The sequence below is a fragment of the Eucyclogobius newberryi genome, unplaced genomic scaffold, assembly GCF_026437365.1.
Source record: "Eucyclogobius newberryi isolate DKJ021-1_F unplaced genomic scaffold, fEucNew1.0.hap1 SCAF_2, whole genome shotgun sequence".
Taxonomy (NCBI): Eukaryota; Metazoa; Chordata; class Actinopteri; order Gobiiformes; family Gobiidae; genus Eucyclogobius; species Eucyclogobius newberryi.
The window spans coordinates 11,372,554-11,444,642 of record NW_027315834.1 but is presented as its reverse complement, the minus strand read 5'-3'; the positions used below and the strand labels follow the sequence as shown (position 1 = coordinate 11,444,642).

Here is a 72,089-nt window from a genome sequence, read left to right as displayed (position 1 = left end):
TACTTCACTACATTTGAGACTTTGTATCTGCACTTTCTACTCCACAATTTTTTAAAGGTTTTAGACCGGCTGAAATGGATGAGCGGTTTATTTTGCAGCACATTTACAGACACATCTAGCCTGCATTTTTATCTTTCTTTGATCAAACAAAAACAGACAGAAAAAATAACCAAGAAAGTTGAATGTTCTGACCAAAAATCGACAGAATTATTTATCAAGATTACAATTCGATGCTTTAATAGATCTAATAATCAAAATAATGTCTTTAATACTTTAGACTTTATGAGATGCTTCTACTTTTACTTGAGTATTTTCTTTCTCCTGTATCTGTACTTTTACTTAAGTAAGTAAGAAAATGTAGTACTTCATCATCGCTGACTGTATCTACACAGTATTCTGTAATGTACTCACTATTAAGCCGTGGCTTTTACTTTCTCCCCACTAATAGCTAAATATACTAAGTATTTTTGTTTGAATTATTTGGTTGAAACTTAAATGCATCTCTTATTACTTTTCATCAATACAACTTCCTTCAATCTCAGTGACATTTTAAAGAGATCGCTTTTCATTAAAAACAGTTTCTACCTGGTTTTCGCCGTAATCAGAGCAAACACAGCAGATTACCGCACTACAGTGTTTACGGCTGCCAGACTGTTCTCTGGGAAACACAAGGCATTTCTTCATATTTTGTTCATTTAATACATATGCCGCTGCTCATATACACGGCACGGCGCGGCCTTATGAGGAGAAAATCCCTCCTGCGCACAAATGTCACGTGAAATTCCTTCATCTGCCATAACAACGCTAACCTTCTGTGTTTTGTTCCATTGAATCCCCCGCTCGGGCGATGTGTTACAAAGACGCCACGAGGACGCATGCATCTTAATGACAAGACCTTTACTCGGAATGTGGTATAAATTGCCGTTCAAAAGGCGATAATATACGGGGGCATAATGGGTTTGCTGGGATTGGGCAGACGCAAGGCCTAACGTGGCGCTCATGTGTGTGTGTGTGTGTGTGTGCGTACAGGTGTTTGGAGAAGTGACAACGTAGGAAGCGTAGGTACACGAGGGCCGCCGAAGTCTGTTGGCGATGGATGGTTCGATTCAAAACCGCTGCTCTTTTGGATCGGATTGTTTATGTGTCGTTCTGAGCGTTTCATGAACAAACAAACAGGCGAGTGCAAAGTCATCATTTGAAGAAACAGAAGGAAGTCTGTCGCCACGTGTGATGAACGCGGATCAAAGCCGCTGTGGTCTGTTCGAGTGGACGTTTAGCAGGTCGGAGCGGGAGCAGCTCAAGGTTTGAGTCTCTCGAAGAATTGCCTCCAAACCGGAAACATGTGCCATTTTTTTTCAATGTCGAGGTGTATAATTCTATTTTTGACATTATAGTTTCATTCTCTGCCACGACTACTCGCTCGCTCCCACTAAACATTGTGAAAAAGGCTTAGAAACTCCTTGTGGAGGATAATGAGGATGCAATTAGGATGCTAAGAATGTGTGTGAAAATGAGAAATATGTCAACATGAATTCAGTCTAAATGTTCTGTTTTTCACATTTTTAGGTCAGTACAAATCAGGTATATCACCTTTAAGTTTGCTCTCTGCTATGGCAGCAGTAAATATAGTTGAAAGAAGTAATTTTGTGGTGTGATTATTTCACTTTGTGGAAGGGAAAATCATGTACAACAGATTTCTAATAAACAAGCATGTACCGTATACGTGGAGTAAAAAAGCTGTAGTAGTGCATCAGTGCATGTTCTGATGAATATTATAATATCACGAACAGTTTATCTTGAAGTTTTACTCAACCTTTCAGATGAATGAAGATAATGTCAAATGAATTGCATGCGGTGAGTTGTTTTTTGATTTGCCTTTTCATCATAGAACAACATAACTTTAGGTATGTTTTTCATGAAGAAACAACAGCCACACTTGGTTAAAAGCTAAGTATGTATTTTAATGTCCACATATCCGTCCATACAATACATTCTAAAGCCACTCTTAGACTAGCACTCCTTCTTTCTCTGCCCTTCTGCATCACTTCTAGGTGGAACAATGTAAATGAGTGCACATATGTCCTCAGAACAATGAGGGAGCTGACAGTTTGTGCGTGGGCCATGCTCTTCCTCCTCGAGCCGGAGCCGAAGGAGACTAAATCCCACTCAAGTGTAAGGCAAACAGTGGCGGCGGCGTGTGGTTATTGTATTTTCTTTGCCTGGATCTCCATAAAGACCCACGCCTGTCTCCACCGCCGCGGCCATACTGCCTTCTGCGGCCAGCCCAGCACAGATCTGGCAACCGCCCCGCAAGGAAATTAAAAGGGGATTATGGCATGGCTGACACTTTGTGGCCGATTGCTCATTTATTGTGGCCTGGTGGGGAGGGGACATCTCGTCTTGGCGGTGTGGCGCTGCTGTGGGGATGGGAGGAGAAAAAACCGCAAGACTTTCTCAGTGAATCAAGTGCGGCTCGTTCCAGGTAGCGCCTTCACCTACGGCACACAGCTTATGTGATCAGCTGTGTCTGTTTGGTTATTGGCAGGATTACACTCAAATGCTGCACCTATTTGCACGGCCCACGCTGAACAAGGCTCTTGCCAGAAAAGTGTTTCAGGAAGACGCTCTCTAGACTCCCAACAATCTAATCTCCACTTAATTACAGTTAAAACACACAGGCGTCGCTGCGGCTCAGTCTTTTGGAGGAAACTCATTACAAACTCATTCCTGGTGTTGCTACGCTCACCAAACACACGCCGAGTCCAAAGCTAACAGTTATAGGTATGTCCTTGTCTAACAGGAAGTCACCAAGGCCCATTTTGCATCTATTTGTTGTATTCACTCCATGTAAAAGTCACATATCCTTTTAATTACACTGAACGGGTCCAAACCGCCATCGTGTTTGACAATGACTTAGAACACAACAATGGATTTGGTTCATGAGCTGTTCAATCAAAGACAGACAGGCCTGGGCTGTGTCAGAGTGGTGCGCGGGAGGCAGAAATAGAAAGTCGATGTTGATCGAATTGTGCGGTTCTCTGATGCGTCATGTGGCTAGAAGGGCATGCTTGTTTAGGACTGTGTGAGAACAGTGAGGTACTATTCTGATTAGCATTGTGTCGAACTGAATATATATTACCAAGGTTGTCAAAAACTTTATAGCGAGATGCTGATCAATACAAAACGCAGTACTGAAACTTGGTTGAGGAAACGTTGATACTGAAAAAAATCTACATAAATGGCTAATTTAGACTTTCCTTAATGGTTTTGTAACTATCTTGAAGTAGTATGCTAAAAACAACTTTATGATAAGGAATATCTACAAAGCATTTATACATGTGTGGTAATCATTTACTAATCATTAACAAAAATAGACTAATCATTAACATTAACACTTACCCTAACCTTAACCCTAATCCTAATCCTAGTAAAACAAACTTGAATAGTGAGACCAAAAAACTACAATGATCTTGTTTTTAAAATTACATTCTGTGGCTTGGTTTAGTCCGGCTGTGCTGATTGTTGTAACGTTAATACCAAATGACAAATCAAACAAGTTTAATCCAACAAAGAGTGATAGTAGAACTGCACTGATCCCACTGACATGAGTGCGACGCTGAAGTCGAGCTGGCGGAGGTGACGATGGTTGCGTTGCAGCTCTTCACAAGCTTTTTTCCTATTGACAGTGCATGGTTAGTTACTCAGGGATCAAATCCTCTGACCGCAAGAGCACCGCAGAGCTCCAGTCTTCAACGTCCCCGTGAGAGCCGGCCAACACAATCACTCTCGGGGATGAATCTGCCTGACCTTCCTCTGCTACTGTGGGTTCTCTTTGGTACTTTGTCTTCACCACACATTTCAACATGAAAAAGAAGATTCTGTGTTAAGATGCCTTTCTGAGCAGACTTTGGATGTTTTCCCACTATGTAACATTTTTGCTGTAGGGTCTGCTACCTGTTTCTACCTATGGATATGTTGTTGTTTTGTCTTGAAAGTTCCACAGCATTAAGCTAATCTACCAAAGTAAATACCAGTTATTTACTTATTACTCAAAAACACCTTGAAAAATACACATTTTTACTGTGAGCGGGTCGCCTCTCCACAGATCTGTCCTGTAACTTTGTCAAGTCTTTCCGGCTTACTCCTTTTCCAGCTGATCCAACTCACCACAAGGTGGTTGACAGCTCTGCCCCTCACTTCACCCGGGTGTCCAGACACGCAGCCGAAGGTCAGATGACACGACAAGGCCGAGGGTGTCCTGGTGCTCCTGGTGCTCCTGCTGCTCCTGCTGCTCCTGCTGCTCCTGCTGCTCCTGCTGCTCCTGCTGCTCCTGCTGCTCCTGCTGCTCCTGGTGCCACGTGCACTGATTGTGCTTGAACATGGTGTTCGTTATGGACAATTTGTGGCTAGCACAGAAGTCCAATCACAGAACACTGCTCGGGTTCAGATCAGGGAGGCCGTTCTTCCCGATCCCCCCTCTCCAGGTGTCACTGAGACCTCAGTGCACTGTCCAGTACACCTCCCACGGACCCCAATCCGAAGGCATAGGGACCCTTTTGTTCATTGCCCCTCTCTGCACTGGCCCCTTATGGATCCACCTTGGAGAGAGACTCGCTGTCGAGCACCCCGGTAATGCCTGTCCGGGCCACGTAACTGGCCTTGTTTTTGTATTCATCATAAAGTTCTTCTGAACCGCTCTTGGTCTGATCTGTCACCTAGGTGAAGTTTCAAGGAGGAGTCCAAAGGTTGTTTCCTGGATAAAACATATTAGAATTCAAGTCTGGGCAATTAAACAAGCAAATTACTGGTAATCACATGTTTTCCTCCCTCATATTGATTGATTACATATCATCATTTGATTGTATTTATTTATTTTTCAGAACAAATAAAATGGCTGTCAATATACATTTCCTGAACATAAACAGTACAGGCTTTTAATCATTGCCATTTTATACACAAAAAAATACAAATTTCTCCTTATAAATTCTGAACTAAACCACGTTTTTATCAACAGAGACTTGGCTCTCAAATAAAAAGCCTCAAGCTGATCATTGATGTTGAGAGATGACTGAATCTAGATCTTAACTGCACAATCCTACCAGAACTTTAACCTGCATTAGCCAGTGAGATAAACCCGGAGCATGTAAGCTAAATACTTACCCTCTCGTCCTCTTCCTGCGGCTCCACATCAGATCATCTTTACACAGAGGCTTTTTTCTTATCTGACCTCTATAATCCTGACTTTAAACACTCCATTCGGTCCCTTCAGATTCCACCTCGTCAGGTTTACGGGGTCTTTGCGATGAACTCAATATCATCGCTGCGGGGAAAACCAACAGTACAGATGCCAGTGTTTGGTCTGCTAATTAGCGCTTTGTATTAGTAATTAATAGGCATTAGCAGTGAAGCGTCTCCTGCTCGGCGGCCTGTGAAGAGGATCCAGGCAGCCTCAGTTTCCCCGCCGCGCCGCCTGAGAGTCAACGCAAAGCAAGGGCAACATCGCTTATCCTGTCCAACCACAGTCAGCATTCGTAAACAGCCGCTAAATGAATCATGCCTCAAACCAGGGCTGAGAGCCGGAGCTGAGAGCGAGAAGAGACGTTTAGTGCATTGTTTGTGCAGGTAATACTTTTCAGATTAAAAACACATTATTTTGGTCTTAAAATATGCATATGAAGAAACAGGTCAAAAGTGATACAAGTCTGAGTTCAAGCTTAATGGTTGACAGTAGGTTCAGGGATTTGCCCTCTACAGTCAGAATGAGGAGTCAGGCAGTGCAAATCATGCTAAGAACAATAGCTGCAAGATTCAAGGTTAAAATGCCGCTGAGCACTGAAATGAACAGATATGTGGACTTACAGACACAGAGGAGCACTTTCTGTATCAGCTCCTGATATTGTTCAGAGGTGGAAGATCGTGCTTTGAACTTTGGAGAGGGACATTTGAGTAGAACGCAATTGCAGATTTAAATTAAAATTTTTACATAAGGAAGCAGTTAAATATAGCATGGTAAAAGCACATTCTGTTCACAAAGATAATCACCACAAGACAAAACAATCACAGTAGCTCAATAGGACAGAGGCATGTATATAATATGTTAATTTCAACACATAGGGCACTCCATGCTATGGTGTAATTTAAAGTGTACTGCTTGTCACAGTGAAATAGGAAGAGTTGTGACCAGCAGCACAGAATCAGTTGGACTTGTTTCTTTTATTAAGCCATATTAGACCAATATCACAGTGTACAATGAACACAATGTAAAAAATAATGATCTACAGTAAATTTCCTCTATAGATTTATATTAAAACAATTACTTATTACATTGCCTGTGGGTTTTATTTGGGGTTGTTACAGATGTGGTGAGAAATCATCAATCTTCTGATTTTATTAACATTTTACGCCTTTGATACTAAACAGTTTTAGTAAGAACTTCAAACCTCACACAGTGAAAACCCGGCCGGAGTGCGACTTGCTGGTGTGTGAGCAGAAGACTCTGGAGTTATCAATTATCCAGAGCTCAGTGGCACTCGGCTTCCTCAGGCTCTGGTGTTAAATGAAGTTGTCAGCGCTGTCTCTCCGATTTGCCCCATCACACGGGCGGGCAGTGATGGTGCGTGACGTCCGCACACTGGAGCTCCGAGCCGGCTGCCGCGCCACATCTCTCCACCAATACATCAGCTGCATCCAGACTGCACCGGCCTGGCTCCGTCCACTGCGCTCGCACCGGAGCCAGCAGCCCACCGTGCCACGGCAGAGGAGAGACGCTCGGGCTCACCTTCCAAAAGCAGCCAGAGGACAGAGGAGTGGACAGGAAAGAGAGCCAACATGCCATTTAGCGGGAGAATTATTGGTCCGGGTGGTTATTTCCTAACGATGTAAAATGTGGTGTGGTCTTTTAGTTGCAACGTTTTTGGGTGCGTTCACACTTGTTCTTGTTTGAGCTCAGTTAAGGCCTGATGTAGACTTGGTTTGGTCCTGTTCAAGTCCTGGTTTCATTCAGGTTAATTTCCAATTTTAATGCAGTGTGAACTAGTTTTATTTGTTTTACATTCCTGATTTGAAAAACTAAAACACTTGTTGTTCAGTACAGATAGACACAATTTTGTATAGTTTTGTTATACTTTATTTTGGTAACACTGTGTAACAACCTGTAATAACATGTAACCCAGACAAAAGCACTGTGTAATAACATGTAACCCTGACAAAAACACTGTGTAATAACATGTAACCCAAACAAAGGCACTGTGTAATAACATGTAACCCTGACAAAAGCACTGTGTAATAACATGTAACCCTGACAAAAGCACTGTGTAATAACATGTAACCCAAACAAAAGCACTGTGTAATAACATGTAACCCTGACAAAAGCACTGTGTAATAACATATAACCCTGACAAAAGCACTGTGTAATAACATGTAACCCAAACAAAAGCACTGTGTAATAACATGTAACCCAAACAAAGGCACTGTGTAATAACATATAACCCTGACAAAAGCACTGTGTAATAACATGTAACCCAAACAAAAGCACTGTGTAACAACCTGTAATAATGTGTAACCCAGATTTTTTATTCAAAGTGAAGTGTAAATATAATGTTTAAAAACATTCATGACAACTATAACATACATCTATTAAATAACAATAGTTATAACTGCTTAAGCACTTTGCTTTGAGTGCCTTGAAGGAGGGAAAGCTATATAAATGCACTGTAATAACTTGTAATCTTTACGCACAAGATATTGGTTGTATATTAAGGCTATCATTGTAATCTTGGCTTTAATGTAATGTCATTGTATACTCAAATAGGTCTATTATTTTCTTCACTCTGGCTTGCTGCCTTTTCATCCATCATCCGTCATCAATCACAATCACTTATTTTACAGGCAATGGACAGCATAACAGTAGGCATAGTTGGAATCTGACTTCATTATGGTCCATAGAATATGAGGATTTGATGAACTCCTTCCTTTTGCCCTTCCATAATACTTTTAAAAATGCCCAGGCAGTATGTGAGAGTAACACAATGCATCTCTTTTCTTAAGATGTCTTTCCTTGGCCAAGCGATTGTTGGTAGAAGGCTAAATACGACAGAAGGACAACGTCTTGGGGCGCTCCGAACACAATGCCTCTGTGGCCCCTCGCGTCCCACGTGAGGCCACTGAATGTGGGACAGAGAAGCCTGGCACCGGCTCTGCCCTGGGACACGCTGGGCTGAAGGACACCGCGCGCCTGCCGAGAGACGGCGGGGCGAGGCAGAACGAGGACGAGCAGGTGTCAGCAGTAATGGATCAGCGCAGCGCGGCGGGGCACTAAGCTCTCAGTGCTTAAGTATTTATTTGTGATGAATAGTAATGACAGCACACTTACAAAGCAATTGTTTAATGTTTCCAGGGCTCAGGAGGAATGGCTCGTTCAGAAAGAGGACAGAGGCCGTGGGGACGAGAGAAGGATGTCCACTCCACTCCCTCTGCACCACATGAGATAAAGTTAACTTTCAGCCCACATTTAGTGCATTGTATCATATCCATGTGTAGGTCTTTGGAGCTTCTGTATTTATAATTTGTAAACCGCTGTTGTATGTGGAATATGTTTCTTATGGCTGCAACTTTTATATTGAGACTTTTTGAATGGATTTTCAGCCAAATGAAGGTTTAAATATGGCTGAAGGCAGAGAATATTTCTGAATAAGGTGTATAACTGTTACAAATATGTTTTTATATTCTTTTTTTGACATTTTCAATCACTAATTCAGCTTTGTCTTGTCTTTGTTATTAAAGGTATTTTTGAGTCAGTGATGGATAAATCAAAAATTATTTCTCTCTAGTACATTGAGACTTTTTAATTGTACGATATCAGTGTTTCTAAAACGTTTCAAACAAAGTACCACCTAAGGTCATATTTGGCTTTCCGAGTACCACCAAATCTAAAATCGGACTAAACATGGTCAAAAATGACTCGATCTCAAATGAGACAGGAAGCCATGGATAAAGTAGTTCTAATAATGAGTAGCCCAAAAAATGGGACAAAACATGAATAGATCTGTCTCAATAAATACAAAACAATCTCAAACTGTGTTCCACTAGAGGCAGTCCGCGTACCACAGTTTGAGAAACACTGTATTATATTATCAGTCAAATTAAGGGTGAAATATGGTGACCTCATTCCACGTTGGAACTGTCCTGTCTAATAAAGCCTACGGGTTAAAAGAAATCCTTTTAAAAACGTTTAAAAAGAAAAGTAATATGATGTCTGAAGGCTTCTAGATAGAATATGTTAGAAAATGTTCATTCTTTTTTCACATTTTGATTAAAGAATACAGTTGTTTTTGTAAAAGGTCTTTCCATATGTGTTTAAGAGTATGTGTCCAGATAACCATCAAGATGATCAATCATGACCACACTTATTTTTTTACAGTCCACAGCTCATATTGCCGTTTTTATAAGAGTACAGGCTCGACACGCCCATACAATAAACCATTGGCCCAGCTTCCCTGGGTTCAACTGACGGAGAAGTGGCCACTTGTCTGCGCTAACTGCTTATTCAATTAATTCATTAATCACTCACTTATGACATTCATGCTTAAGAAGGGAGGAGTCTCGCCCAAGGTCACTACAGCAAACCTTTCAGCAACACCATAACGGCTCTATATCATGAGCCACAGTCGCTCCATTGTGCTGTTTATGGTCAGCACTGGTCAGCATCCAATCGAAAGTTTGTTTTACCATTTTGTGCAGCATCTTTTATAATTAAATGTATTATTATTCACAGTTCTTCCAGGGTAGGAGCAATGGTGCCAGAGCAGTGTCTTGAAAACAACTTTATTTATCAATGTGAGAGTGATTTCAGGGGTTTGCAGCTATCAATCCCCCATGTATACACTTAAAGGTGCTGTACCTGATTTTTTTTGCTACAGTTCAATTCCTCACTTTCAAACTAATTCCTCCCCTTCTATCGCATCAATGAGTTTATAAGTGCGTTTGACCGCTTTCTGAGGCCAGAGCAAGTTTTATAGCCATTGTAAAAGCTAACAAAAATGAGCATGCAAACGGTAGATTTCCTAGTTTTTGATTAATAAAACGCTTTATATAGATGCTATCTGCTTTTTCCACTGTATCTGTAAAGGAGCAAAACTAGACTTTAGCTCAAGAGAAAAAAAATGGGTTGCGCCTCACCCAGCAACTCTCCAATAATAGATCATTCAGAGCAGGACATTTCTCTGCTAGTCTTGTAGAATGGTTGTTGAACGATCACAATGACTTAGGTGCCCATGCTTGACGCTTATCACATTCAGCGGCCGCAAAAAGCCACTGACTAGCATCCAACATGGAGTCATCGGCGTCAACTTCTCATTTAAGGTCAGACCATTGCAAGCTCCTCTCCCTCTGTCATTCCGTTAAATAAAACACTCCTCATGCTTCTCAGATATTAACCTACTTAGTGAAAAAGCCCGTGATTCATGTGGATTTGGTCGCGTTTCAATGCTGCCCAGCTGTCAGCGCCGAGCCTCTAACCTAAATTATCCATCGTGGGTCGTTTTAGCGCGGTTAGGGGAATAAGCACTCCTTTAGCACTTCAAAAGGCCTGGCCGCTGTTGTTTCATTGCACTCCCCGTTAGCCGCGCTCTAATTATTCAAACGCACCCATAATGAGCTCTTACTGACCTTGCCGATAAAAAGACCCCCTTTCATGTTTATGCTAACGTGTTTGCCGGGCTAATTTAAGAAAACACTGCTTAATCTTTCACCAAAGGCTGCAAAACACGAGGCGCACATCCTGTCAAAGTTCCCCCGAGTCTGGGGAAACATGGATTATAGACAAAGTACACACAGACTGCTGCTTAAAATAATATTATTGAAGAAGGTGAAAGTAAACGCTGAATTCAACTCAAGTGGAAATTAATTCACACATTTTAATCGCCTGCTTATGCCGGTTAGAGGTCGCCAGTTCTTGAAACATGTCTTTAAAAGTCCTATATTATGCATAACTTTTTAAACTATTCTTAGACACCCTTGGTATTTCATAATGTGTTTATGGAAAAGTGGTTAAACAATGAGGCCTTATGTCTGCGTATGCCAAACGGTAAAGGGCTTAAAGGGAAAATATTATGCATTATTGTTATCAGTTTTGCATGCTCTTGAGTACTTCAATTTGGCACCTCAAGAACGTAAGAGGCTGACAGAGGATCCAAGGCACTCCATTAAAAATCCTTTATTGTAGCATTTGACAAGCTGACTTGTTTCGACAATTACTTGTCTTTGTCAGGGCCTAGTAATAAATTGAACCCCATGTGCCACCTTGTAAAGAGGGAGGAGGAGAAAGTAAAATCCATCTTGCCCCAGCACAGATATATTGTAAAAGCAGCTCTTTAGTTCAAAATGAAACCGCTTTGCACTGTCTGCATCTGTTTAAGGAGGTGTGAGTCTTTGTTAGCTTTACCGTGAAGACAAAACTCGCTCTGGCCCCAGAAAGTTGTGAAAAGAACTTATAATGTCATGGCTTTGTATAATTTGGATGCTCAGAATGCATTAGGGAAGTGAGCAATACATGAGGACTGCTGCAATTTAAGTGGTTCTGTTTTTCAGACTTTTAAGACTGGAAAAATCAGGTGCAGTGCATTTAAAAATACGGAAGAGTATTTATTTTAACATTGCATCCTACAACAGTTGTTAGACAACTTTTTAATGCAATGATAATACTTTAGCGTTTAGCCTTATATGACCACGCCTCCTGTTGCATGATGGTCTCTTGAGCATGTCCCATGTGTGGGATGAGAAGTGGGTTGATGCTGTCAGTGTCTCACTTTCTGATTTCAATGGCCTCCTCAATCCAGCGTTTGTTCTCTGATCACTTGTTCTCTGATCTAATGACCAGAGCACCGTCCCAGACCATAGTGTGGTTACTCCTTTTGCACTCATTTGATATGGCTTATTCCAGATTCTCTTGTTCTGCTTTTTCTTTTCTTTTGTTCTTGTGAGTCTCCCTGATGTCATCTTGTCACAAGAAAAATGTGGTGAGATTCTTCCAGCAAAGAAAAATACACACATAATGATCCATCTAAATACTCCTAGCCACGCATACAATTTGGAAGCTTCCCAGTTTTTGATTTGCTTATTTGTTTCACGTGGAAGTTATCAAAAGGAAAACAAAGATGCTAAACTGTTAAATAATACTTTAATCAACAAAATGCACAGGTAACTTAATGATTCGGACAGGACAGTGACACTGGACCAAGAAAGGAAAAGGGACTAAAATACACAAGGAAACAAGAAACAAGTGACATGCATCTCATTTTTCTGTGTTCTTTTCCTCTTCTTGTCTCCTCAATTCCTCATTGTTCAGCTGTCAATCAAATGCGCCGTATTAAGTAGTATCCCAAAGCTCAGAGGAGACAAGGGGAGGAATCCACAAAGGAAACATGAATGAGGTAAAAGAAGGCAGACAAAAGATGAAATAGAAATAAAACTTTTTGTCTTACAAACATAAAGAGTTGAACAAGTAGCTTAATCTTAGGGTGAGTTCACACTTGCTTGCACAAAATTGGGACTAAATTGGGACAAAACTGGATCAAAATCTGGACAAGAATAGGACTAAAGACCAAAGAAAGAAAATTATATATTTAGACTCAAACTGGAGTAAAACGAGGAACGAAAAAGGGCAAGTGTGAATGCATCCTTAGTTAAATGGGACATAAAACTAGAATAATGATTAGATTTGGTCAGAACAGCTCCTGAGGAAAGTCTCGTTGACCATCAGCTTCTGTCTCCTCCGGCCTCTTCTCGCTGTGTCTTCTCTGTGGCTGCAACTTCCTTACCCATTTCCTGTGGGGGAATTTAGGAATCGAGAATGGGGTGAAAAAGAAACATAACCACACAAGAAACATGCCAAACTAAAACGCCAAGGACAAGAGCAAGTAAAGTCAAAGAAAATCAAATAAAGGAAATATGCCGGTCGAGAAATAACACATGGAAAACAAGGCTCCACAACAGTTTGCTCCCCACTTTCTGTACAATGTGGTACTTTATCATCAGTGTTACCCAACAATTTTTCACCAGTGCAGTTTGTTGAAAAATGGCAGAATACTTCACAAGCGTGTTTCCGTCCTGCTGGCGAGGAGATTAGCGTTGGTGGGCAGAACAGTGGAGAGCTCCTGTAGCAGAGCTGAGCAGTGATGGACCCTGTGGGGGCCCTTTTACCAGGGAGGGGCCGAGGACCAGGCAACAGACGGGACAAGTGAGCATGAAATCACAGCGGTGCGGGAGACCACTGGATAAATATAGACCACTCTACAGGAGAAAGTACGGTGAAAATGCGGGTTTATTGAGAAATGGGATATTTTTTGTATTGTATCGACAGATACAGAAGAAGTTGAAACGTCCTGAATTTTGAAAAAAACATGGTCCATATAATTTTTTTTAAAACTTTTTGTAGGATGGATCATGCCTGTACAAATGACTTTTCCACGTAATGAAATGTGTCTTCTGTATTTGACCCATCCTTTCATTGCCGCTGGGACAACTTATCATGAGCAGCGGGCAAGCACAGCACAGCACTGGGGACTCACCTCCAGATCTACAAAAATGCTGTTCAATGTTTTTACAGACATGTTTTTACAATCTTGATCAGATAACAGTTTGATTTCACAGCAACTTACACGTACAGATCTTCTACCAGGGTGTTGGCTCATAGCAAAAGAAGGAGTGGCCGTTGAACTAGACTTAAACCTGCCGTTTACTTTGGTTAGGTTACTTTTTCCATTTAGCAGGCTTTAACTTCTTAAAGCACTGATGGAAAATAATCTCCTATGCTGTTTTTATTTTTAAACTAACTACACTATTTAAATGTTGGTACGTGATCAGTGGCAATAGCTCAGTTGGTATTTAATTGGGACAGTCCCACAGAGATTTTCAAATGGAAGTGCTGGTCCAAAAGGAGAGAGCCTTGTGCATGTTTGAAATGGCGCCGACACATGCAAACTCCACACAAAAAGGCCCCAGTGAGTAAAAGTCAAACTCTTCTTGCTGTGAGACTGAAATGCTAACAGCTGCAACAGTGTTTAGTTTATCAAGTATTGCTGGTTTTCACTTGGCAGAGGTTCAAGACCCACACGACGTCGAAGTCATTGAAATCGATCCGTCACACTAAGATCACCACGGACATGAAAGAATCCACAAGTCTTTTTCACAAGTCACAAGTGTTTCTCTGTGTGATCTTATGTGAACCCGTGTGAATCTGTGCTGCACAGTTAACACATTGTGTAAGGTGTAAACCAAAGTTTGCTGCTTCAATTCCATCTGTAGATAGATCTGAAGAGTTTCATCAGGATACATCCCGTCACCAGAAAAGTCAGCTTCACCCGTGTTCCATTTGGACGTTATATACAAGCCAAGTTCATGTGTTTATAGGTTATGAGTGTGTTCAACAGGAACATGGCAGAGCTGTTTTGGTGTTGATCCCGCTCTGATACTGTGGGGGTGAGCAGCGGACAGGGCCCCCGCGCTTAATTGGCCTCTCAAATGTTAGCAGGTCGTCCCAGAAGGCTCGCTGACACATGGCCAGAGCAGGAGAGCAGGGCCGTGTGGAGAACAGGGCGTGCGGGGAGAGGAAATTGAGCAGAGGGTTTAGCACCTTCCCACGCCAGGCACTTGGGCTGCTTCTGGTCAGGACGCGAGCTGTGTGAGGAACAAGTGCACTTGGCTTCTCACTGTGTAAAATGATGAAGCAAATACTGTAGCATAAAGCGGCCATGCAGGTAACAGTATTTTGTTACTCATAACTGCCATAATAGTTCCTGGAAAATCAACAAATACACTATTTTCTGGTGGTCTTTCTATATAGTATTGGGCATTAAACTAGTAAAAGGTCAGTAAAGGGCAAACTGATACAAAATAAATCATCTTCAGTCATCAGTGTTGCATTTTTCAACTGAAAGCCAACATTCTTGATTCTTTTATAAGTCATTTTAGATCAATATTACACTCTACAATGTACAAAATATTAAATAATGATCCACAGTGTCATAGATTATAACTATATACCATATACCTTTTCTCGGCTTTAGCAACATTGTGGTATCGCTATTGGAAGATTGGAATATTAGCCCTTGGATAACTTGATATTGGCTCAAAAATAAACATTAGCCTTTTGTTTAGTCTGGAAAACAAACGTAATAACTTTGTTCCAACTGAAAGTACTAGACAACCCTCTACGCCTGTCTCTTGTAGTTTTGTCCAAGAACTGCACGCTGGTGTGGGATATTTGCTCCCTTGTACCAAAGTATGGTCCGTCTAACAATAGTAAGTAAATTGTACTTCTGTAGCGTGCAAATCCGTGTCAGAAGAACAAATCACGCATGGACTTCACCCATGTCAACTCACGTCTATGTTCCTTTCGCTCTCAAAAGTTTGGTGAAGCCAACTGGTTCTCTTTACAAATCTGGTATTTGCCTAACTTCAACTGTCAAAGTAAATGTAGCCACAGAGCTTGACAAAACAGGAGGATGTGCCTTGGAGTTATACAACAGTTTCTTTCTCTCAAATTAAAAAGTTTTCTCATTTTTTTTGTCAAAGTCTGACTTGGGATTTAATTTCCACGCACTTGGTTCAATTTAGTTCATTTAGTCAACAATTGGAAGTGGCTCAGTGGTTAGAGAATTTGCCCTCCAACTTAAAGGTCATCTGTTCTTACTTTTCACTGACCCTTCTGAAGTTTAACCTCGTTCAGTCTTACATTATTTTCATTGCATGCCTTCATTTTTTATCATATTTATATTTTAACCCCACATCCCTGAAGCACATCCCTAGTTTGCGAATTTTGTTTGCTGACAACGGCAATAAAACGTTTCTGATTCTGATTATCATGAGCTGATTTGATATTATTATTTATTGCTATTATCGACCTTTATGTTCCCAGGCAAATGCTATTCAGACACAGGGAGAACATGCAAATTCCACACAGAAAGGCCCCTTTGCTTTGAGGCGAGCATGCTAACGCCATTGTGCTGCTCATGAAAGATAAACATAACCTTTTTGTTATATATTTTCTTGAAATTGCAACTATTGAATAAGTAAGTCATTGTAGTACAAACAAAACCACAAGTGTGTATTGTATAGAACTCTGTTTGAATATTTTTTTCTCTTTCTATTAGTGATTTTAAAGGAACCAAAACCTACATTTTAATTTCATACAGCTGCAAAAATACAAGTAAGATTTGTGTCTCATACTGCGTTTCGTAATAGGCAATAGCACTGCTGTCACCTGTTCATATCCAACACCATTTCAGTCCATCGTACCTCTATTTCACCTCTAAACATCTCCTCGTTCCCGTGTACCCTCGGCGCTCATCGCACAAAGGACATACCATAAAACGCAATTAACTCTAAATGTGCACTGGGGCAGGACACATTTGTAATTCTTTTCCAGCTCATCAAAGCGTCCGCAGCTAATCCCTTTCTTATATAAATAGCTCTTTTGGTGGAGAGGCTAGCTGCCGCACAGAGCTCTAACCCTTCTGTCCCCGCGTCTTCAGCCAGGATAAGCTGCGTGTTGGATTGGCACGTCGGGCTGCCTGCCTGGGGCCCGCTGCTGTGCTGGCCGCCAGTACAGATGGAGGGCAGGCCTGGGCAATGCCAGCTTGTCAGTCGGATTAAAACGACTCATTTATTCACTGAAGTATGGTGCAAAGCGACCAGGCCAGCGCGGGGTGACTCTGAAGGGGCAGAGGAGGGTTGAGTTGGGGGCATTTGGACGCAAGATCGGGCCCTTTTTGCTACCGACCTTACCCTCCTACAGCCACCGCCTCCTCCTGGCTAGCTCGCCGAATTTTGTGCCTGTTACTTATCTTTCTAGAGCTGCCAGAAGCCATTACCGCGGTGTACGGAAGGTGGGCAGCGGGGTGGCATCTCCCAGCGCCCGGGTAACAGATTGCAGCTCGGTATTGGCGGAAAGTGATTGGCTGCGATGGTCAGGAAGTGGGCACCGAGCGCTAGAGATGAGAGAGGGGAGGAGAGGGCGGGAGAGGAGTGGAGTTAGCGAGGATGACAAGAACTGGCTGCGTGACCTTTGCCGTGCAGAGACTTGCTTAAAGGGGCAGAGGCCGTGCTTTTAAGATCGTGCTCGGCAGCGGTTAGCACGGCGGAGGTAGCAGGACCGACACAGGGTCAAGATGAGGTTGGCCTTGATGCAGGAATCTTCGCTGTGGCAGGTAAAAAGGTAGCCAGAAGAGCAGAAGACTACTGGTAACTTGGTAAAGGATAGACTCACCTCTGCCACTCTGGGGCCACTGCCAGTTCTGGTCGGAGAGTCTCAAAGTCACGAGGGCTTCGGGGAACGCTAACTCTGACCTAGAAAACCGGAGTTGGACGAGTCAAAGAGGCAGACTTTGAAAGTAAATATGTGAGAATGTTGAGAACTTAACTGTATTTTGTACAGTTTATAGTTAAACAGCAACAGTTGAACTTGTAAAACGTCAGCAGCATATTAAAGGCCATAGAAATGTGTCTCTTCCATCTAATTTACGTGCCATTAATCAATTGTCAAGAATATCTTTTAGGTAATGCTAATTTTTCCGTAGAAAATAGTCTTAATACATAGGGCACTGTTAGCTTCTTGTACATATCTACAAATGCGTATAATTTTCAGTTAATTTAGCAAGAACTGAATATGCTTTAGGGTTAGCTTACAACATATATTTTATTTGTAATTGTCAAAGCAACTGAAGTGGGGAATGTTGAATTTATTGGTCTGTAACGAGATAAAGAACCTCAAATCCAAAACTACATTCACCCTCACACTTTGGTTTACTCAATCCTTAAACTAAAGGGAGTGTCTACAGAGCTCCTGAAACTGCTGCGCTATTTGACCGCGCCGTTTTAGACCGCGCCGGGTTAAGGTTAGGGTTAGGGTCAGGGTTAGGGTTAAGGTTAGGGTTAGGGTCAGGGTTAAGGTTAAGGTTAAGGTTAAGGTTAGGGTCAGGGTCAGGGTTAGGGTTAGGGTTAGGGTTAGCCATGAGGCTATATGACAGTGCCGCGGTTCCTGAAACTGCTGGGCCATTTGACCGCGCCGCGGCTCTGCAGCCACGGCCTAAACTAAAATCAAAATAAACCTATAAACTCTCTGATCTGAATACTTACAGCTAACCCAGCCCCTGCAACTAGTAATAATGATAATAATAATATCCTACACATACCTTGAGAGAAGTTTATGTCACTCAAATTTGTTTATTTGTTTAACCAATGAACATAGGAGTTGCCTACTCTTTATATATTAAAGTTCATTTTCAGAATAAGTTGTTGCTCTGATCCAAAATGGCTCCAAATGGCAGAGGCTGAGGTCACGGCCGGGCCATAGCTGCGCGTGGGCCCGGTGGCAGGAGGCGGGGCTTGGACGCGTTATCGCCTCTAATTACTCCCGATAGCTGTAATTTACAGGTTGACAGCGGGGAGAGATCGGTGAGATTCACACTTCGGCGGACCAGCATCTGTCGCCATTACGGAGGGCCGGTGAGCGTGCGGGGCCGGTGAGCGAGCGGGGCCGGTAAACAGCAAACGGCGTGTGACAGATTAGCGGCGCGGCTAAAGGACCTTCCACTGACATGCCATTCCTCTGCCTCCTCGAGTTTGTTGGGAGGCAGCTGTCACCAGAAGAATGGAGGCGCGGGAGGAGGGCGAGGAGGAGTGAGGCAGCTTTTGTTCCTGGTCCTGAGCCTGAGAGGGGCAAGTGGTGAGGAGGGGGAAACAAGAAGGGCCCTCCTAGAAAAAGAAGAACAAGAAAAAACAAGTGCAATTCCTAAAGAAAAAACAAACAACACATCATTTCTATTTAAAGTATCAAATCAAATCAAATCAATTTATTTTTGTAAGGCCCAAAATCACAACAACAGTTGCCTCTGAGGGCCACAGGGAGAAATGAATCAACAATGTCTGTGGTGGCGATGGAGTCAGACAATGTCTGTGATGGCGAGGGACGATGTCCCAGGGTCCTCTGTCCTTAGACTCTCCTTCTCGGCCAGGAAAAACTACAAAAAAAAAACCTCTTTGGGAAAAAAGCGTAGAAACCTGGAGGAGTTCCAGTGAAGGAGAGATCCGACTCTCACAGACGGACAGACGGACACGAGGAGACTGGAGCTGGACCCACTCTTCAGGCAGATGAGGGACCGACTGAGGCGAACTGGACCCACTCTTCAGGCAGATGAGGGACCGTCGGAGTCGAGCAGGACCCACTCTTCAGGCAGATGAGGGACCGTCGGAGGCGAACTGGACCCACTCCTCAGGCAGATGAGGGACCGTGGGAGGCGAGCTGGACCCACTCTTCAGGTAGATGAGGCACCGTCGGAGGCGAGCTGGACCCACTCTTCAGGCAGATGAGGGACCGACTGAGGCGAACTGGAGCCACTCTTCAGGCAGATGAGGGACCGTCCACATGGGGCAGGGACCACTTCACCAGGAGAGGGACATCTGGGTCCACAGGTCCTCAGGAGTGAGAGAAAGAAAAAGAAGGCGGTGAACAGTTTGCAAGTGGAATTAAAAAATAAATATTGTTTGATAGCATAAGTAGTCAGAAGAAGAGGATAGTGCTCAAGCTGTCATACTTCCCCCAGCACAGTTACTCCTAGGGCAGCGTAGCTGAAGCTGTGGGTTTATCTTTCTGTTCCTAACTACTCTGACCATAAGCGATTTCAAAGAGGAACGTTTTAAGCCTGGACTTAAATGAAGAGACTGTGTCAGCATATTTAACATGGGTCGGGAGCTGATTCCATAACACAGGGGCTTGGTAGCTAAACGCTCTACCTCCTACAGTACTTTTAGAGACTCTTGGCACCACCAGAAGGCCGGCATTCTGAGAGCGAAGAGCTCTGTTTGGATGATATGGTTCTATAGCATCTTTGAGGTAGGATGGGGCCATGTCATTTATGGCTTTGTAGGTCAAGAGTAGAATTTTGAATTTGATTCTGGACTCGACGGGGAGCCAGTGAAGAGACTTCAGCACTGGCGTAATGTGCTCTCTTCTTTTTGTTCCTGTTAGTAATCTTGCTGCTGCATTTTGAACCAGTTGAAAGCTTTTTATGGAGCTTTTAGGACACGCTGCAAGCAGGGAGTTACAGTAGTCTAATCTAGTCGTTACAAATGCATGGATAAGTTTTTCGGCATCACTTTTAGGCAGGATTCTTCTGATTTTGGCGATGTTGCGCAAATGGAAATAGGCTGTTTTACAAGCTTGATTTATATGAGCTTTAAATGAGAGCTCCTGGTCAAATAAGACTCCAAGGTTTCTTACAGTAGAACTGGAGGCTACACTGACATTGTCCAGTGTGACTATCTGCTCAGATAGAGCGTCTCGTAGATGCTTAGGGCCAAGCACAATGACCTCGGTTTTTTCAGGGTTAAGAAGCAGGTAGTTTAGTGTCATCCAGGTTTTTATCTCCTTCACACAAGTACTAAGTCTGTCTACTTGATCGCTCTGATCAGGTTTCATTGATAAATACAGCTGAGTGTCGTCTGCATAGCAGTGGAAGTTAATGTCATGCTTTCTGATAATGTTGCCTAATGGCAGCATATAAAGAGTAAACAGAATTGGACCGAGTACCGAACCCTGTGGCACACCGTGAATTACTTTAGAGCTTGGTGAGGAGCTCTGGTTTACATTAACAAATTGGAACCTATCAGATAGATAGGATTTAAACCAGCTGAGGGCTGTTCCTCCAACACCTACATCACATTCTAACCTCTGCAGTAGAATGTTGTGGTCAATGGTGTCAAACGCTGCGCTGAGGTCCAACAGAACCAGGATTGAGACCAGTCCATCGTCAGCGGCTAATAACAAATCATTTGTGACTTTAACTAGTGCAGTTTCAGTGCTGTGGTGGGCTCTGAACCCTGACTGGAAAACTTCAAATAAGTTATTGTCCTGCAGGTGGCGACAAAGCTGTTTTACTACAACTTTTTCAAGGATTTTAGAGACGAAGGGAAGATTTGAAATAGGTCTGTAGTTTACCAATAGGTCGGGATCTAGATTAGGCTTTTTCAGAAGAGGTTTAATGACTGCATGTTTGAAGGACTGTGGAACATAGCCACTTTCGAGTGAAGTATTTATTATATTAAGAATAGGGTCTATAATTAGGGGAAGAATGTCTTTGAGGAGTCTGCTTGGAATGGGGTCTAGGACACAAGTTGAGCTTTTAGAGGACATAATGGCTGAAGTTATCTCTGCTTGATCAACAGCTGTGAACCTTTCTAGGTTTACAGGTGGATTTATATGGGACGTTAGATTTACAGCTTGGGCTAGTTCAGGGCTAATAGCGGGGGTAATTTCATCTAATTTATCTCTGATTGTTTTTATTTTATTATTAAAAAATAGGAGGAAATCATCAGAGCTAAGTGTAGCTGGGATTGAGGGCTCTACTGCACTGTGACAGTTTGTTAGCCTAGCTACAGTGCTGAAAAGGAATTTAGTGTTACTTTTGTTGACTTCTATTAGATTTGAATAATATCTGGTTTGGGCCTTACGCAGAGCCTGCTTATAGGACAGCAGGCAACTTTTCCATGCTTTTAGGGATTCTTCGGTGTGAGAGCGACGAAATAATCCCTCTAACTTTCTAACTCTTTGTTTATGTGAACGCAGTTCTTGATTGTACCATGGGGAGGCGCGCTTTGGCCTAATGACCTTCTGTTTTAACGGCGCGACAACGTCAAGAGCAGACTTCAGAGAATTCATGGTCAAGTCGACACATTGATCACTTAAACTGGGACTAAAGCTGTTCTCAGCAGGATCACATGACATGTCACTGAATATTGGCTCTATTATTTCTTTGAATTTTGAGATAGATTTTTCAGATATTGTCCTTTTCATTATAACTTTATTTTGTGGGACTGGATGATCTTTAAGAATAAACTGAAAGGTAATTAGGAAATGATCTGACAATATAGGGTTTTGAGGGAGGACAATGAGGTCACTAATCTCTGTTCCATACGTTAGGACAAGATCCAGAGTGTTCTTGTGAGTGTGAGTCGGTTTATTTACATTCTGAGTGAAACCAATGCTGTCTAACAAGGCGCTGAAGGCATTACTGAGAGCGTCATCACTCATGTTCACGTGGATATTAAAGTCTCCAACTATAACTATTTTATCCCAGGCTAACACTAAGTTTGATATAAAGTCAGAAAACTCTGTTAAAAACTCTGAGTAGGGACCAGGAGGTCGGTAGATAACTATGAACAAAACTCCTTTTTGGTTTTTCATATTTGGACATGTGATTGACAGCATAAGGCTTTCAAATGAGTGAAATGCATTGTTAGTTTTAGGGCTCATGAGTAGGCTTGAGTGGGAGATCACTGCCACACCACCACCTCGGCCTGTGCTCCTGGCAGTCTGAAAGTTAACATGGCTGGGTGGGGTGGACTCATTTAGTCTGACGTAGTCGTCTTGTTGAAGCCACGTTTCAGTTAGAGCTAGAAGATCTATGTTATAGTCACTAATTAATTCATTAACTAAGAGCGATTTGGAGGAAATTGCTCTAATGTTTAGCAGTCCACATTTTACGTGTTTATTCATTTGTGTATTTGTGATTGTTATTTTCCTTAAGTTATTTGGTCTGACGCCTGAAATATTTTTTCTGAGATGTGACTTTTTGGCATTATTTGTACGAGGGACACGAGGGACACGAGGGACACACACAGTTTCTATCTGTCTTGAATCTGAACACTTCACAGGTAAAGTACTTTTATTTTCTTCTAAAAATTGGTCCATAAGATAATATAGGATAAGAATAACCTTTATTTTGTCTTGATTATGTGACAATATTTACCACATAAAAAACAACAAGAAAGTGCAAGTGCATTAATCTAGATATTAAGTCATTGCACTGCTTTTGATCACATTTTCTCTTTATTTCTGTAATAAAATGAAATTGCAGTGTACTTTGTGTTAGTATTTGGAGATTAGAGGTGTGTGTTATTGCAGATTGTTACATAAAACGTTACATAAAAGGTGAAATGGGGGAGATAGCATGAGGAAATGAGGAAGCAGTCACGGTGGGAAAGCTTCACGTGAAGAGCTGCACTTGCGAGATTACGTGTTCATTTGGTAACTAACCATTTCTTATTTAAAAAAGCCTGCGGAGGGTTACCATGTTACTGAGCTACTTTTAATGCAGTTCCATGGCGTGCAGTGGTCGGGCCTTCTAGCATCAAGAGTGAAAAAAAACTTGATGAAGCAGGGCACTGTTCTTACGGGTTATTCAACATCAAAAACCTATAAATAATGTTTTGATGTATAGATATAACTAAAAACGGAATGTAGTAGGCTTTATTATTGACAATAGATAGACGTTTATACCTAATCAAATTATCTTAAGTTACTTGTTAGATATCCTACCTTATAAAACCAACAATAATCTGTTACTGTGTTTGCAAACAGATGCAAATCTGTAGTAGAAACTTTAGCACCGCCTGTGAGTCGTGACTTATAAGGCCATCGTTGTAAGTATCCTGTTTAACGGCTGGCTTCTGTTAGCGTAGCGTTAGCTGTATCCAGGGCAGGACTCTAATTACCCCGGCTCTAGCTCTTTTTAGGTCTGCTGTACAAATGGCCCGTGTCACGCTCAAGAGGTAATTTTAGCTCCGTTTGCATCCGCCTGTGTGGTATCGTCAGCAGCAGGGACGGTGCAGAGGGGTAAGCAGTAAACAAAGCACTACAAAGTGTATGTCGGATGTTAGTGTTGGCAGGAATAAATGAAAGTAAAGAGGTAGCTGTGTTTACTTTGACAACACATTTTTAATATTTTAAGTCATTGATTCAATAATATTCAGTTGTATTTTAGCAACACAGCATAACGCTCTGGTCATGGCACGTCAGTAAAAAAGTTAACTGTACTTTAGAATATTCTCCTTTTAGATAGATAATATGTTTTATGCGCCATAATGATGAATATTTTAGTCAAGGAACAACATTCTCCATGGGATCAAGCAGGTGGCGATCATTACAGAGTCGAGCTTGTGGAGATATGAGCCACATACAGTAAAGATGCATGTTTTTGCAAAGTTAAGTTTAAGTGCAATAACTGGGCATGATATTTCTACTTTATTTGAATCATGATGTTCTGTCACTGAAAAGATAAAGGAAAGTTGTTATGGGTGTTAGTGTATACATTCAATTGGTGACTTTATTCCCTTCCTCTCCAAGGCCAATGTATTTTTGACGAAGCCTCAACATAATTTGTCTCACATTATTACTATGGGAAATTCCAATATTGAAAGTTGATCCAGTGGTTGACAAGATGTGCGGTTTTTCATTGGAATATTAAAAAGTAACCATCACCACCAAAGACCACCATCCTTTGTTCTGTCTGTGCAGAATTTAACAAACCAAATGAAAAAGGAGTGAAAAGGCTTATCAGATTAATAAATCACTACGAAATTTCACTAGGATTTAAAATGATGTAGTGCATCTGAGACATAAAACACCTCAATTGTAAACGATGGATGGATATCTTTGGAGAGTACTTTCAGCAGTGGAAAAAAAGCCATTACAAAGAGGCGTATGACACAAACTGAACCCACTGTAAAAGACTAATAACAATGAACATTTATACAAAGATTACATTTGCAGTAAAATTGAAAATGGATATGATCACTACTGGTTCAAACGGGGCAGATACACCGACCAACATGTGCCACATCTGTACCAGCTCCACCTTTAAGTCTGTTCCCTCTCTGTGTTGTGAAAAGAAAAGAGAAAAGGTTCATCAGTAACGAAAATGTACTATCTCCACAATGAGCATTTCCAGAATATTGAAATCAGTATCATAATATAAGATTATCAACACCATTATGGTGCTGTAACATTTGCGCTGGAGTTTACATCTCTCTGTCCCGTGTCCCTTTCCTGCCCCGGTCAGAGAGTGCCAGGTCGGGTCAGTGCCTGTGTCGGGCGAGGCTGCGGTGGAGCGTCCTCTGCCCTGTACAGTGTCCACCTCATGGGCTCCACGCGGCTGGTCCTGGCTCACGTACTCCGGGCTTACACCATGTTCACCCTGGCACCTCCGCTTTTCCTTGACCTCCAGCTTTAGAGGACATGTTGAAGTTATGGCTGCTTCACTTGGACCGATTTTGCTCCGAAACCACAAAGACGGCACATATTTGACAAATACGTTTTTTATTCTGTGTTATTTGTTGATTATTGATTGTTTTTTTGATGGTATTGGATGAGTTTTGAGTAAAAATGTTGCTTAATGAGACGAGTAATGCCATAAGTGATCTTGTTAGATAATTTGAGAAGAAAAAGAACACTGACCTAACAACATTAATTACATTTGGTATTTGATTTGGCAATTTTGTTTAATTTATTAATCTATATTTGTCTGAATGTAGGGCATGAAAAACACTGGGGGGCTTCTGGCACCAAAGATATTGTAACTAATCACTTAATTAACGAGCAGCCGCCTCTAATTTTAGTCACGGTTTAATTGGTGATAAGTGGAGGTGAACTGCGTCTCTCAAATGCAAATAAACAAACACATGGTGGCCTTATTGTTGCCTGGAGTGTTTCAAACCAAAATGGAAAAGCCCTGAGGCGGAGTAAACTGTTGAGTAGAGTAACAGATGTCTGGAGGTCTGACACAGGCCGGGCTCTAAGGGCACAGCTGGTGTGGTGTTGTGCAGGTGGATTGGCCTTAAAGAGGCAAGAAGGTCTGTGCGTAACTGCAGTTTTAGAAAAATAAAAAATGTGAAGTGGGAGAAGCAAACATTAAACAATGAAAGCAAACTGAGAAGAAATGCACCACCAACTCTCCGTTTATGCAACATTATTATAAATAAACCAACGCAAAAACTATAACTTGTCATTTCATTCACAGAAACAGGAACAATGTACGTTCATAAACACTTAATACATCATACAAGGAAGAAGTTGTGCACAAGTGACTACTTTCCTAGGCGTATTCTAAATGTGTTGTATGTTTCCTGATGGTCACAGAAACTGGATTCCACTCCTGTGCCCTCAAAGACACTTCTCCTCCTGCCCAAGTTCACACATGTTATCATGTTTTGTCCATTCAAAGGCTGTGGCAGTGGTTTTTGGTCAAGTACGTATAGTTTGCTTACAGAGGGTTTCTAATGGTTTGCGTGAGGAATGACAACAAACTCAGTGTCTATCACCAAACCAAGGCAAAGAAAGTACACTCTGTCTTTGTAAATTCAAAGTCTTTGTAAATTCAAACAATGAGAAACCTGAGTAGAAGGATCTTATCTTCAGGATTTTTGATGGTGTGGCAGAGGGGCAGATGGGCACCTCTGTGCAGGAGTCTTACCCTGTGGCTGTCCCTGGGCAGGCAGAGCTGTGGCCACAGGTCGTGTGTTCTGTTTAATGTAACGGGACAGCGGCTGGTTCTGCCTCTCCTCACGCTGCCAGATGGACACCGTGGCCTGGCTCCATTAGCAGGGCCCAGGCTCCTCCCCTGGCACTGCCACAGGGCATGTCCTACCCACCTCCAGCTGCCCACTGTGGGCAAGAGCACACGCCCAGGCCCCCGGCCCTACCTGGGTCTCTGGATCTGCTCACACACTGCACCAGTCTGGAGCAATTAACATCCACTAAACCTATTTAAAAACAGCATAACCTGGCATAACAAAGGCAATCATATAAATACTGGGAATTCATAGGTGAAATCTGCTTATAATCAACAATAACAATCAGCCATGTATGTTGAATGGTTTGTTTTATTTTTGCAGTCTTTGTTTATGGATTTTAGAATGAATTATTCTGCAACATTTTGCCCATAATCCTATTTTATACTAGCAGCACATCAGATATAAAGTATGTACTGATTATAACTAATCAACAACAACGTGTGTCTTTTTATTGACACTTCTTTATCTATTCCTTTACATCTCCACCAGCTAAAAGAGCATCATTATAGCACTACATAACTTCATGTACTTAACATATAGCCCTGTTTTCAAATGAGCACTGTTGCCCTGCGCGTTTATTTTCAGACAAAGATAACTCAGAATATTTAAGAAGCGACTTTTAATTTCACTGCATCCCATTTATCTTATCCATACACACGCAGCTGCCCCATTACGGCTCCATAAGTAGGTTAAGACTAATCACATGAACTGTGGCGACCCAAGCGTGCGCCCCCTGATCAGTACATGCCCCTTATGCCAGAGTGAAGTAGGTTAAAGAGTGTGGGTGCTTGTAGGGAGCAGGAGGCCGCCTTCCCCAGCAGACAAGCACCAAGAGCGGGGAGATCGCATGGGAATGTCAGCCTGTACCTGCCACGGACCCACAGCCTTTTTTAATTAATCATCACGACGGATGAATAATTCAGCCATTATCGCTGGCAATAAATAGAAAATGCTGCTCTCCCCACAGAGCTCCTCCCATCAGAGACCGGGGTTTGGAGAATAACCTCAAGGGCCAAGCAGGAGGTCAACACTGCAGCTAATGTGGAAAGCAAGGAGTGGGCAATAATACCATACACGGATACTGAAACTTACTTCAAAACATGTGCTGAAGATACAAAGTTGGAAATAGTTCAACCAAAAACACACACAATATTTCAGAATACTCCAGTTAGGCACTCATGATCGAAATCCTTGCTCAAATCTGGAGGTGGAGTTGATTTTCTTGTAAAATTGTATGTCCAATGTAAATAATAAATACGTACCATATACTCAAGTGAATGATGTTTGTATTGAATACAGACGATTTAAAACACACCATAATTAGGCCTGTCAGTGTAGTATATTATTGAACAAAATATAGATGATTTACAATATGACAATAATTTATGTCACCGACACAATAATTCTAACACAGGATAATCTTCAAAAAACTATTCTAAATAGCTCAAATCTCATTGTTTGTGAAAAACTTGTATCTGAATCCTTTCTTCATAATGTGTTGTGTACAACAATACCCGACAAGTATCCATGATGAACATGACCTCCAAAGATTATTGCTCCTATCTTTAATCTATTGAACATGTCGATAAAACAATTATCGGGACAGGCCTAACTATTATACAAAGCAATAAAAAAGTGTTATTTAAGTTTAACAATTTGTTTATGGAACCAAAAATATCCGTCTTGGAGTTCCCCAAGGATCAGTATTAGGGCCATTATTTTTTAGAGAGTTCTTTTTACAACTGTTTATGTCATTTGTATTTTGTGTGTGTGTCCTGCATAGTTTCTCACCTTGTTATACACCAAACAATGCATTTTAGGCCTAGACGCTGCCATTGGACTAATTGTGATATGTTGAATAGATCATTGTTACATACACGATACGAGGAAGCAAAAGAAGCAGCCCTTATAGGTTAATGGTTTTATGATGGATAGACTGCTTTCTCTGCAGCTCCCTGGCTCAAAGGCCACTGCTGCTGTTGCAGTCTTCATTTTTAATAAGTGACATTATTGTCCTGAAGCCTGGAGATTTAGCGCAATGCTATGGAGGCTCAGCCCTGACGCTGACACGCTTGAACTTTGACCTTTGAGGAGGTGTGAAGGGAGGGCACATGCCTGAGGAGGAAGACAGAGAACGCAACACATTCATGTCAGCCCAATGAGGAAGAGTTACACAGCTGCGGCAGATTTACTCCATGTTCGTTGCTCATACATTCTATAAAACTGTATAACCATATTTTCATTGGTTGTTTTTTGTCACAAATGTTTGTTTAAATTTTGTATTTGTTGTTATTTTTTGTTATTCTGTCTTTCTATTTCAGGCAGCTATACACCTTGTTCTGGAGCAAACAGTTGACTGTCACTGCAATTATAATACAATACAAACAATTAAAAAGTGACATATTAGGTAAAAATCAACTGAGCTTTTGACCGTTAACTTGTTTGAGTGTGTTTGAGTAATCCAGGCATTGTCCTGAGGCTTGAGTGCTTCTGCCTATCCCCGCCCACTGTGTCTTGTGATCATTCAAAAGATTCAGAAACCAAGTCATACATGTGTACGGTTCAAAAATGTCATATTGTCATTTACCAACAATAGTTCAAATCCACTGCTTGGTATACGGTGAAATGTCACTATGAAGATTCGGGGCTTCTCAGTACTGCAGGAAGTCAATGGACCTGTTTCTTTTATTATGCTGTTTTAAATCAATCTTGTGGATTACAATTAACAATGATGTATCGTACATGATTATCTAAAATTATGTTATAATATTACTAAAGCATAATATATCTTCTTTAAATCAATCGGTCAATCCGGAAGGGATATGAAAATTTATGTTACCAGTGGCTTAGGAGAGAGGCTGAGGAAGCTGAAGATTCTGCTGCTGTGGTGGAGTCGGGAAGGTGATTGGCTGAGAGAAAAAATTGGTGGGAGTGGCTGAGAATTCCACAGATATAAAAGACATTTAATCAAATTAGACATCAAGTGCATAATTAAATGTCGTTGCCGCTGTGTCCGCCCATTCTCGCAGACAAAGGCTCGTTCAGACCTGTTCCCTCAGCCCGCAGCAGACAGGCGCTGTACATGTAATGGGGTGAACGGGTGAACCCTGTCCTGCGCTGGGGCCCGTACCTGTCAGGTGAAGCACACGGCAGTCTGCTCCTGTGTGACGTGGGGGTCCCCCGAGGGCCCACTGCCGGGGGCCTGAGCTGCAGGGCATTTCTACTCATCCTCGACAGCATACGTAATGGGCTCCAACTAGGCTACATTTGATTAGCATCATTATGATTATAGCACTAATAAACCATACTGTAAATATATTATAGTAGTAGTTTCACGGTTCAGTGTTTGTAGTTGTGTCCTTGGACAAGACACGTCACCCAGATTGCCTTCGTGGTGTTTAACTGAGTAGACCTGTTTCATGGGCGCTGGTCGTGATAATTTAATACAGACTTGTATGCTCCTTTAACCATGTTGTAATAGTCTTCCCTCATCATCAGCTTATTCAAAGTTGTATTTTGAATAATATCAAAAATGCAGTTCATGTAAATGTACTTTTGTTTTAATCTTTCTTAACTGTCTCTTGTTTTATTGCAAATGTGTGCAAGTACTTTGGCCTGAGTCACCCTTGGAAAATGTAAATGACAATCTGCTTGTTAAGGTGAATTGTCACTATGAAGAGGTTTAGCAGTTTGAACAGGAAGTCAATTAACTTGTTTCTATGATTAAAAAAAAAGTTTAAGTAGGATCTACATGTTATAGTTTACTTCTTTTATGTCTTGTTTAAGAATACCAAATAATTATACATTATGGCGAGATAATGCAATAAGGTAACATTTCTTTCATGCATAATCTAATTCTGCTGTTCTTGAACTTTGCTGTTGCTACACAGGAATTTCCCCCATTGTAGGACAAATAATATCCCATTTATAGAGCCTTTCCGCACTGTATCCCCTGTATCCCCCTCAAACAAGGGGAAACATGCTCCAAATCCATTTCATTACCATCATCACGATTACGGCACTAATTGTGTGTACTTGGTAATTCGCTGCAGCGGGCCCCCTCCGGGAGCTGTGCGAGGGACTGAATGATTAAAACATGGCGGACGGAGCATGCATCAGGCCCACCTCCCCGCGGGCTGCTCTCACTCACGGCGCATGTAAGCCCTGACACCGGGATACCGCCGAGGAAGTGTCTGGGGAGGGGGAGACAGCAGGTGGGTATGAGAGATGCAGAGGATTGACCCCGCGTGACCCCGTCCATATCTATAGCCCCGTGGACATGTGTCATATAGCTCCAGACATGATCCTGTGCAGAGAAGGGTTTGGAGCGGAGCGAGAGCCGCGAGCGATCGACCACAGGCTTTTTCTGCACAATACAAACACAGAAAGTGTAGCTAAATATGTATGGTACAATCATCTGGTTTAATATAAGACAGAACCAATTATTTTAAAATGCTCTTTTCTAAACAAGGGAATTATTATAACCAATACTTCATGGAACAAAGGTCCTTTTGTATGCATAATTCAGTCCTTATTATATGTACTTCTGGACATATAATGCTAAATAGACTTTTATGAGCTTTTTAACCATGATCTAATAGTTCTCTCTTAACTAGATGAGTTGTATTGTGATTCATGAATGTTTGAGTACGAGGGTGCATAGGTAACAGTGGTAATGTAAAAAGTAGACGCATCTCACACCGCTGCTGCAAAACTTCCATAGAGGAAGAACAAGAGATGAGTAAACAAGGACGACACAAATCCGGTAACACTACGGGACACTGATGGCCCACGATCCCATTGGAAAACAGCCTGCCAGCTAACAGAGCTAACGGGGCTAACATGGCTAGCAAGACTGACTCGGACAACCGCAGTCCCTCCCTACTGGAAAATCAGGGTCCTGCCGGCCCAGAAGCAAATTCATGAGAGAATATAACTAATCATCAGAAATGGCTTAAGATGTTCAAAGTGCAGCGTGCCGTGGAGTTTCTTAGAGCTGAGTTGTGCCATGGGCCCGGCCGTATCTGATGCAGTAGCCGCTCAGCTGAAAGCAGAGGGAGTAACCGGAGCACGCATGGATGAAGGCGAGCAGTGTATTTCAGACAGTACAGATAATCTGTGGGCCAGTGTAACAAAGCTGAGTCAGAGAACAATAATATGAAAAATAAGCCCCTGAATCAATTCCTGATAAACCTCGAGGCCTGATAATGAAGTTTCTTAACAATCGTGTGAAGGAACGTGTCTTGAAGGCTGCAAGGGTTAAAGAAGACCTCAAGTACAAAAGCAAGCGCGTCTTCTTTGTGCCAGATATTCCATACGAGGTTAGTTAACAACGGCAAAATTTCAAACACATCTGTGAGGAGCTCAGGAAGAGAAAACTGAGACATGGGTTCTCTTTCCCTTTTGAAGGTAAAAAAACATGTGCTCGGAACACCAGGAAAAGCAGAGGTGCTCCTAAGGAAGGTGCCAAACACTCTAACACCATGAGAGATGGAACCTCCAGCGTGGGGTATGTGAGTTCGGGTTGTGGCCACATAGTGATACATTTCTGTTAATTCGAAGAGACTAATGACCTGATTTATTTGTTTTCAACATCAGACTTCATGCCCCATGTTGCCTGCCTGCTTTAGTACATAAACTTTGTGTTGAAGTACATTTACTCATCGATCTGCCAAATGTGTGAGTTTTGATTTGAGTGAAATTGGAAAATACTTGCAGAGTAGGAGGAACGTGGTGAGCCAGGGAAGTTAGAGGGCCCTTCATTAGGATTGGACTATCCTCCCTTTTACGATCTTTTTTGGGGGGGTTCGATGCCTGTTTTCAGCATGAACCCTTTTGTTTTCTTTTTCACCCTTTCAGTGGTTTTGTGTTCAAATGGTTCTTGTGTGTGTTTGTTGTTTTCGACCAGAGAGGTTATAAACATTCAAGAGTTATCAATAGTATGATCAATACAATCAACCAAATGGCATCAGAAGTGTTACAAGTAGTATCCTGCATGTGAATGGCATACTCAACCCAATCAACCGAACAAACATTTTCACAATAATGAAAATAGAAGAAGAATGGACATTGTATATTTACAAGAGACACATTTGAATGACAATAATATACTTAAAAAATTATATTAGTCATCATACAAAGGCACAATAGAAAAGAGTAATAATTTTGATTTCAAACCGAATAGTTTTTGAACAGAGTTTTGAATTTAAGGATAAAGAGATATGTAATGGTTAAGGTGAAATGGAAATGTTTTTACTTTTTTGAATGTGTATGCACCACCAGGGAGTGATATCACGTTCTATGCTGGTGTCATAGACCTGAGAGACCACTCTGAGGGAACCCTAATTTGTGGCGGCGATTGGAATCTTCACATTCAGTCTGCATTGGGCGTGTCGAACTCAAGAGGCACTGGAGGAAAGATAAATAAGAAGTTCCGTATCTTATTGAAGAATATAGGATTGATTGCCATATGGAGGGAAATGAACCTCAGGGCACGCCAGTATACCAATTTTTCTAATTCGCATACAATCTATTACAGCATAGATTACTTTTTAGTTCTCAATAAAAACAGATCTAAAATCACTGAAGCTAACTGATGAAAGAACACACTGGCGGTTCAATGCCAGCCTGCCTTTGTTTAAGAAAAACATTTCCAGCAACATTAAGAGATACAGGGAACAATTCTCCGCCCATCTTTGGGATGCTTCCAAATCATTCCTGAGAGGACAAATTATAGCCATAGCCTCCGAGAAGAAAAAAAAGAAATAAAGGTAGAAAAAGCTAAAAGATCTTCAAAAAAAAATTAAATAGTTGGAGAATATGGCAAAAAGGGTTGTCCTGAAATGCTACAGGAAATTAAAAAGATAAGAGGAGAAATTAATTATCAGACTTCACAGGAAATAGTTAAGAAAATGCTCTTTACCTGAAAATGTACACATTTGAAGGACTATGGACTAAGTGGGATGTTTGGTTGGGTGTACAGGTGCTTTGATTTGTCTTTTTCTTTTCTTATTTGCTGGATCTCTGCTTGTTTTTTTTTTTTTTTGTCTTCTGCTCACTGTCTGGTCCTGTTCTTGTTTCATTGTTGTCTTTTTTACATTTGAAAATATGATAAAAAATATATATATATATATTTATTAAAAGCTTCGGGGACCAAACTTTCTCTGTGGCGGGGCCCAGGACACGAGAGCAATTTACATCTCTGTTGTCTCTGGTCTTGAGCTGAGACAACAGAGATGAGCAATATTTCTAATAATTTTATATGTAGTTGTAATCAATTGTATTTTATTATGTGTTGCTAAAGTATATAATTGCACTTGTCTGTACATCACTTTGGGCTTATAGAGTTGTAAGTGTGCTTTAGAAATACAGTTTGACATTGACATTGACATTAACATGCACTATCCCACCAAAATAAAACAAATAATAATAACTAAAGCTTACCTTTAGTAAGCTGAACTGTAAAAAGATCACCATCGGCAGCAACAAGTTCAGCTTTGTTCAAAATTTGGGATTCAAGCCGCTCAGACCCTCAAAACACCCCACAAAAACGCTGGACGCTCCGGACGCACAGCCACATAAACTTTGAATAAAAATCTACCCCTTGAAAATATGTGTTTGAAAAGTTTGATATAATTGGATCTGTTTATTTTAGTCTTTTGGAAGGTGTGCACGGGTTAGGGTTATGGAATGCACGGACCTCAAGGTGGGCGGAACAGAATGAGCAACCAAACAAGTTTCTAGCTTCAGTGCGACACTTTACCCTCTGCTCTGCCCCTCTGGAAATCCTGAGACGCTAAAGTTCTGTGACAGTGTTTGATGAATGTTTAATCCAAAACCATGTCCCAGTCTGGAATACGGTCCCCTGCGAAATCCCCCCATCCCGACACACAGCAAGATCCTCAAATATTAATCCATAACACGCGACATTAACAATACAACACCTTATTTTATTCATCACCATTATCCAAACAAAAGACTGAAAAATGCTCGATTAAAACACTGAGATTTCATATTTGTCACACTCGTTTGTAACGATTTGTTTAGTGACAAATAATCTCTCGCTGTGATGTCGAGTCAGGCAGCTGTGGGGAGCGGAAAAGCAGAGGAACTAAATTATTGTTGGGGGGAAAATGGCAGTCTCCAAGCATCGCAAACGGTTAAATGCACTCTCTTTCCTCTGCTTCATCTTGTTGTTTCAGCTCTAGAAACATCAGCCTCCTTTGACGAGATAGTTGTTTCCGATTAAATCAGGATTCTTTCCCTTCGTCTTGACTCTGAAGTCACCATCAACGTTTGTCCATTCAATACCCGTAATTTCGATACTAAGTGTAGAGGCTAATCCTAGTTCTTTGTTTCTCAATTTCAACCTCTTCGGAAAATGATGACTGCAGGAGCCTGTTTTACGCGTATGACCACGGATGTAGTCACAGCACGGTAAAACGACCAATCTCTCTTTATTAACAGTTTTTAACAAACAAACCTTCTTCACCTGTGTTACATGACAGGCAACAGTAGTGCGCCCCCAAACGTCCAGGACATGCACACACGTCAAAACTTCTTTGAAATAAAACACAAATGAGTTACTATTACTTACATTAAATTAATAATGTAAAATATAATACACATAAAATGGTGCTTACACTGAGGATACTAACTTCTTGCTACTGATTTTGATTCCAGGATGATAATTAAAAATGCTCATTTTTAGGCCAAGGTTTTAGACAATAGACAACACAAAATTACATTACTTTCTTTATGTTTCAATGTGAGCTTATTCTAGTTCTGGCAAAGCTCAAGAGCAGGGCTATTTAACATAAGGTCCGTGGGCAAAATCAGGCCCTCCAAGTGATATCCGGCCCATAACCCATTTTCCAATTATTAAAACAATATCTATACTGGTTTAATTATGGGTTAGCACTAGTTTAGACCTGCTTTAGTCCTAGTCCCTGATTCAGGGTTTGTCCTGGTTCAGACCTGGTTGGTTCTAGTCTTGTCCTAGTTTAATTCTGGTTCAGTACTGGATTGGCAATTTTGTAAAGAAATGTTAGTAAAGCATTATTGTATATTATTTCTTACAAAAATCAAAGCTATATGTAGTTATTTTATTGTTTTAACTTAATCTATATAGTTGACCTAAAATGTTGTTACAGCACCATGTTTGTCTCTCTAAACCATGTTCGCCTGAGCTCTGGGAGACCGGGCCCAGACCACACGCCTTACAAAATAGAGAGAGCTCAGAGAGCAAGTGCTTTGAATGAACAGTGGAGGGAGAAATAAGCAGTCAATCGTAAATGTGACAATTTATTATAAGATTATTCAGCCAAGATTAGCCAAAAATGTTCCTTATTACGACCAGCATTTACCTCTCACCATGACAAACATCCCTTCATATGATACCGTCTTGCTGAGAGTCTGTCAGCTGTGCCGGTTTCAGAGCTCGGTAACTACAGACCTGCTCCCTCCACTGACCTCTGACCCCTCCAGGTGAGCGCGCTGACCACATCCTCTTCTCACAGCTGTAATTATTAACAGTGCAATGCCAGGATTAATTAGAGAAGGAGCAGGTGACAAATGTGAGAGCACATCCCCCCCAAGCCCTCTCTCTATCATCTCTCTCCTTTCTCTCATTTTTCATTCTCTCTCCCCCTTCTCTCCATCTAGTATGTTTCTTTATCTCTATGTCTCTCTCCTCCCTCCACCTCTTTCTCCTCTCTCCTTCTTGCGGTCTTTCTCTTCCATGCTTCTCTCTGTCCTCTCTTCCCTCCTCCTTCCCTCTTTCCTTCACTTCCTCCCTCTCTCTCTCTATGATGGATTTGACTGCGCTTCACTCAAACAGACTTCCCCCTGTCGCTCTGCATACTTGGGAGTGGGAGAGCAGATTGCGGGTGACACAGTGACAGCTACATTATTGGATGTTATGCAGATCATAAGTCAAAAATGAGACGTGTGAAATGATGCATGTTCTGAAGGAGACGAGTACAGATTATGAAATATTAGTGCGTTCATTTTGCCGTCACGACAGGCCGGGCGGTACAGCGTGTCAGTGCTCAGCCGTCTCACCTCACAGCAAGAAGGTTTAGGGTTTGATTTTAGAGCAATGTGGTCTGTGGAGTTTGCGCTGTTTCCCTCATCAAACTAAACATGCAGAGAAGGCTAATCCTCCAGCAAACAGCCATAACCTTCTGTTCGGGATGCCTCCATCAATATTTTTCAGTTTCGACACTGATATACCAGTAGTATCTGCCAATACGCGGCATCTGATCTCTTTTGTTTGTAACTAAGAAAGTCCCATTAAGATGACTAATCTCAACAGCACAAATCAGTCATAACGTCAACACGCATTTAGACAATCACAAGAAGTTACCTGAAAACAGCTACAAACCATAGATCCCATTTACACACTTTTCAGCATTCATTTAAATGATTCATTGGAAGGGTTCTAGTCAGTGCTGATACTGATACCAAATGGTTTCCTTGTTGTGTTGTAGTATCATATAATAGGCTATGAGTATTATTATTAGAGTGTATTTATATAGCACTTTTCCACCTTCAAGGCACAAAGCGCTTTACAAGGCAATGTGGGTGAAGTGTCTTACCGCCTGTTCCAGCTGTCTCCCATCCAAGTACTAACCAGGCCTTGTCCTGCATAGTTTTTGAGAGCTGACAAGATCGGGCATTGGCAAGCAAGAATGGCTACATAGTTCCAATGTTCTTCACTGGAACTTTATACAGGAACTTTGCAACAGCAAATTAGATGAAAATAGTGTAAAATACATGAGTGGATTCTAATATAAGAGACTGTATAGGTTCTGAGCTTTAAAATGAGATAAGGATGTCCATATACATTGTCCCAGTATGGCGGATTGAGGTATCAGGTCACAGTTGATACTCATTCCATTCCAGTTCGGTGTTAGTCCATCCCAACTCAAAATTAGACAGAGCCATACAATCAGGTTTGTTTATCTCAGTAAAGCATGTGAAACAAATGATCTCATTGGTTATCTACACAGCCTGTCCAAAGAAACAAGCCGCCAATTGGATTCAACTCAGCAAATACAGTAGATACGAGCCTCCGGCTGGAGAACTGCTGCAGGTGATTATCTTTCAGTATTTAAACCCGACTGATGCAGTGAGCGTCTTCTCATTTTTGGAAAAAAAAACATGTGGAAAGACGAATCCCATGGTCATGGAAACGATGGTCAGTGTGTTTGAGAAGGGTCAAATCCTTAGCATCTAGTGGAGAAAACATCTAAGGAGAGGCAGAAACTAATGTACTACAGATCTTAACCCCAGTGAGAGTGTTTGGGACGAGCTGGAGAAGACTTTGTGCAGTGGTCACTCTCACATCATAAATACAAGATCAACTGGTGAAAAATAAAATATGGAAACACATTTTTTAATATTGCAGGAATTTATTGAAACTATGCCACAGCAAATTTGTGCTGTAATCAAAGCGGTCCTACAAAGAATATTAGAGCGTGTGCCCCTTTTTTTTTGGACAGCCAGTGTATCATTTAGAACTGGGGTGCCCACACATCTTAGGCATCTTAATCATTGTATAATTCAGTATTATTTTTATTGTCAGTATTAAACAGTTTTTTTTAAAAATCAGAATTAGGCTATAGAAACACAATGTAGGCTTTCATTAATAGCCTAATATTGTTTATCATAACAAATGTGCAATATTAAAAGGAGAGAGAAAATCTGCTATTTAACTAGACCATTTAATACAGCTGAGTATTTTGAGAATAAAATATACTGACCACAACTAGGCTAAATGATAGAAAGTTGAGCTTAACCAGAACATCCTCTCTCCTACTTCCTCTGCGTTACACAACGCGCACTTCGGCGCTTTCCGGTGCTTTCTGGTGCTTTCCGGCGCTTTCCGGCGCGCTTCGGCACGATCGACCTGACTGCCTCTGCGATCGACGTATTGGGCACCCCTGATTTAGAACAAAATCGAACTTCACTCACGTCATATTAACAGCGTTTTGGTCTTGCTCATTGATAAAATAATCTGTTATGTCTGTCTTTTTCTCTTAATGGACATGTTTGTTTTGATACAGACAGATCTTGCCTTTTTCTGTTTGGCTAATCCACCTTTCAATCACTCCAGTCCGAACTCAAGGAGCGACTGAAGCTCAGACTACATGTCTTTGTATAGTATAGGCAAAGCATGTAGTCTTGGCTGACATGTGTCTGATTATTCAGCGTAAGTGAACGTGTCACAGATTAAGAATAAGAATAAGTTTCTCCCCGTGGACATCATTAAAGTTTCATCTAATCTCCTCTAATGAACACAGGAGTCTGCACGTCCTGACACACTGCCTCAATAGGCAATTGTACTCAGGAACACATTGTTCAATGTTATATGTGAAAATATCTGTGACAATTTGAAATAGATCTGTGAAATGTTAGCGAAGCATGTTCAGTAATTACTTTAGTCATGGTTATTTATTGCATTGTTATTGTTGGTCTAATCCAACAATTGATTTCATAAGTAGCCTGGAGCTAACCCTAACCCATTATAAATATTAACAATTTAGTGGCATGACGGAGGCCATCGGGACATGTGCTTGTGTGATATTTAATTCCATTCATTCAATCCATGAAAACCCATTTAAACTGTAACATGTTGCAAATTGTCTTGGCTGTTTATACGTTTCAGAAACAAATTCAAATTAAATTATAGGTCTTATTTTTTTATTTTTAAGTTTAAGGGGCAAAATATGGGAAATTGAAGTGGAAGTGGGTGGTCCTTCTCAAGCTCTATAGTATGGATGCTTATGCCTATGTCAGTGCTTCCATTGAAAGCAGATCTGTCTGACTTGATGATGATGATGAGGAGGAGGCCTTTGGCTCATACATGAAACATGGGAACTATTTTTTAAAAACATTTTTAATTATGTTATTTTTACTGGACAGATTTATTATTATATGTATGAAAGCGGCATAAAATGTAAGAAGGAAAAACTAACATGTATTTAGAGCGTAAGCAGGGAGGAAGTCCCGCCCCTTGTTGCCCCGCCTCCTGACGCACTTCCTCCGCGGACACAAACATGGCGGCTGAGGGGCTGACAGCCTCTGCTCTTCCCAGTAATGTTGTGATTAAAACCGAGCCGGAGTCAGATGAAGAGACCGGGACGGAGCCAGAGGGTGTGCCTAAGCTCCGGGATCCCGTGGTCTCATTGCTGTCGCCCGTGTGCGGGTTACAGCCTCTGCTTTGGTCCCAGGACCACAGGCTCGCCGTATCCACCTGCTACTCCCTGAGCGTGATCGAGCTGCGCTGTGACATCCACAGCTCCAAAGATCAGCTCAACCTGCACCGCACCTCCATCCCCGTGAGCGTGGACGAGCACCGGCTGCAGGTAACTGTCCCGCGGACACACGGGGAGAACCGTGCGGTGATTGAGCCCCGTGAATCTGCGGCTGAATATAGTTCAAATCATGTAAACACTGCTGTTAACTGGGCCGTTAACGGTAACAACTGTAGATTAATGACACTGTAGTTGACACAATACAATGTTCAAGAAGCACATTTGCCCCACAACAATAGAAAAGGCGTAATTATAGCTACGCATTGATGACACACCTGAATGAAAAATAACTATACAATCTGTCATCATTTAGGGCAGGACTTTGTGTTAGAACTATTCTCCAAAACTCACATCCATAAAGCAGATTTTGTTAAAGGCATAGGGCTTTTTAAAATGTCTATTATTAAAATGTAGTGGCCCTTGTAAATTTGATAACAGATGCCAACCAATATAGCACACTAAATCAGGACTTAATCCCTGCTGATGTCTGCCAAATCAATATTAAATTGGGTGCTTGGCTGTTACTAGGCTCTTGTGCACTGCTTTTTTAATTTAACCTAAATAATGTAAAGGAGAATATTTAAATGTAGAAATACAAAAGTTGTGGACAAAAAAGAGAGGCATGTAATCCAGAACAAATGTTTCTGCTGTGGTTCGCCTGTTCCCAGCTGCTCGAGCGTGTGGCTAAACGCTTCGCTCTCCAAAATGCAACTTGGCGCAAAAAGTACCAGGAGTGGCTTAATTATGCAGCCAGCTAAGCACAGTGACAGACGGGCACAGTTGGGTTAAAGCCATCAGTTACATATTTTATACCAGGGCTTGTTATTTCAGTGTTACACCACTTTATGAGAAAGCATTTTAGAACATTGTCCATTTTAAACCTTATTAATCCTTTAATAAGAAAGACACATTTCTAATTCGATTACATGGAAATGTAATAATCTGTCTGGCATGATGCACTATGCTCTCTGCTTCTGCGTCATGCCTCACATGTCAGTGAAGAACGGGCTCAGAGCTCAGGCAACGCTTCTTCCATTATTCGACCTTACAATTAAATCATAAATTAGGACTGTGACGAACTAAAAACAAAATAGTTTGCAAAGTCATTCTTCTGTATGTAATTAATGGGCAATATGGTGATCTGATCCCTGCGACAATCTGCTTTTTGATGCTTGTTTTGGTGAAATTGTTATATTGTGACATGGAGATTTACTGTTAAATGCACTTTATTCTCAAACACAGACATTTTCCCCATCCACTTTTCTTATTTGTCAACCTCTGTAAGGTAAATCTTCAAGGTAAATCTAAATACAGTATTGTTTTGTCATGGTACATGGTACTCTGTCTCACGCTGGATTGATACATTCGTAGCACTCTGAATTAAGTGCTACACATACAATATGGAAAGGCAAAATAATCTGGTTTCTTCTGAAATAGGCTGAATCGCCCATTTGTTTTGATTTATTTGGGTGCTTCCGGCTTGCGCCTGAACCCAAATGCTGTTTTGTGATTGGTCCAGTCCTACTCCACTAATGGTTCAAGTCCTAATGCAATAGGTTCTGTTCACGTTGTAAAATTTGATTTCATAACCTCAGACAGAGGGCAAGAGACACTTTTTCCTTTTGATTACATTACATATCTAAAAGGTGAATTCACAAATGTTAAACCTGATGAATTCTCTGGAGTTTGTGAAGTTACATAAATCCTGATACATAGATATACTCAGAACAACATTTTGGTAAATGTTTAATATCAGTTTTAAAGGATGTCGAATTACAAAATGCATTGGAATTTCATGTTCACAATGTCCTTAACCCCTTAAGCTTGGGGCCTATTTTTTCCAAAAATGCCTGAAAACATTATCCCCATTTAAAACTGAAGCTCCTGAACCCTCTGGAGCGCAAAAGATTGGACTCTGATGTCTGTTTTACTGTAATCATAAGGGCTCTGCACAGAGGAAATCAGATTTTAAATCCCGCCTAGATTTTGTTAAATATTTGAATGAGTAAAGCTGAGGGATCGGCTGATTGACACTAAAATGAGCATCTGTTGGGTTTTGACAATTCTCTTTTAAAAGCTGAAGGTAAATTAACAAAAAAATAGTTTAAGGGACTGGTCCTATTATTTTTTTATTTCGTTTTAGGGTATTTTTTTACTTGTGGATTTGGAGAACATGCTTATCAGAATGATTGATTTGACTGCAAATAAGAGTGTTACAGCTCTATTTTTATGTACCGGTACAACAGATCAAGTAGCTTGAACGTTTTCTTAATAAGAAAGTGGAGAAAATGGAATAAATAAAGAAAAAATCCTCCTAAGTGTTATCAGAATACAATTATCCCATGAATCAGTCACCTTTTCAGCCCAGACCTAATCAAATCAAATCAAATCAATTTATTTTTGTAAGGCCCAAAATCACAACAACAGTTGCCTCTGAGGGCCACAGGGAGAAATGAATCAACAATGTCTGTGGTGGCGATGGAGTCAGACAATGTCTGTGGTGGCGATGGAGTCAGACAATGTCTGTGGTGGCGAGGGACGATGTCCCAGGGTCCTCTGTCCTTAGACTCTCCTTCTCGGCCAGGAAAAACTACAAAAAAAACCTCTTTGGGAAAAAAGCGTAGAAACCTGGAGGAGTTCCAGTGAAGGAGAGATCCGACTCTCACAGACGGACAGACGGACACGAGGAGACTGGAGCTGGACCCACTCTTCAGGCAGATGAGGGACCGTCTGAGTCGAGCTGGACCCACTCTTCAGGCAGAAGAGGGACCGTCGGAGGCGAGCTGGACCCACTCTTCAGGCAGAAGAGGGACCGACTGAGGCGAACTGGAGCCACTCTTCAGGCAGATGAGGGACCGTCCACACAGGGCAGGGACCACTTCACCAGGGGAGGGGCATCTGGGTCCACAGGTCCTCAGGAGTGAGAGAAAGAAAAGAAGGCGGTGAACAGTTTGCAAGTGGAATCAAAAAATAAATATTGTTTGATAGCATAAGTAGTCAGAAGAAGAAGAGGATAGTGCTCAAGCTGTCATACTTCCCCCAGCACAGTTACTCCTAGGGCAGCGTAGCTGAAGCTGTGGGTTTATCTTTCTGTTCCTAACTACTCTGACCATAAGCGATTTCGAAGAGGAACGTTTTAAGCCTGGACTTAAATGAAGAGACTGTGTCAGCATATTTAACATGGGTCGGGAGCTGATTCCATAACACAGGAGCTTGGTAGCTAAACGCTCTACCTCCTACAGTACTTTTAGAGACTCTTGGCACCACCAGAAGGCCGGCATTCTGAGAGCGAAGAGCTCTGTTTGGATGATATGGTTCTATAGCATCTTTGAGGTAGGATGGGGCCATGTCATTTATGGCTTTGTAGGTCAAGAGTAGAATTTTGAATTTGATTCTGGACTCGACGGGGAGCCAGTGAAGAGACTTCAGCACTGGCGTAATGTGCTCTCTTCTTTTTGTTCCTGTTAGTAATCTTGCTGCTGCATTTTGAACCAGTTGAAAGCTTTTTATGGAGCTTTTAGGACACGCTGCAAGCAGGGAGTTACAGTAGTCTAATCTAGTCGTTACAAATGCATGGATAAGTTTTTCGGCATCACTTTTAGGCAGGATTCTTCTGATTTTGGCGATGTTGCGCAAATGGAAATAGGCTGTTTTACAAGCTTGATTTATATGAGCTTTAAATGAGAGCTCCTGGTCAAATAAGACTCCAAGGTTTCTTACAGTAGAACTGGAGGCTACACTGACATTGTCCAGTGTGACTATCTGCTCAGATAGAGCGTCTCGTAGATGCTTAGGGCCAAGCACAATGACCTCGGTTTTTTCAGGGTTAAGAAGCAGGTAGTTTAGTGTCATCCAGGTTTTTATCTCCTTCACACAAGTACTAAGTCTGTCTACTTGATCGCTCTGATCAGGTTTCATTGATAAATACAGCTGAGTGTCGTCTGCATAGCAGTGGAAGTTAATGTCATGCTTTCTGATAATGTTGCCTAATGGTAGCATATAAAGAGTAAACAGAATTGGACCGAGTACTGAACCCTGTGGCACACCGTAAATTACTTTAGAGCTTGGTGAGGAGCTCTGGTTTACATTAACAAATTGGAACCTATCAGATAGATAGGATTTAAACCAGCTGAGGGCTGTTCCTCCAACACCTACATCACATTCTAACCTCTGCAGTAGAATGTTGTGGTCAATGGTGTCAAACGCTGCGCTGAGGTCCAACAGAACCAGGATTGAGACCAGTCCATCGTCAGCGGCTAATAACAAATCATTTGTGACTTTAACTAGTGCAGTTTCAGTGCTGTGGTGGGCTCTGAACCCTGACTGGAAAACTTCAAATAAGTTATTGTCCTGCAGGTGGCGACAAAGCTGTTTTACTACAACTTTTTCAAGGATTTTAGAGACAAAGGGAAGATTTGAAATAGGTCTGTAGTTTACCAATAGGTCGGGATCTAGATTAGGCTTTTTCAGAAGAGGTTTAATGACTGCATGTTTGAAGGACTGTGGAACATAGCCACTTTCGAGTGAAGTATTTATTATATTAAGAATAGGGTCTATAATTAGGGGAAGAATGTCTTTGAGGAGTCTGCTTGGAATGGGGTCTAGGACACAAGTTGAGCTTTTAGAGGACATAATGGCTGAAGTTATCTCTGCTTGATCAACAGCTGTGAACGTCTAATGTAGCAGTCGGCAGATTAAGTGTATCATTTGGCAATTTATAATGAATTTATATTGTTTAAACATCCCAATACGCAGCTGTATATGCCAAGAAGTCCGTCACGATGTTTTGCTGTATCGATAATAATTTGAGTAGAGCCCTAGTCCCTAGTCACCCAGATCTGGTTCTGTCTGTAGCTTGTGTTGCTCAATCAATTCATACCAGTATTTTTTTTTATATCCCTCAGGTGGGACCTCCAAAGAAGCAGGAAGACGCTTTCAGGATGTTCTCTGTGCACAAGAACCCTGCTATCAAACAGGCTTATCTTGCCAACACAGTCATGAACCCAAAGATACAAATACCCAGAGGAGTAAAATACATGAGCTGGTCTCCGCTGGGCTGTGACACTAGTGGGTGCTGTCTGCTCGCTTGCCTGACGTTCGACCACAGACTCACCGTTCACCAAAGCCACAAACATCTCGAGTGGAACCTTCTAGTCGACCTCGGCAAGAAGTACGGCGCGAGGCTAAAAAAACGAAACTACACGAGGAAGGACAACGCTCCCGCACAAGCTAGCATACTCAACTTTGACGAACTGCGGCGGAGATTCAGTATGCAAACGCCAGTGAGAATGGAGTGGTCCAGCATCTACACCACCAAACAAGTGCTTCCCAACAACATCTGCGAGGACACGGAAGTCTTATTGCTAGGCGTTTTGATGGAAAATGGCGATCTCGTTTTGTGGAAATTCGCTCTACCGTTGACCAATGAAGAGGACGTTGAATTTTACGACATTTTAGAGTCCGAGGTAGATCGTCCGAGTGACTTGGCTTGGTGGGAATATGAAAGCGAAAACCGGAGAATGAGCGGACTACTTGTAGGAAGCCAAGCCGGACCGGTAAAGATCATGCCGGTTAGCTTAACGGGAATAAAAGGCTACTTCACGTTGCGTCACCCCATCGTTCTCTGGAAAGAAACGGACCAAATTGCGGTGAAAAACATCAAATGCGTCCCCATGATCCACCCGGTGCTTAACGCCAGCTGCAGCCTCATCGTAGCGTCGCGCGGCTGCTACGTTTTCTGGTGTCTGCTGATGATTTCGAACGCCGGGCTAAACATCCAGAACTCCCACGTAGCAGGACTGTATTCCCTGCCGATAGTTTCGCTAGCGGTCTGCCAACAACCCGTCGCAATTTACACCTGTTCATCGGACGGCTGGATAAAGCGATTGACGCCGACGTTTTCAGAGAAGAGTTTGTTTTTCAAGCAGGAGGACATGGTTCGACCGGAGACTATGACGGGAAGACGAGTGCACGGGTTAGCGATTAGCCACAACGGAGCTTACATGGCTATCGCTAGCACTCAAGGAATAGTCCCGTCTAGCGGTTTTCATCCAGTCGAGAGGACATACCAGGTTCACTTTATGACAATGAAATCGGCAAAAATTGCTGCCAAAATGTTACTCGACTCCTCCGTGCAAAATTTGTACAAAATGGCCGACCTCCTTGATATTGTCCGGTTGCAAATACTGCAGGAAAAACAAATTCCTACAGCTTTACAGCAAGAACTGGATAGAAGGATCCAGGAGGAAGATCTGACGTACTTGTGGAAATTGAAACTGTTTTTGGTGCGGATTTTTTACCTGTCACTCCAGAAGCCAAAGTTCGGCTTGAGATGGAAACCTGCGGTGGAGGAGGTCAGGAAAAGGCCGACCCCAGACGAGGTGAACGAGGCCGCGGAAGGAGAAGAAGACGTGCAGATGAAAGGAGAAAAGGAGGGACCGAGGGAAAAAGTGAATCCAACGGTCAATGGGAAAATCTTACTAAAGGTGAGCTGTGTTTTATTTAATACTGATAAGAGTAAATTGGTGTAATCCATCTTTCATCCAGGAGTGATGACCTTTTTAGATTGAAGTCTTTTTACTATGAGTTTTTTCACTGCAAAATTTTTGTTTTTGTATTTGTGATCGGAAATATACTTTTAGAATTACCTCATTTATTTTCTTTTAAACATAGAACAACAAAAACAACAGAACAACAACAAAAATGTAATAATAATAATAATAATAATAAATATAGCCGCAAGCGGCAATGATCGGCCCTCGCCACGCCGCCGCCACGCCGCCGCCACGCCGCAAGAGGAGCCCCAATTGTCCTTTTATTACGCCTACTGCTGAATCTGTGACGCTGTCACATCTTCTCCCCTTTGTTTTACCATCAAAAAGCTATTTTATTTTGAATTCTTGGCAAAATGTGCGGCTTTGCCGCACAGACACCGTGACTCTTTGAATGAAAATGTGGATAACTTTTGATGGTCCTGAAGATGAGTCTCACCAAATTTCAGGTTAATAGGGCTAACGCCCTGGGAGGAGTTTGTGAAAGTCTAAAGTGTAAACATGAAAGGTTTCGGTCATCGTTACGGCAACGCCATAACAATTATGACATGAGTCATTGACTTTTTTGATGGGGATGCTAAAATTGAGTTGTGTGTCAAATTTCATATAATTTCGCAAAACTAAACATTTAACCTCCATATAAAATCTGTAGGGGGCGCTGTGGCGCCAAATGAATTTATTTCACTTCAAGTAGGTTTAGGGCAAAGAGTTTAACAACTGATTCTAATTTGACGCAATTCGGACTTTATCTGCGCAAACGGCAGAAATTTTAAATATGGGAGATTTCTGAAATTCTAGCTACAGTTTGCGGCTTCGCCGCTCAGAGACCGTGAGAGGTATCAATGTAATTTGGATAACTTTTGATGTCCCACTCCTCAGTAGCATTTTCACCAAATTTCAGCTTTTTAGGGCCAACGCCCTGGGAGGAGTTCGTAAAAGTACGACGTTTGGAAAAACTCCGAAGTCATGTTTAGCCATTTTTGAAGCAATATGGCCGACATTTGGTTGGGCGGACGGCATTGCCGTAATAATATTTTTTACTTCTCTTGTCACCATCTACCTCTGCGCCAAATTTCATGATTCTACGATCAGATTTTTTTTGGGTCATTTCCCATCTCTCAATGCATTTTTGGTACATTTGGTGGCGCTGACGCGCCAATTTTTTTTATTTTAGAAAAGGGAAATAGCCAGAATGTAGAGAGGCACGATTTTTAGAGGTGTGCAATTTTTTGTGACTTTTCGTCAATGTTCACTGGGTGAAAAATAGGGGGGTTGGTCCCGAGAAGAAGAAAGAAAGAAAGAAAGAAAGAAAGAATAATATTCCGATGCGAAAACAATGTTTCCCATTTTTCAAATATCATAAACTATACATTTTCGGAAAGCGCTCGCGCTTTCCTACCTCATGGTGTGGGTCCCTGGTCACTGACGGGTACTTTCGATAATTTTGAGTGGGCTCCGCCCACTTTGTGTTTTTGGCCCTCTATACAGTAATAATGTTCAATTTTTGCATTACATGCTTATATGCACGGAACATGCAAGAGATGGGGAACGTATTCGTGAGCTACTTAGGGCAAATGAGTGCTTTATATGGGGATGACGACCGCTTCGCGGTCGTCATCCCAATGTAAAGTGCTCGTTTAGTGCGAACTTTTGCACGGGCTTCGCCCGTTTACAACGGTAATGTTCCATTTTCCTACAACTAATTAGTATGCACGGGGCGTGCATGAGTGGAGGAGTGCGTTAGTGAGTGTTTGGAAGTGGGCGAGCGCTTCGCGCTCGATTTCGTGCGCACTACGTGCGCACTTTCGCAGCCGTGCTTCGCACGGCCTTACGAGATTAATAGGCCTCTCGCCAGCTTGTGGCGCTCGGGCCTAATAATAATAATAATAATAATAATAACAATAATAATAATAATAATAATAATAATAATAATAATAATAATAATAATAATAATAATAATAATAATAATAATAAAATATCTTATCTTATTCTTATTTTTTTATTTATTTGGTCGACATTTAAAAAGGCATAATGTGTAATGGAAATAATTGTCTGACTCTGATTAATTGAAATACTTGCTGATTGGGAGTACATTTAATACATCAAGGAAAAATTATGAATGCTTAAATATTGACATCAAGATATCAACAAAAAGAGCCAATTAAAAATAAAAATGGAAAGAAGTTTGTGTTGCAAATTTTCAAAGAATGCTCAGGTAATATCTCTGTACTTTTGGGATTAATTTTTACAGCCATTTCAAATTTGTCTAATAATTAAACCTCAATAACACCTTTTGTTAATTTCGCCTGACCACTGATCTTGTAAACATGTATGGATTTATATTTACTGGTAGAAAATGTCAAATCAAATCGCAACTATGATTTTTGCTATATTCAGCATAGTTATTAAATATAAAAGTTTTTCACATTCTGATACACACTAGAAGAAATAATTATGTGTTTTGTCACATCTCAGACTCGGGCCGCCCTAAAAGTCATTTATCGATCCTTTTGGCGCACGTACCACATATAGCCCGTGTTCAGGCGGCCCCAACGATCGAACTAACTGCTAATTGTTGCCACGGACAGAAGGAGGAGGACCTGGAGGAGCACATGTCAGAGGTCCAGGCTTGGATCAATTCGGTGGAGACCCATCTGATGAGGGAGAACATCAAGAAGGTCCTGGGGGTGGTCTACCTCAATCCCCTAATCACCCAGAACACCGGCATCCCCACCTGTGGCCTGCTGCAGTACCTGAGCACGCAGAACCGTGACCGAGATGCAGAGGTCAGTGTTTGTTTGTTTGTCTTTTTGTTTGTTTGTTTGTTTGTTTGTTTGTTTGTGTGTGTGTCATCTTGTCTTTTTGTGAACTGAACTAAAACTGAATGTGCCAACTGTAGACTAAACACTAGCTAAGTTTATTCAGATATTTTCAGACAAATCAACAAAAGATCATTGGACATACTTAAATTCCATAAAATCTTTATTAAGAACACATAGCGGTTCATAGATTGAGAAAATAATATTGCTAAATAAGAAATAAAAAAATACATCATATTATTTGGCGTACATGCAGGATCGCATGTTTGAGGTGAATCTGACAAAGCTCCTCCCGGGACAGACAAGAGCCTGAATGATCTGCTTTGACAGATTGGAGGCTTGACACATAAAATAATAAATACAATATCTTGTAGTAACGGTACACGATCCCACACCACAATTTACACCCATTTCACTGGCACTATAAAGCTCGGGACTTTCAATAAACTTCTCGTTATGCACCACAGTCAAGCTTTGCAAACTCCTTTTCTTGTGTCTGTGCCACAGGTGGCAAAAAAAGGTGCAATATTAACGTGATTGGAGCACTTACTTAATACAGCAGGGCTCAGATTAAGGATTTTCACTTGTATAGCAGTGCTGCTTAGCAAAACACGAAAGTGACTAACAATCAATATTTTCCATTGATGTAACAAGATTATTTATTTCAAATGTATTTGTAAACATTCTATTTAAAAAAAACAACAACTTAACAAATTCACTTTTAAACACTTAAAAAAAAAATCAAAATAAAAACAGAAAACTTGCAAATAAAATTTGTTAATTAAAGGCGGTATGGACGTTTCTTCGGCGATTTGAGAACGCAGGCGGAAGTGCGCATGCGCACTCCCCCGTGCGGACTGATACAACACACGCGTGCGTTTGTTTATTAGCACAACGGAGGGCATCGCATCGCTCGTCTCCCGTAGATTTCTGTCCACTTCTGCGTCAGCTCGAACTGTCTTTCTCCGTCTTCATTTTGCCCCGTACACTGAGGGAACTATATTATGATAGATCCATGCGCTTAGGCACGCGGAAATGTGGGGACGAGCCTGACGCGGCTGCAGGTGAGCGGTAGGTGCGTTTTATGATTGATACGTGGCAGGACAAATGATTTATCCACGCCACGAGGAAATATGATACAAAATTTGCTGAAAAAAATCATCCATACCACCTTTAATTAACACCAAGTCAGATGGCCTTATTTACAACTTTCTTCCATATCATCATCAATCAGATGACTATTAGCAGGAGTCTCATTAATTGTCATATTAATTGTCTTTACAATTACAAAAAATATGTATTAGCTTCTGATGGAAAAATAAAAGTTGCTGTGGTGTCCATCATGGTGTATTTATTGTGTTATTCAAATTGTACCGCTCTATTTGATGTTCCATTCCAGCTATAAAACGTTTCCATTTTTCGTTTTGCTATTTGATGACGGTCCCTAAGTACTCTCGTCTCGGCTCCAGCTGCACATTTGATGACGGTCCCCAAGTACTCGTCTCGGCTCCGGTTGCACATTCGGAGCAGTGTAATTCACTGCGCCCAAAATACGCATCTGATTTTTAAGAACGCGATTGTAGTCACTTGGCAGTGTAAATATGAGTATTTTGGCATGTGAATGATCTGCAGACTTTTGCGTTTAGGAGCTATTGACCTCGGAAGTCCGAATCTGTGAATATGACGCTAACTTTACCACACGGGCTCCTCCCGCTTTCAGACGCGCGATCTGAGACAGCAGCGGGACTTGTCATGACAACACAGCGTCCTACATGTGTCATGCCGTTGTTGGCAATTGATTGACGAGTGATCAGTACTTTTAGGCGTTTTGGTTTTACAATTGAACACACATTTTTGTATCGCAAAAGGCGCGATACAAACACTTTTTTCTGACGAATGCATCGCATTTGAGAGAAATTGCATCGCATTATGCGATGCCATACCGCTTATTCTGAATCCTGTACAGTGTTTAACAAAAGGCCGTGGCTACAGAGCCGCGGCGCGGTAAAATAGCCTCATGGCTAACCCTAACCCTAACCCTAACCTTAACCTTAACCTTAACCTTAACCTGGCGCGGTCAAATAGCCCAGCAGTTTCAGGAGCCGCGGCATGAAATAGCCTAGCAGGTTCTGCCGCGGGCCGTGGCTCTGTAGACACTCCCTTAACAAAAAGGGGTACGCGAGCACTTGTCAGGCGGAACTTAAGATTTAAAAGAAAGGTAGCATTGAATTGTATTTAAATTTTAGATGTTCTGTGTAGTACATTTTGCATCTTCAATAATGTTTCAGGAGGGTTATTTTAGCATCTATCATTAAAACAAAAACATAATAGTTATATTTGGCAGTATACTAGTAAACCGATTTATACAGTTATTAAAAAATAAACGCGAATAAACATTATTTACAGTGGGTACTCTGCGTGTGAGATTAAAATTGCTATTATAATACTATACTATAATAGTAGAAAAAGCTTCAGTTGTAGTCATCTGGACTCAGTTAGAAAAAATATTTAAATATTAAATATTTAATATATTTTTTTCTAACTGAGTCCAGATGACTACAACTGAAGCTTTTTCTACTATGGAACACGCCTGGACGAATGAGGGATTACACCGACAATACTATAATACTATATAATTTAGGTTTGGTAAATGTAGTTTGTGGCATAAATGTATCTATTTTACAGAGCTGTAAACACCATAGTTTAATCTGAGATGTTTTTCACTGTAGTTTTTGTTGTCACAAAAGTGCAATATAAAAAATATCACAAACGATAATATTGAAACTAGTTTTTGCCACTGACACGATAACCCAAAAGCTGGATAATCCCCATAAACTCTTACATAATTGTATTTTATAAAAAAAATCAAAAGAGATGGGTTAAATGGGTGAGTGAAATACTTAAGTAGTTTTAGTATTTAGTATCTGTAAATAGACGAATAAGTTATTTATTTCACTGTCGACAGCTCAAATATTGTACCACGAAGAAAAAACAAATAACAATAAAAATCCCCAATTTGCTAAAAAAAAAATAAAAAATAAATTAAATGTAAATAATGAGACTAGAAAAACTTTATTAACAATCATCATTTGTGTTGTGGTTTTACTCACTACTTGTTTCTCCTTCTCCAGGTTCTGATTGGCCACTTGAAGAATAAACTGAACAAGCAAAAGTTTCAGGAGCGCTGCAGCCTGTGTGACGAGGGGCTTCCCTTTGACCACTGCAAGCAGGCCACGTGTGCCAACGGACACGTGTGGCCCAGGTACTCTCTCCTCTCACTCCTCTCACTCCTCTCACTCATCTTTCTCATCTCTCTCCTCTCATTCCTCTCACTCCTCTCACTCCTCTCACTCCTCTCACTCCTCTCACTCCTCTCTCTCCTCTCACTCCTCTTTCTCCTCTCTCTCCTCTCACTCATCTTTCTCATCTCTCTCCTCTCATTCCTCTCACTCCTCTCTCTCCTCTCACTCCTCTCACTCCTCTCACTCCTCTCTCTCCTCTCACTCCTCTCACTCATCTTTCTCCTCTCTCTCCTCTCACTCCTCTCACTCCTCTCACTCCTCTCACTCATCTTTCTCCTCTCTCTCCTCTCACTCCTCTCACTCGTCTCTCTCCTCTCTCTCCTCTCACTCCTCTCACTCCTCTCACTCCTCTCACTCCTCTTTCTCCTCTCTCTCCTCTCACTCATCTTTCTCATCTCTCTCCTCTCATTCCTCTCACTCCTCTCTCTCCTCTCACTCCTCTCACTCCTCTCACTCCTCTCTCTCCTCTCACTCCTCTCACTCATCTTTCTCCTCTCTCTCCTCTCACTCCTCTCACTCCTCTCACTCATCTTTCTCCTCTCTCTCCTCTCACTCCTCTCACTCGTCTCTCTCCTCTCTCTCCTCTCACTCCTCTCACTCCTCTCATTCCTCTCTCTCCTCTCACTCCTCTCACTCCTCTCTCTCCTCTCATTCATCTCTCTCCTCTCTCTCCTCTCACTCCTCTCACTCGTCTCTCTCCTCTCATTCATATCTCTCCTCTCTCTCCTCTCACTCCTCTCACTCCTCTCATTCCTCTCTCTCCTCTCTCTCCTCTCGTTCATCTCACTCCTCTCACTCCTCTCACTCCTCTCTCTCCTCTCATTCATCTCTCTCCTCTCATTCATCTCTCTCCTCTCTCTCCTCTCACTCCTCTCACTCGTCTCTCTCCTCTCATTCATATCTCTCCTCTCTCTCCTCTCACTCCTCTCTCTCCTCTCATTCATCTCTCTCCTCTCTCTCCTCTCACTCCTCTCACTCCTCTCTCTCCTCTCTCTCCTCTCACTCCTCTCACTCCTCTCTCTCCTCTCATTCATCTCTCTCCTCTCACTCCTCTCTCTCCTCTCATTCATCTCTCTCCTCTCTCTCCTCTCACTCCTCTCACTCCTCTCTCTCCTCTCATTCATCTCTCTCCTCTCTCTCCTCTCACTCCTCACTCCTCTCTCTCCTCTCATTCATCTCTCTCCTCTCACTCCTCTCACTCATCTCATTCATCTCTCTCCTCTCACTCCTCTCACTCCTCTCTCTCCTCTCTCTCCTCTCGTTCATCTCACTCCTCTCACTCCTCTCACTCCTCTCTCTCCTCTCATTCATCTCTCTCCTCTCTCTCCTCTCACTCCTCTCACTCGTCTCTCTCCTCTCATTCATATCTCTCCTCTCTCTCCTCTCACTCCTCTCTCTCCTCTCATTCATCTCTCTCCTCTCACTCCTCTCACTCATCTCATTCATCTCTCTCCTCTCACTCCTCTCACTCCTCTCACTCCTCTCACTCATCTTTCTCCTCTCTCTCCTCTCACTCCTCTCACTCGTCTCTCTCCTCTCTCTCCTCTCACTCCTCTCACTCCTCTTTCTCCTCTCTCTCCTCTCACTCATCTTTCTCATCTCTCTCCTCTCATTCCTCTCACTCCTCTCTCTCCTCTCACTCCTCTCACTCCTCTCACTCCTCTCTCTCCTCTCACTCCTCTCACTCATCTTTCTCCTCTCTCTCCTCTCACTCCTCTCACTCCTCTCACTCCTCTCACTCATCTTTCTCCTCTCTCTCCTCTCACTCCTCTCACTCGTCTCTCTCCTCTCACTCCTCTCACTCCTCTCACTCCTCTCATTCCTCTCTCTCCTCTCACTCCTCTCACTCCTCTCTCTCCTCTCATTCATCTCTCTCCTCTCTCTCCTCTCACTCCTCTCACTCGTCTCTCTCCTCTCATTCATATCTCTCCTCTCTCTCCTCTCACTCCTCTCACTCCTCTCACTCCTCTCATTCCTCTCTCTCCTCTCTCTCCTCTCGTTCATCTCACTCCTCTCACTCCTCTCACTCCTCTCTCTCCTCTCATTCATCTCTCTCCTCTCTCTCCTCTCACTCCTCTCACTCGTCTCTCTCCTCTCATTCATATCTCTCCTCTCTCTCCTCTCACTCCTCTCTCTCCTCTCATTCATCTCTCTCCTCTCTCTCCTCTCACTCGTCTCTCTCCTCTCATTCATCTCTCTCCTCTCTCTCCTCTCACTCCTCTCACTCCTCTCTCTCCTCTCATTCATCTCTCTCCTCTCACTCCTCTCTCTCCTCTCATTCATCTCTCTCCTCTCTCTCCTCTCACTCCTCTCACTCCTCTCTCTCCTCTCATTCATCTCTCTCCTCTCTCTCCTCTCACTCCTCACTCCTCTCTCTCCTCTCATTCATCTCTCTCCTCTCACTCCTCTCACTCATCTCATTCATCTCTCTCCTCTCACTCCTCTCACTCCTCTCTCTCCTCTCTCTCCTCTCGTTCATCTCACTCCTCTCACTCCTCTCACTCCTCTCTCTCCTCTCATTCATCTCTCTCCTCTCTCTCCTCTCACTCCTCTCACTCGTCTCTCTCCTCTCATTCATATCTCTCCTCTCTCTCCTCTCACTCCTCTCTCTCCTCTCATTCATCTCTCTCCTCTCACTCCTCTCACTCATCTCATTCATCTCTCTCCTCTCACTCCTCTCACTCCTCTCGTTCATCTCACTCCTCTCACTCCTCACTCCTCTCTCTCCTCTCAATCCTCTCTCTCCTCTCATTCATCTCTCTCCTCTCTCTCCTCTCACTCCTCTCACTCGTCTCTCTCCTCTCATTCATATCTCTCCTCTCTCTCCTCTCTCTCCTCTCATTCATCTCTCTCCTCTCTCCTCTCACTCGTCTCTCTCCTCTCATTCATCTCTCTCCTCTCTCTCCTCTCACTCCTCTCACTCCTCTCTCTCCTCTCTCTCCTCTCACTCCTCTCACTCGTCTCTCTCCTCTCACTCGTCTCTCTCCTCTCACTCCTCTCACTCCTCTCTCTCCTCTCACTCCTCTCTCTCCTCTCACTCGTCTCTCTCCTCTCACTCGTCTCTCTCCTCTCACTCCTCTCTCTCCTCTCATTCATCTCTCTCCTCTCATTCGTCTCTCTCCTCTCACTCCTCTCATTCATCTCTCTCCTCTCATTCGTCTCTCTCCTCTCACTCCTCTCATTCATATCTCTCCTCTCTCTCCTCTCACTCCTCTCACTCCTCTCACTCCTCTCATTCATATCTCTCCTCTCTCTCCTCTCACTCCTCTCACTCCTCTCATTCCTCTCTCTCCTCTCTCTCCTCTCGTTCATCTCACTCCTCTCACTCCTCTCACTCCTCTCTCTCCTCTCATTCATCTCTCTCCTCTCTCTCCTCTCACTCCTCTCACTCGTCTCTCTCCTCTCATTCATATCTCTCCTCTCTCTCCTCTCACTCCTCTCTCTCCTCTCATTCATCTCTCTCCTCTCTCTCCTCTCACTCGTCTCTCTCCTCTCATTCATCTCTCTCCTCTCTCTCCTCTCACTCCTCTCACTCCTCTCTCTCCTCTCTCTCCTCTCACTCCTCTCACTCCTCTCACTCCTCTCTCTCCTCTCATTCATCTCTCTCCTCTCACTCCTCTCTCTCCTCTCATTCATCTCTCTCCTCTCTCTCCTCTCACTCCTCTCACTCCTCTCTCTCCTCTCATTCATCTCTCTCCTCTCTCTCCTCTCACTCCTCACTCCTCTCTCTCCTCTCACTCCTCTCTCTCCTCTCATTCATCTCTCTCCTCTCTCTCCTCTCACTCATCTCATTCATCTCTCTCCTCTCACTCCTCTCACTCCTCTCTCTCCTCTCTCTCCTCTCGTTCATCTCACTCCTCTCACTCCTCTCACTCCTCTCTCTCCTCTCATTCATCTCTCTCCTCTCTCTCCTCTCACTCCTCTCACTCGTCTCTCTCCTCTCATTCATATCTCTCCTCTCTCTCCTCTCACTCCTCTCTCCTCTCATTCATCTCTCTCCTCTCACTCCTCTCACTCCTCTCACTCCTCTCGTTCATCTCACTCCTCTCACTCCTCACTCCTCTCTCTCCTCTCAATCCTCTCTCTCCTCTCATTCATCTCTCTCCTCTCTCTCCTCTCACTCCTCTCACTCGTCTCTCTCCTCTCATTCATATCTCTCCTCTCTCTCCTCTCTCTCCTCTCTCTCCTCTCATTCATCTCTCTCCTCTCTCCTCTCACTCGTCTCTCTCCTCTCATTCATCTCTCTCCTCTCTCTCCTCTCACTCCTCTCACTCCTCTCTCTCCTCTCTCTCCTCTCACTCCTCTCACTCGTCTCTCTCCTCTCACTCGTCTCTCTCCTCTCACTCCTCTCACTCCTCTCTCTCCTCTCACTCCTCTCTCTCCTCTCACTCGTCTCTCTCCTCTCACTCGTCTCTCTCCTCTCACTCCTCTCTCTCCTCTCATTCATCTCTCTCCTCTCATTCGTCTCTCTCCTCTCACTCCTCTCATTCATCTCTCTCCTCTCATTCATCTCTCTCCTCTCACTTCTCTCACTCCTCTCACTCTTTTCACTCCTCTCACTGCTGCGATTTTGCAATTGCTCCCACTTTGACTTTATGGATGGTTATTAAATTTCCATCGTAGGTGCATTTCCACTGTGAGAGAAAAAAATATATACAGAAATCACATTGAAATATTTTTAAATAATTTATTTGTATGTTATTGCTGCAAATAAGTATTTGAACACCTGAGAAAATAAATGTTAGTATTTGGTACAGAAGCCTTTGTCAAAGGTTTCCTGTTGTTCTTGACCAGGTTTGCACACACTGCAGAAGGGTTTTTGGCCAGCTCCTCCACACAGATCATCTCTAGATCTGTCAGGTTGTCCTTGGTTATTCTGGCTGTGCACTTTGGGTCATTATCATGTTTTAAGACCCAGCCACGTCCCATCTTCAATGCTCTGACTGAAGGAAAGGAGATTGTTATCCAAAATCTCACAGTACATGTCCCCATTCACTCTCTCTTCATTCACTCGAAAAACACCCAAAAGCATGATGTTTCCACCCGCATGCTTCACTGTAGGGACGGTGTTCTTGGGATGGTACTCATCCTTCTTCATCCTCCAAACACGGCGAGTTCTCTTTTGATCTCATCTGACCCCATGACTTTCTCCCATGACTCCTCTAGATCATACAGATGGTCATTGGCAAACTTCAGACGGGCCTGGACATATGCAGACTTAAGCAGGGGAACCTTCTGTGTGATGCATGATTTAACCATGACAGCGTAGTGTATCACTGATAGTAACCTTAGAAACTGTGGTCTCAGCTCTCTTCAGGTCATTGACCAGCTCCTCCCGTTGTTCTGGGCTGATTCCTCACCTTTCTTACCATCATTGAGACCCCATGAGGTGAGGTCTTGCATGGAGCCCCAGTCTGAGGGAGATTTACAGTCTTCTTTAGCTTCTTCCATTTTCTTACAATTGCTCCAACAGTTGATGTTTTTTCACCGAGCTGCTTGCCCTTTGCCCTTTCCAGTGCTGTAATTTTATTACTTGGTTTACGGTATTAAGTCAAAAAATAAAAGCGCCGCGAAAACCATGCCAACAATCTGGTGGCTGCCCGCAAGTCCGAAGGCCCGCAAGTCCGAAGGCCCGCAAGTCCGAAGGCTCGCAAGTCCGAAGGCTCGCAAGTCCGAAGGCTCGCAAGTCCGAAGGCTCGCAAGTCCGAAGGCTCGCAAGTCCGAGGGTTCGCAAGTCCGAAGGCTCGCAAGTCCGAAGGCTCGCAAGTCCGAAGGCTCGCAAGTCCGAAGGCCCGCAAGTCCGAAGGCCCGCAAGTCCGAAGGCCCGCAAGTCCGAAGGCCCGCAAGTCCGAAGGCCCGCAAGTCCGAGGGTTCGCAAGTCCCAAGGCTCGCAAGTCCGAAGGCTCGCAAGTCCGAAGGCTCGCAAGTCCGAAGGCCCGCAAGTCCGAAGGCCCGCAAGTCCGAAGGCCCGCAAGTCCGAAGGCCCGCAAGTCCGAAGGCCCGCAAGTCCGAAGGCTCGCAAGTCCGAAGGCCCGCAAGTCCGAAGGCCCGCTAGTCCGAAGGCTCGCAAGTCCGAAGGCTCGCAAGTCCGAAGGCCCGCAAGTCCGAAGGCCCGCAAGTCCGAAGGCTCGCAAGTCCGAAGGCTCGCAAGTCCGAAGGCTCGCTAGTCCGAAGGCCCGCAAGTCCGAAGGCCCGCAAGTCCGAAGGCCCGCAAGTCCGAAGGCCCGCAAGTCCGAAGGCCCGCAAGTCCGAAGGCCCGCTAGTCCGAAGGCCCGCAAGTCCGAAGGCCCGCAAGTCCGAAGGCCCGCAAGTCCGAAGGCTCGCAAGTCCGAAGGCTCGCAAGTCCGAAGGCTCGCAAGTCCGAAGGCTCGCAAGTCCGAAGGCTCGCAAGTCCGAAGGCTCGCAAGTCCGAAGGCCCGCTAGTCCGAAGGCTCGCAAGTCCGAAGGCTCGCAAGTCCGAAGGCTCGCAAGTCCGAAGGCTCGCAAGTCCGAAGGCTCGCAAGTCCGAAGGCTCGCAAGTCCGAAGGCTCGCAAGTCCGAAAGTTCACTAGTCCGAGGGTTCACTAGTCCGATAGTTCTCTAAAGTGCCCGTGCGTGCTGCTGCTCACCGATGTGGATGATTGAGTCCGCGCTCGCCGTGGTGTTACACCGTAATATCCACAGCGCGGCGAACACCGGAATCAGCGTTTCCATCTCAGGTCGTAGCCAGAATGCACATCCAGACCGGCGCTGTCGCCTTTCACCGCCGCTAGAAACCAGTGTCGGCGAGACGCGAAGTCCCAAAGTTGCGGACGAAGTTCTCGGCCCAGGGACCTTGTTATCATGCTATTCGGTACTGGTATTGTCCATTTCTTGCAGGAGTCACGCAGCAGTTTGATCCTTTTCTCATTGTGGCAGTGGCAGTGACAAACTAGTTGATAGCCAAGAACTCTCAGATCTGAGGGAACAGTATGGCCCAATCTGCTCAGATTGTTTGAATTCTGGCAAAAAAACAGCCGTCAGGAACAGAAATCAAGTCGGGCAAAATAAGAAGAGGAAGAAGTAAATTGAGACACTTATTAACATTCCATGAAAAATAGGAATTTTGGCTGTAAAGAAATGTCAAACAAAAAAATAGTTTTGAATAAAAGCTATTTTGTTGAGGAAACAATCAATTTATTTATTTCGAAAATTGAAAAATCATTTATACTACAGTTCAGTTCAATATCATCTTTTAAACAATGATAAGAAATTATAATGTTTATGTTTATTTATATTTTTTCCTGCCTGTCGCCAAATTTCCTTGAATTATAATATTAATGCTTTATGAAGAAAGAAAATATTTTGAAATTTAAATTAATTTTATATTTATATTTTGTTTGCTTGTTCAATATATTTCATTTAAAAATCCGTAAACCAAGTAATAAAATAACTAATTTAGATGAATAAGTGGAGCAAAGGTGGACTTTTAAAAGGCTGACTAACATGTCTTGAATTATTGCTGATTGTCAGTTCAAATACTTATTTGCAGCAATAACTTACAAATGAATAGTTTAAAAATCATACAATGTGATTTCTGGATTTTATTTTTTTAGATTCCGTCTCTCACAGTGGAAATGCTCTTACGATAAAAATGTAAGACCTCTTGCAAAATTGCAGGGTGTTCAAATAGTTACTTTCCTCACTAACTCTTTCCTCTCTCCTACTCTGGGGTGCTCTCTTTTCGGGTGCTCTCTGCTCCAGACTGCGCTCGTGTCGTGGCATGAGCAGAATCCTAATGCCTCAGACACATTATTTGCCCTCCCGTCGGCACAATCAGGGGCTGCTCCTGATATTTACCCACACTGCACTCTGTTCAAACACCTGCTCTGTCTGTGGACCTGGAGCGGCTCAGGAGCACCTCAGGAGGGGCCTGGGCCTCTGCGGTCACTCAGACAGGGTTATGGGCCTTAGTTTTAGTGTGTCTTTTTCATTTGATCTAATTGAAGATTTTGCTTAGTTCCTATAACCATTTCCAACTTTCTTGGAGAAGAACAAACTCACTATTGACCTCGTGACAAGAACTAGAATCACTTCAGAAAACGTTGCATACAAGAGAATAATCTGGCTTGAAGTTGGTTTTGTGTGTTAAAGCTGTTGGACGTAGGGGGTGGGTGATATTGACAGAATCTTCTCTTATCTCAGTTTTTCTTGATGACAATCTTCAGATCATATTTTAATCATCAGGAATGTGCTAAATGTCTTTAAATGTCTGCTGTTGTGAAGTAAGAGTTGCACTAAACATAAATTCACCATAAAACGAACAACAAAATAGCATAATTATTACTATATACCCGTTTCTGTCTCTTTTTGAGGTCATTTACATACAAGTTATAGACGTGACACATTTGATGTTCTAAATCTTCCTCCAAAAGGGCAATATTATTTTTAATTAGACATAGTTTTTATACCCAGCAAATAGAATTCACCACAGACAAGTTACATTTAGTGCTGCCCGGTGGTGAAGTGTTTAAGGCTTAGCACACGTATGCAGTCCCGTGAGTTCAAATCCCGACTCCGACTATTTACTGCATGTCCTCCCTTCTCTCTCATCCACATTTCACGCCGTCTTTCCTGTCTTATAAAGCCTACAGGCCAAAATATTAAAAAAGAAAAAATAAGTTACAGTTAGCTTTATTCAAGCAGTTAAATGCAGGATAAACCGTGCAGACAGTGAAGTGTCTTGCACAAGGACACATAGTCACTCCACTGAGGTCTCCCGTCAAAGCACTGACCAGGCCACGTCTCGCTTCGCTTCCGCAGCCAAGTTGCTATGGCCACAGGTTCTCAGTACACAGCGAGGCCTCACGCGAGCGCTCAGAACCTTCAGAACTTAACTTCAGCGACCAAACCTGCGCAAGAATGTCAGAAAAACCTCCCAAAACTCGAGAACTATACAGCGCGAGTCTATTTTCTACCGTGTTTGTGAAAGTAGTGCTCCTTTAGCAACGCAGACTCTTTGCTCTCACACAGAGAGCGCAGATGGCTTTGAATATAAAGATTTGTCACAGGAATTAAGGATTATTATATTTATTATGAATTAACGGACAGTGCAGATTATCCAAAAGTAAACTGTGGACATTAGTTTTAAAAAGCCACCCAATCCCTGGCAATAATGCTACGCCAGCACGGTTTAGGTAGTCGGGTGTTTAAGGTTCTGTTTTTTAATTGGTAGTGAAAGTGCACATGACGGGTCGGACGACTCATTGAAATAAAATGCAGTTAAGATTTTTTAAATGTTGCTAAAATTAAAATAAAAAAAATCATTCCAGAATAGCACATTTTTTTGGTTTACAGTTTCACTTCCTGTTTGTAATAGATTACATCACACTTGGAGTATACCCAGCAAACACAGGGCAAAAACTCATCTAATGTCACATTTAAAAAAAAAAAAAATGAGGTATATATATTTATATACTAAAATATATGATATATTTTGTTGAAATAATGTTTAGAGTCAAAGTTTTTTCTTTGTGTAAATTATCCATAAAATGTGTCTTGAGTGTCTCTAGTGTGATGTCACTTCCTGTAATTCTCTACAGAATTTTTTTTACGTTTTCTCCTGAAATACCTATTTGATTGGTGTAAAACTATAATTTATATGTACAACAAGTATAAATACAATACTTGTAAAGTCAAAATCAGACCATATAAACCTGTCATACGAAACTTTAAGTAAAGCAAAACTGAATGTACTTCCTCCAACATTACTCTTCTGTATTTGTCTGCCGTACTTTTGATTCCAAACATTCTCCCACTGGTTTATCATCTTCAGTAAAACGGAGTGAAACCTTGTGCTTTTAGTCCATTTAGTCCCGTTTTGGACAAAGCAGACGTGTTCCTGTCCCGAATCCGACGACTGCAGACATTCGGTGACATAATTGACCGCCGCTCGCTTGAAGTCCCGTCTGTGCAGATGTACGCGCAGGACCTCTCACCTCCTCCTCTTCCTCCTCTTCCTCCTCTTCCTCTCCTCCAGGTGTGGGCTGTCATACCAGGCCTGCCAGGCGCTGACGTTCAGAAGCTGCCTCCTGCTGGATAGCGTCTCCAGACTGCCAGAGCCGGAGGGTAAGAGCCGCGTCGCCCCGTCCTGGAGGCAGGCGCGCACACTCCTCCTGTCACCCGCGCCTGTCGAGCCGCCACAGCCACATCTGCCCCTGACGAGTGCCATTTCTCTCACTCATCACATCACACTGCTGCCATTACAAGCGTTAGTCTGATTTCATTTGTTTGGATTTGATTATGTTATCGAAAATTATTCCATTCCCAAAACGTGAGCGTGAATCCTCGCAGTGTCGAATATGTCAAATTGTGACCAGAAATATCTCGTAGATTCTAGAGTTTTGAGCTCAGACTTTTCTTTTGTCTCAATGGAGCAAACGTTATGCGGTTTGGACTGCGGTTGTCTCGCTTTTTAAGTCGTTAATGTTGACGATGATCCGGGTGAGAATTCCACAGCCAGGAATGTCACGATATGAAATTGTAGTGTTATAATTATTGTGAGAAAAGGCATCACAATTTAATGATTATTCTCAATGATCGAGACTGTGACCAAAACAACAGGGAAATCTTTTTCATTCTCGAACACGATACTGTTCCTCAAGTTTGTGATCGGCTGTAAAAAATTAAGCTTTCTGAAAGACAACATAAAGTAAAATGTGACAAAAACAGCCTAATTAGTAGTTATTTACATTTAAGTCTATTTTTTTTGAGCTATAGAGGCTTAGTTTTGCTTTCTAAAATTGTCACGATTATTATTATTCTTTTTTTTGCAATTGTGACCAGAATAATCACGATTATCAACATTTATTTATGTATTAGCGCTGTGATGTTTTGGATTGAGCTGTCTTGGTTTGGCTTGTTAGGATTCTTGCCAGCTCTGGATGGTTTCTCGGTTTGGTAACTGTAACTGAACTCAATGGGACTCTTCTTTTATTTTCATTATCATTCCACATTATGGTATTTTTTTTATTTAGTCACAGACAGATCATATTTGATGCTCTTAAAGTTTTATAATTTCACTTCCTGTTTGTAATTGATGACATCACACTAGGAAATTACCCAGCAAACACTGACATTAGATGAGTTTTTTCCGACCGACTTTGACTGGAATGAGTGTTCCTAGTGTGATGTCATTTTCTACACATTTTTAAACGTTTTCCCCACAAATACCTACTCGATTGGTGTAAAACTATAATTTATATGTACAACAGGTATAAATACACCAAATAAAGTCAAATTGTAAAAACCTGTCATAGGCACTTTAAGCAGGGACACACAGTTAATCGCAGACAACCAGACTTTATGTTGTGTGGTAATGCTCTGTAGTCGAGTAGATAAAAAAATAGATCATATCGCGAGACAACATTAGAATATTTAGTGTCTTATCCATAATTAAGACTATTAAAAACAACAAAGAGACAAATGTCCACAACGTGCTCAAAGCAGCGAACCACAGACTGTAGAGGACGATAACCTGTAAATGTTCAAAAGTACTGCTGCTTGTGTTAATGCCCTGGTCTAGGCTAGTGTCCTCTTCCAAACACAGGTTTAAAGTGATATTTCTGACCTTTTTGTCTTCATTTTACGGTCCATTCAGATTTGTCTTGGATTTGAACTTCAACCAAAACATTTACATCTAATCAGATTATTTATGCGTGCAAACTAGTTACAGAATAGCAGTTTTTCCACACTAGCTTTTATTTCCCCGCAGTTAAAGCCCTTTCAAACCCTTCTCTGCTGTAGCTGTAGCTTTAGCATTAGCCGTGTCTGTCCTGGTCACTCCTCCAAGCACGTTCCTTTGTGACAAGCCTCATGCTGTTGTGGCACATGTCACCATCAGCGCCGCCACAGCTGCCAGCTAAACATCTTACCATCTATATTTGAACCACAATTTACCGCTCTCTTTAGACCTCCACATTCACACATTTAAGGTAAAGACTTGTTGACATTTCTGGATTGTGGTTATTATCGGTAAACAAGGGGGAAAACTATATTCTGTAAATAAAGTTTTTAAAAATCCTATAAATAGAAATATCCGTCCCAAGCGCCGTCACTCAAAGTCCAGCTCAATGTGGTCGTCAGTCTAAATATTTTTCTGGAAGCTGCTTAAATATAGCGAGGATCAAATTGGACGCAGTTTGACACTCGAAGACAGTCGCTCACAATCCAAAAACAATGTCCACTCTTTTCATATTTCTGCTTTTCTCTGGCATCTCCAGCCGATAGAAAAGTCATAAAAAATATTTAAAAACACAAAGTGGGCAGGAGGGGCTCGAACCCTGCTCGGACCCTCGCACACTGTTCTTCTCCCTCCCGGCTCATGCATGATGTCAGAGCGGCCGATGGAGGAGATTTACAGCCTCACTTCAGTCGGTCTGCCCCGGGCAGCTGTGGCTACAATAGTAACTTGTGTGCAATGAATAATGCAACAATGCAATTTAACTTTTGAGTGTCTGATATAATTAAAATAAGACATTAGTCTTACAGTCTACAGCGCTTTTCCAAACACAAGTTATGAACCTGCCATAACTCACTGGAAACCTCCGAAATGATAAACAATTGTTTTAATTATTATTAAACTTCCTGTTTGCCGCATTCTAATGAGGTTACTAACAATTGCTGCTAGATTCAAAGTTGAGCAGCATCTTCATGAAGGCAATATCTGTGTCAATTACAAATGTATTTATATATCATAAGTATATATTTACAACTCAAGCTACCCAAAGTGCCTCACATTGGTAAATAACAAAATAAGATAAACATGAACAATCTAAAATACATCTTCAACCAAACAACATTTAGCCTACTGCGTTCAGGGCAAGTCAGTTGAATGCATGAGCTTTAAAATTACAGAAGAGCATCACTTAATGATGTCACAAAGTGGAACTCGGTGTGCTCGCTCATCATTCAAACGCGTGTGCTTCTCTTTGAATTCCTCGCTCTTGTATCTGTTCTGACTCTTGTGTCGTTTGTTCAGATCCGGCGTGGGTGCAGAAGATGCTCCAGGCTCCGTGTGCGCTCTGCGACTCTCCTCTCATCTGAAGGTCAGAGGTCAGGAGAAGGACCTCAGGGCTGCACCGCGACCTCCAGGACCTGTGGCCCCGAGGCTGCGTCCAATACCTCACAGCTCAACACTTTTGTACTTTATCCTGTTCAATTTTTATATTTCAATCGAAAATGAGAATAAAGTTGTTTTCTTCATCCCGTTTCCCGATTCTCACTAGAACACGACAGCTCAAGAGTTTATACTAGAAGCTTTAAAAAGATTAGAAAACAAGACAAGACTAAACCAGGTCCAAAAATCATGTTTGAAACCAGGTCAAAAACAGAATTAAAATGTCACCTCTAAACACTGCCTTTAACAATATCCGACCAGGACTAAGTCAGTTTAAAGATGCACTGTGTAACTTTTCTGTGTCCTTCACCTGCTCTTGTTTCCACGGCGATGTTCTTACTTCACCTTTAATGTTCCAAACTATCGCATTCAAGTTTTCCATTTTCTATTAGTTATGAAAACCGAAAACAAGGTGGCGCTACCCACTTGTCTCCATGGAGTTTGAGCGATGCAATGCCACGCGCCGAAACATCCACGGCAAAACGAAAACATCTCCATGGAGACGGTGAAACGCCACATACTTTTGTTATTTGGGATTAAAACCAGGTCCAAGTCGAGATTGATCAAGTTCAGACGCGGGAAATGTGACTCAAACTATGCAAACTAAAGATTAAAGCAAACTGAAACTCAAATAATTAACTGTAACTGTGGAGGACGACACCATAAAGTCTTCGTACCAAACAATCCCTCAGAACGACCTCAAAGGCTCTGGGAAGTCTTTTTTTTAATCATTGTTTTTCACACCGGTAAAACTATTTTTGGTCTAAAATTAAAACCCCATTCGCTCAAAGCTTAAGTGTAAAACACGCTTCTATACCGCACGCCTCGTCCTTAAATTAGCCCCTCGTTTCCTCACGTCGACTGCATCTCCTCTTTGCCTTTGTGTCGTTGTTCGGTCGCGAGTTAGCAAAACTTATACCGCCTCGCACGTGTTTTTCCCCCCTTTTTTTTTCCATTTGAGCGCAAAACAAATAACACATTCTGAATTATACACGGAGCGGGGAAGTCGACGCACCTTCTTTAATTGGTAAAGCAATTGGAAAGCGGCGCTGGAGGAAGAGGAGGAGGAGGAGGCGCTCAGTCGGTCGGCCTCAGATGAGCGTAAAGGAGGAGGTTCCCACGGGAGCGCTCCTAATCGTATGCGCCAGTAATGAGGGACACAACATGGTGCCAGATGTGGGTTTAATTCTAATAAAGATGAGGGAGGAAGATGGGGGAGGCAGAGTGAGCGGCGTGTTGTTAAAACGCACTGACCCGTTTTTACCTTTTGCTGCTAAAACATCTGTCAGAGGAACGGTCGCTCGCCTTTGTCTTTGGACGGAGGGTCACGATGGTAAATGTGGGAGGAAAAAACATCGCGATTGAAACGATTATTTGAAAGATTGTGACAAAACGACAGCGAAATCTTTCATTTTCTTTGTGTTATTCTTCGAGTTTGTGACGAAATAGAACTTTCTGAGAGACGAAAAAAAGGTAAATGTGATGACAAAGTATCCAGATAAAAAGTTTTTGGACGATTTATTGAACTAAAAAGTTTGCGTACGACAGGTTTTTACGTTAATCTAATTTTGACTTTATTTGGTGTATTTATTATACCTGTTGTATATATAAGTTATAATTTTACACCAATCGAGTAGGTATTTGTGGAGAAAACGTTGAAAAAGCTGTAGAAAATGACAGGAAGTGACATCACACGAGGGACACTCATTCAAGTCAAAGTTTACACAGAATTTACACAAAGAAACAACTTTTATGACCCCTAAACATTAATTCAACTGTATAAAGTTGCTCTCATATATTTGTATTTGTCAAATAAAAAGAATTGTGACATTAGATTAGTTTTTTCTCAGTGGTTGCTGCGTATTTTCCTAGTGTGATGTCATCAATTACAAACAGGAAGTGACATTATAATCCTGAAAAACGAGCAATTCTGTGATAAAATTGTATTATTTTTAGCAAAATATAAATATACAAAACTTGACTGCATTTTAGTCCAAGAAGTCGTCCAACCTGTCAGAGGCACGTTAACTTTGACCCGAATACTTATGATTCCCGATTAACCTATAATAATCTTGACATCCCTGATGGGTTTAAATCTGCACAAACCCAATCATTAATGCAAACAGAGAGAAAAAGAGACAAAGAAAGCAATAAGTTCAATTATATCGGTGAGAGAATGGATCAGGTGAAAGAGCGCCAGTGACAAACGAGTCCGTTGCCATCTCATCTGACCCACCCTCTGACGCCCCCCTGTCCATTTCCCCCTTTTATTAAGATCTAAGGGGGTGGGGTAAAATAGCAGTTCAGACAAAGCACTGAAGATAACATATTAAAACAGCTGTTGCAGACCGTCAGAGCGGTATTTCTGTTTATCTCCATCTTGGGCCCCTTGCCTTAATTGGACAGGAAAAATACCTGTTCCTCTTCAGCGAGATCTTACGTCATGTTGAAACTTACACTTATAAGGTATTCCCTTTCTTGCCCCCCTCCTCCCCTGTCTAGAGTAAAGGTAAGGAGGACAAGAGGTCACCACAGCAAAAGTATATTTCATTATTACATTAGTATAGATGACATTTTTAATAAATCCAACAATCCCCAACCAGCATTTTCAATCTGGAAACACTCAAATGTGTTAGAACAGACCCTACTCTTCCCGAGGACACGTTGGCGTCACGAACATCCTTCTACAGGTGAACTTACCGTCTTATCTGGAACAACGTGATCATTTTCTGGTTAATAAAGGTAACGGTCACGGTTCTCCAATACTTAGTTACAAATCCCACTATCTAGTTTGAACAACAATGATTCAACAATATGCCTTTAGTTAATGATGTCGTCTGAAGTTCTGCTGACAAACGAACTTGCAATGATATGTCAGAATAATTGTGACTACTGTTAATTGTAATAGTATAATAGTGTTATTAATTGTTTTTACTGTTCCCTGGACTATAAAGACTCTAAAACGTTATGCCAAAATACAGCAACATTATCATATTATCAATTATTTTCAAAAGAATTCAAAAATATTTCAGATTTGTATCAATAAAACACTTAATTCATAAATATCCACCATATCTTAAGCTTTATGTGGTTGATAATGGATTTAACAAACATCACTGTACAATAGAAATAATAAAAACATACAAACAAGTGAAAAAAAAAGAATAAATAATAAAAACATAATCAATGACTGAAATAATCGTTATTTTTGGTCCGATACATCAGTGACTTCTTCTTACGCTGGACGCACGACTCAAGTATCTGTACCACACATCCTGACCCCGGTGTTCACGCGTGGCCCCTGAGGACCTCTTGTCTCGTGGTCAGGTCTGTGTGTGAGACCGGCCCCGGGGCCCGACTCCTCTTTCAACCCCAGACGCTCCGATGTGGAATGGATCAGCACATGTTTGTAATTAAACACGACAACTGTCAATATAGAGCATTTTATAAAACACTGGTGAACGTTATGAGAGCTGCACTTCAATGAAGCACAAACAAAGACTTAACGGACAAACATTTTACACTTGTGCTTCAAATTCCATCCATATATTGCAACTAAGACATTATTAGTATGTCAAAGAAGTAAAAGGCCCATTCAATAATAACACATTTAAAACTTTTAATATTTCCATTTTTGCCCCCCAAATTCTGAAATCCCAGTGTCCCTCAAAAATGGTAAATGACTGGAAGATTTGCATTGTGTTTTTGTGTGTTATTTTATAGCAAATGTTTAATGTAATGTGTTTTAAAATATAAGTGTTAAGTACAAGTTGAAAAGGGAGCAGATAACGCCTTTTGATTCATTCTTTGTGTCATGTATTTTCTATGTTATGAAATAAATAAATAAAGACAAATTTGTGTTTGTTTTATACATTTGAATTTTTAAAAAAACAACATTTTAATTTGGCATTTAAATTTGCAAAAGCTGAATTAAAATAATAATAATAATAATAATTTTAATCAACAAACTGTCGTTTTTATCAACAGGTCATTCACGAAATATACAAAATGGCAGCACATTTTGACGTTTGTTTGCAATACTGTGACTCTTTGCTCCTCAATGAAGTTGTTAATTTTAACTCAAGCTCATTATGAAGTCTTAATCAGAAAGAATGTTCCAGTTCTGTCCGGTGGCCCAGTGGCGGCAGCACATATGCCACGTGCGGTCCCCCACACTTAACTGCATGTCCCACTTTCTCTCTCGTCCCCATTTCACGCTGAGCTCGTCTGTCAAACAAAACCTACGCACCAAAAAATCCTTTAAAAATAAATTTTCCAGCTAGAACGTGAACATTCTATCACACAAATTTATACAAGACGGCAAATAAAAAGCTATAATTGTGTCGACAGTAGACAGCGCAGACACTTGGTCGCTGACGATACGTTCATCGCATTTACTGACGAGTAATCCAGTTTCGAAAGCTCGCTCATTATCGTACGATTTGTGGTGAAACAGAACAAACATTTCATAGTCCAACTGTCGTGTCCCGGTGTATTTTTGATGCATTATTGTCCAGAGTGACGTTAGATTTTAGAAACGCTTATTACGAGGCTGTTATGCAGTTGTAATGTCACATATGATCGTCAGATGATTGGACTTGTATCTTTGTTAAGGCGTATATTAAAAGTGCAATGAGTTACGCTAAACTCTACGGCCGGGAATCACAGGGCGCCTCACCATTCAATGCGATACAAGGCTCACAATACGATAATATCACAATTTTTACGATACACGCGATAATCGATATATTGCTCATGATATTCTATGATACATCACTACTTTTTCAAGAACCCAATACATTTTAACAACCTTTTTCTTTGTTAACCCTCGACCTGCACGAACTTAAAATGAAATACACCCATTTTAACCATCAAAACAGTCAAAATGTCACATATTTTGCGTAAACAAGGTTCCTTTCTTTGAACAAGGACCAAAATTGCAGCGTGGTCACAAAGTTATTCGGGAAATCATACCAAAAATGACTTGTGGCGATATATCGATACAGCAGACCACAATATCGATACTGTGTCATCAAATTTAGTATCACGATTTATGGATATTCCCATATTCTTGCACACCTCGTTGGGCAAAACACTTTAACGTATGAACGAACAGCGCTCCGAGTTATCAAGTAAATGTCTAGAAAAGGATACGTACACTTTTGTAGCCTAAATGAATTGTGTACAGCGTTATTCTTCATCAAACGCGCCGCACATTTCATCGTCTTCGTCATGTGATCTGCCGTTTGTTGTGTTTACGCTTGAAAGCGAAACGACTCCATAGGCATTCCTCCCGAGTATCCTCTCTTTTCAACTCCTCAAATCTGCATTCCTCACCCGCTGCGATATTGTACTCTTTGAAATCTCTAGCCAATTCCTCCCCCCTCCCCCCCATTTTGTCCTGTTTATGCGGAAAGTTTATGAGCCTTTTGGATGTTTTCAGCCCTTGAATTCATAATGTCGAAAAGACGGTGAGAAATAAAAGATTTTGATGATTTCCCGAGCGCGGTCTCTGGTGAAAAGGCAATATTTAGCGCGCGTTCGCCTCTCGCAGCCTCAGAATGCGATTGTGATATTAAAAACACATGGCATTTACTTGAGCGCGAGGCCCCACAGGCGGAAGAATCAACAATAACACTCTGCGTTTAATCATCGGGTTTCCACAAATGCACTTTTAAGCAAACACTATTTATGAAAAACTGTTGCGAGTCGCTGCGTTCATATTCACGGCGTAATGAAAATATAATACAGCGTCGTTCGTAGTGTCTGTGTCTGCGACGAGCCACAGTCCGAGGCCCAAACTTTAAAGACGCACCGCGGAACTTTCCCGTAGGAAGTGTCCGCGCCTGCTTGTGTTCATTCACAGCTGCTTTTATTGCTCAAAAACACATTCTTACTGTGAGCAGGGTCCAGGGATCTTTATTTTGTATTGTTTGATCCACCCATGTGACCAATATTTGCATATTTTCATCTTATATTGAATGGACACACACGTATATATTAACAGGAATAGAAATATAACAGAACAATAAAACAGAGTAGTTTATTAGGCCCGAGCGCCACAAGCTGGCGAGAGGCCTATTAATCTCGTAAGGCCGTGCGAAGCACGGCTGCGAAAGTGCGCACGTAGTGCGCACGAAATCGAGCGCGAAGCGCTCGCCCACTTCCAAACACTCACTAACGCACTCCTCCACTCATGCACGCCCCGTGCATACTAATTAGTTGTAGGAAAATGGAACATTACCGTTGTAAACGGGCGAAGCCCGTGCAAAAGTTCGCACTAAACGAGCACTTTACATTGGGATGACGACCGCTTCGCGGTCGTCATCCCCATATAAAGCACTCATTTGCGCTAAGTAGCTCACGAATACGTTCCCCATCTCTTGCATGTTCCGTGCATATAAGCATGTAATGCAAAAATTGAACATTATTACTGTATAGAGGGCCAAAAACACAAAGTGGGCGGAGCCCACTCAAAATTATCGAAAGTACCCGTCAGTGACCAGGGACCCACACCATGAGGTAGGAAAGCGCGAGCGCTTTCCGAAAATGTATAGTTT

The 72,089-nt window shown here is 42.1% G+C and overlaps 1 protein-coding gene across 1 annotated transcript; it reads left to right on the top strand.

Annotated features, from left to right (window-relative positions):
- Positions 1-39,434: 39,434 nt before the first annotated feature.
- gtf3c4 (general transcription factor IIIC, polypeptide 4) lies at positions 39,435-65,613 on the top strand. Its single transcript, XM_072453481.1, has 6 exons — positions 39,435-39,773; positions 44,627-46,207; positions 48,862-49,059; positions 52,224-52,354; positions 62,392-62,480; positions 65,392-65,613. Exons 1-6 carry the CDS (start codon positions 39,465-39,467, stop codon positions 65,454-65,456), a joined length of 2,373 nt encoding a protein of 790 aa, XP_072309582.1. The 5' UTR covers positions 39,435-39,464; the 3' UTR covers positions 65,457-65,613.
- The last annotated feature ends 6,476 nt before the right edge of the window (positions 65,614-72,089 follow it).

Coding starts and splice junctions, on each gene's coding strand:
- gtf3c4 (XM_072453481.1), top strand. CDS start 39,465: ATGGCGGCTGAGGGGCTGACAGCCTCTGCTCTTCCCAGTAATGTTGTG. Junction 39,774..44,626: donor TGGACGAGCACCGGCTGCAG/GTAACTGTCCCG, acceptor TATATCCCTCAG/GTGGGACCTCCAAAGAAGCA. Junction 52,355..62,391: donor AACGGACACGTGTGGCCCAG/GTACTCTCTCCT, acceptor CCTCTCCTCCAG/GTGTGGGCTGTCATACCAGG.